We start from the raw sequence: 70,763 nt of genomic DNA on the forward strand, positions 1-70,763 counted from the left end.
CTGAAACCAACAAACGGATCGACTCATTCTTCTGTAGGCACGCAGTCAGCTGCAGTATTGGCGGGTGGGCTGTAGCCTGCCCCGTTGCAGAGCAACAAGAGGGTAAGAGTGTAAGACTACCAAAACCAAGCTAAAATCCTGCTGGATTCATTTTATATATTGTTTGTAAACAGTAAAAATGCTATTGTATTGGCTTGTGCGCGGTTCATATAGCTATGTCCAACTTTTGAATTTAATGCTATATATAGGCAATCCATATAGACACATTAATTGCATATGGACAGGGGCAGAGCCACCAACTGAATATAGGGGAGCAATGGACAAGTGGAGTAGAATCAATAAACCATAGTTTTAGTCACATATAATAGTATATATCTTTCATAAATCTCAACCAAAAGAAAATTTACATATCTATTGTCTGAAATTGGAAAGGGTAATTTAGATAGTGATCGTTGATTAGATAAGAGAACACCACTAGATGATCAGGGATTACCTGCTCATAAAGTGAAGATAAGCGAATTAATCATTAGAAGGCAGGCACATCGGCGATGTCAATTTGGCTAGCGGCTGCAGCGCAGCGCAGCAAGGCAAGGCTAATTGTATGATTGAACTGTATTAAAAATTTCATACTCATTCGATCATATATAACTTAGTTATAGATTTATTCATATTTAACAAGCATAAACCTAAATAAAATAAATAACTTAAGTTATACATGATCCAATGAGTATGAAATTTTTACTACAGTTTAAGCATACAATAATTAGTTCACCATAAAAATTTCATCATAATTGGACCATAGAAGCTACAGTTATGAATTATTCCATTTAATTACATAAAAACATATATCTAAAGCCACAGCTAAAATTTTGTACTAAAGCATACCATATTATATGTTCACTGTATAGGTCTACTCACGTGAAGTTCAACAAAATTGGATTTTTTAATTTTATGATTTTTCTGTGATTTACTATGATTTTTCAAGATTCGGCTGAAAAAAATAAAATAAAAACAAAATCGCCTTCAAAACCGCTTATAACCGGGCCAGGGAGGTAAGATGAACGGTTTTAAAAGTTGAGGGAGGTGTTTTGCCCGGTTTTGGAGTTTGGGAGAGAAAAGCGGACTTTCGCAAAAGTTGAGGGGGTAATATGGACTTTTTTCCAACAAGTGTTGCGGCGCGCGGCAAGCACCAGAGGGCTTGGACGGGACAAATGGGATGGATATGGATTCGGCCCAACCCTGACAAGTTTTGTCTATAGTTTCCAGACACAGGTGGCAGATAATAACCGCATGAGGTTTCTTAAAAATAAAAGAGTGAAATACATTATCGTCCCTTTAACTTGTGGGCATGTGCCAGTCCGGTCCACGAACTTGTAAACGTGAAAAATAGGGTCCCTCAACTTGTCAAGTTGTTCACCGCAGGTCCATTTCCCATCCGGCGCGGCCTCCAGGTGACGTGGCAGCGCTAGCGTGGCGGACGAAGCACGTGAGCCGCACGTTTCAATGTAGGCCCCACACATTCAGGGTCGCCCCTACCTCCCGCTCTGCACAGGACGAACGCCGTCGCCGGCAGCGCTTGGACCACGCCTGGCCGCGCCCTTCTCCCACGTCCCCTGCACGACCGAGCACACCGCGCGGACCCTTTCTACGCGCCGCAGGCTCCTCGCCCCGAGCCGCTCGTCCCGCAGCGATGAGTTAGAGATCCGCCATTGTCGGCATGGAGCCGAGCTCCTTGACCAGCCTTTCCTCTCCTCCCGCGGTCTCTCTCTCCCTCTAAAATGGTGCCCAGAGTGTCGCGTGAGCACTCCGCACTCACTCCGCTTCTCCCCGTGCTCCCTCTCTCGCTCTACAAGCGCCACCGCCGCCGTCGATCTCCTCCTCTGCCGCTTTCCAGCAGACGCGAGCTTGTCGATGAGCTTCAGGGCGTGCTAAGGCACCCTCCAGTGCTCCCGCGCTCTTCCTCTCCCTCTCTGCGCGTCACTCTGGCTCGCTGGAGCTGCGCCGCCACGGCCGAGCCGCCTCGCCGCACGTACCGCCACCTCCGGACGTCCTCCGCCGCGGGAAATGTCCTAGGCGAGTTCGCCTCATCGCACTCTACACCCCCGTGTAACCCGCACAGGCGCTAGCGCTCCATAGCGCCACCCCGCCGAGCTCGCCGTTGGCGGCCATGGGCGCCGCCGCTTCTCGCGCCTCCTGGTCCACCAAACAATGTGGACGCAGCACCACCCCACCACGTTCGGTATTGAAACGTGCGGCTCACTTGCTTCGTCCGCCACGCTGACGCTGCCACGTCGCCTGGAGGCCGTGCCGGATAGGAAATGGACCTGCGGTAAACAACTTGACAAGTTGACAAGTTCAGGGGCCATTTTTCGCGTTTGTAAGTTCATGGACCGCACTGGCACAGGCAGGGCCGCCAGTGTATTTCACTCAAAATAAAAAGATAATAACCGCAGAGGAATCAACGAAATTCATAGGAAAATTATTTGGGTTCAAAAGTTTTTCGAAAAGATGAAACACTGGACCGACGACGCCTCCGGCAGACATCCCAGTCGTCAAATCTCTGAAGACACACAACACCACCTACAGCGTAGGACACCCGACATGTCACCTCTCAAGTGCTAATTAAAACTAAGGCACCTCAATCCCATGCAAATGATACAATACCAAACAGATCAAGCCAATGATGCCCGTAATTTCCGTGTGCAGTCCAGCAGCAGAGCTAATGACCAGTCCAACAGCAGAGCCAATAGCCTGTCCAGCAGCAGAGCCAATAGCCTGTCCAGCAGCAGAGCCAAAAGCCTCATACTGGATGTTGGAGCGGTAGTAGGTGTTGGGCGCCCAGTTCGCCGGGATGACCTGGTAAGCCACTAGCGTCTCGCCGGACTCGTCGGTGATGCGCAGCGAGAAGGGCCCCTGCAGCTGGCGCTTGGAGTCCATCCTCCAGATGGATCCCCACGACTCCCGCATTGGCGTCCACCACCCGGAGTTGGCCTCCATGATGTCCACCTGGACCACATCGCCATCGCCGTCTTCGAACTCGACAAGCACTGCTAAGTAGTTGGGGTTTGAGCCGTGCTCGATGTGGAAGGTCACCGTCTGCCCGGGGTAGATGCAGGGCACCCTACAGGAACATGTCATGTTATGCTTCATTTGGACTAGGCTTGTCCATAGGCATACAAAAAAGCCAAATTGTGAAGTGGAAGTATGATTCTGTTGGTGTAGGGCCTTCAGATTGCTTGCCATGTAGTTTATGAAACGAGCAGTGCATGTTACGGACCTCCTGAACTGGATGTCGATGATGCCGGCGTGGCGGAGCTCGTTGTTGCGGCCGGGCTGTGCCATGGCACCAAACGCCGTGCCGCTGAGGTCAAAGTGGTACTTGGCGACTGGGTAGTAGTTCATGTCGGTGATCATCACAGTCTCCGGGTTGCCAGAGCACGCGGGGTGGTTGACGCATCGTATCTGAAAAAGGTCAGCAACAAATGAAAGGAGTTAGTCATCTAGTTTTCTGTCTCTGTTTCCATTTTCGCGAGGACAGCCAACAGCACAAACGAACTTCTTGATATCCTAGAAATAGTATCTCTGACCAAGTAATGTACGACCAAGTAATGTACCTGGTAGCACGAGCCACAGCCCTTGCCATCCTTGAACAGGGGCTGGTTGCCACACGATGTCATGGCCGAGAAAGGAGGCAGGTTCACATTCTTGAACCCACAAGCGCCACCTGCATGCACAAAAGCTTACAGATCGTCCAACAACAATGCACGCCATATACGATCTGGCACCATGCACCAACATTCATGTACATACCATTGTCGTAGGGGCCAGCGCCGGTTGGCGCACCATACCAAGTGGCCTTGGCAGCCACCCAGTAGGGGTCCGCGGTGATGTGAGAGGCATTAAAGTTGACGATCCTAGTGCATGAGCCATACGAGACAAGAAGGAAGAAGATCAGTGCACCAAGCGCAACCAGCTTGGACTGGGCAGACATGAAGCTCTGTGTTTCGATGGTCAGCGAGAAGCACCTTGCCAGGATATTCTTTGGTAGGGGGTCACATGGCTCTGGAGCAAACCATGGAAGGAATGGAGGCATCAGGTCAGTGGCGTTTATATAGGATTTGAAGCTAGGGTGGTTCAATAAGTGGATTTTTTTAATATCTCAAATGTAAATTGTCAACTTACAATACAAGCACAAAAGCTTGTGTTACAAACATCTTCAAATCCACAATTAGGTATAAAATTTGCCTCCAGAAAATCTCACACTTACAATATAGTTCAAATAAGACAACTATTCTATTTCTTTTGATGCTGGGCTTATCTTTCTAACAGCCTTAAAAGTCTCCATTATACCATCTTCATTCACAATGAAGAAAACATCATTACAAATTACTAGTTATTTGCGAATTTACAAATTTACATTCCTACCGCCGGCTACTGATGTGCATTCCTAGTTTCTCACAACAATGCGCAATGCGCTACCAATGTGCCACTACAATCCTACGTTCCTAGCTTCCTATGATGGCTACCAGTGTGCAAGACTGCAAGCTACCAAAACAAGTACAATCTTACTGGCTAGCTCGTTTGTTGCTAGTACTGGGCAGACATGAATCTCTGTGTTTCGATGGTCAGCGAGAAGCACCTTGCCAGGACATTCTTTGGTAGTGGGTCACATGGCTCTGGAGCAAACCATGTAAGGAATGGAGGCATCAGGTCAGTGGCGCTAGGGTGGTCCGATAATTCAAATTTTTTTATATCTCAAATGTAAATTGTTAACTTAGAATACAAGTACACAAGCTTGTCTTACAAACATCTCAAATCCACAATTAAATATAAAATTTGCCTCCAAAAAAGCTCATAAACTTAGGATAGTTCAAATAAGACAACAATACTATTCTCGATGTTGGGCATATGCTTCCTAACAGCCACAAAAGTCTCCATTATATCATCTTCATTCACACTGAAGAAAACATCTTTACAAATTACTAATTGCTTGCGAATTTTACAAATTTGCATTCCTACCACATAGCTACCAATGTGCGTTCCTAGTTTCTCACAGCAATGTGCAATGTGCTAGCACAATCCTACGTTCCTAGTTTCCAACCATGCCTACCAGTGCGCAAGGCTGCTGCAAGATACCAAAACATGTTACAAAGAAGTGAGATTAGTGAACTACCTCGCTGCTTGCCTGCCGGCTTGCTGCTGGGGTTGGCTGCTTCGCCGCCGCTCCTCAGCTCCTGCTCCACTCCAGTGCGGCGGTACGCCAGGTGGCCGCCGCAAGCCGCGCCGGCGAGCCAGCCAACCGCTGGATCTCCTCCCAGCCTCCCTTTTGCCAGGCGCCGGGTCGCTCCTCCTCCCGTCCGCCCTCCCTAGCTTCCCCTCCGTGGAGGCGTCGCCGGATGCTCGGATCCGGCGGGGGCTGGCCACCGCGCGCCGCAAATTAGGCCGTGCTAAATATGGAGGAGTACGGACCTCAGGTTTTCTTGCTGAAGATGGTTTGAGGATGGTCTTTTTCCTACTCAGCAGCACGGGCCAGAGTGAATTGCGGAGTGAGATGGGCTAACACATGGGCTAGAGTACACGCTTTCTTGCGCATGTTTGATACGAATTGGGTGCGCTACTAACATACCTCATCAACAGCAACAAGAAAAAAGAGACATTCCTCGCAACTCAATTTCTTAAACAAACAAGAGATATTTTCCTGTATGATCTAAAAAAAAGTGTCTTCCTTTGATGGCCCTTTCTCTTTTGAACTTACCTGTGAGGCCTAAATGATTTTTTTTCTTATATGACCTTCCGTCAAGTCCGTTAGTGTGCGCCATCAATTTGACCGCTGTTAAATACGTGAAATGACTAGAATGCCCCTCCTGCTTACTTCCCCTTTCTCTGTTTCTCCCGCATTGGCCCCGGACGTGGTTGGGAAAAAAAAGTCGTCACGACTAGGGATGAAAACGGATCGGATACGAACGGATATCACAGATATTACATTTGTTTTCATAATTTTGGTCGGACTCGGATTCGAATACGGATAGTGTCGGCCATGTCGGATAGGATACGATTCGATGTCGACATCATAAATATACTATTTGAATATTTAGATACGGATACGGTATCGGATGTTGAATATTCGTACTAAGATACAGACAGATCTGAACCCCTCTAAACGGATTCGGTCTCAAATACGGTCGGAAAATATCCGTACCGTTTTCATCCCAGTCATGACCGTGCACACGAGGAGCGTTCGTCAACCCTGGAGGTGGCTGAGCTCAGTTTTGTGTATAAGCACGCGTGTACTAGCATACACACAAGACCGTACATGCTGTTCCATTGTTCATGGTGGTGAGCTTGGCAATAGCCATCTGCAGCCAGGCCGTTGATGCGCTCTCTCGACCGAGGACGAAGAAGGCGAGGACCGGCAGCGTCACCAGGCTGCCGACGATCAAAACCCGGCACCACATCTTCTCGTCCCTCCCCGGCGGCCGCCGTCGCCGCCGGATCGTCCAGCTGCTTTCGCACGCCTCCAGCGCCACTCGTCATCTCCATCTTGGCTACCTCTGTACTGTACGCGTGTGCATGATGGCCGATCGGTCTGCCTAGCCTAGGCTTTAATGGACATGCGGCCGCCTGCTACGAGGTACGAGCTGGAGTTAGGACTTCTCGTTCGTCGTGGACTCGTCACTCGTGGTTGCACGAACATGGGAGATTAGCTCGTGCGGTTGAGTTTTGTGCCTCCTGTACTTCATTTGCGTGGCAAACCAAAACTAGCTCCAGGTAAATTCACGTACTCCCACTGTTCCAAATCCAAAACAAATTAAACTCGGTATTTTTTTTTCGCCAGGAGTAAAATAGTCATTTTACCTCACACTTAACACTTAACACCGATTTTCGTTTTCGGACCATACAGGTAGATGCATTTTTTTAGAAGGCCATACAAGTAAATATCTCAGAGATATTCTTCGCAACTCAATTTCTTAAAGAAACAAGGGTCCTAGCAAGACAATCACACCAGTACGTATATATATACATATATACATTATGAGTGAAATACACTGGCGGCCCTTTAACTTGTCGGCATGTGTCAGTCCGGTCCATGAACTTGCAAACGCGGAAAATAAGCCCCTGAACTTGTCAAGTTATTCACCACAGGTCCATTTCCCATCCGGTGTGGCCTCCAGGCGACGTGGCAGCGCCAGCGTGGCGGACGAAGCACGTGAGCCGCACGTTTCAATAACGAAGATGCTGCCTAGCGCGCGAGCAGACCACCAGCGCGACGACGTGCGAGGGCGGCGGCGCAGACGTGCATCGCGGCGGCGCGTGGCGGGCATGGTCGGCGCGAGCGGGCGCTGCCGAGCGAGACGGGCGTGGCCGGCACGGCCGAGCGAAGCGGGCGCAGGTAGTCGAGCGCGGCGCCCCTAGAAACCGACGCTGCGGGAGCCGGCGGAGCTGCTGCTACTGATGCGGCGCAACAGCTTTCGGCACGCCACGGCGGCTGCGAACCGGGCGAGCTCCCTGACGGGGAGGATGCACGGCGCGATGCGCGTCATGTTGGAGGCGAAGGCTCGGACGGCGACATTGGGGAGCGACTTGCTGAGGCTGATGCCGACGAGGCTGTCGCCGACCTTGCGCTGCACGATGGCCGAGTGCGCGTCGGCGGCGGCGACGACGGTGGTGCGCTCCACGACGCGGAGCTCCATCTTGGCGCGCCCGCGGAGCGCCGGGTCGGTGGTGAGCAGCACGGCCGAGTCGCCGCAGCGGAAGAGGCAGTGGCCCAGCATCTGGCACCGAGCGTGCTCGTCTGAGCAGCGCCCGTCCCCAGGCCAGAGCAGGCGCTCGCCTTCTCCTGCGGAGCACGCCAGCCAGCGGCCGAGCGCTCGCCAGGCTCCGAGCGGCAAGGAGGCCCGCCCGTCGCTCCAGGTCTTTGAAACCGATTTGTCTCTGTGCCGTGCTTCGTTCTCCCTCTCTTTTCTCTTGTTTCCGATCGGCTGTCACCGGACGGTGCTGTGTTCACCGCTCTCTCCCAGGCGGTGCACCGTCCTGCTCCAGGCGGTGCCCTTTGAGAGCTGTTCGGTGCCCTCTGTTTCTTGTGATCGATCGATCTCTCTCTCTCTGTTCGTGTTTTATCCTCTGTGTTCCAGCGCTGGGAGTCGGACTCAGGTCCCATAGTTCGATGCCCAGGCAGAGGAGTCCGGCTACTGGTTTTCCGTTTGCTGCTCGTCGCGATTCTTACATACCAGCATCAAGCACATCAGCTCTGTGCGCTCGTCCAGCGCCGAGCAGAGCTCGTCGTGAGCCAAGGTGAATATGTCCTTAATTTTGATTGGTAAAAAAGTTAGCTTCTTGAATCTGTCGCCGGGGACCTCGCCCGGAGAACCATGCACACGCGGTCCCGGTCCCAGAGGATGATGCTGGGCCGCTGCCTCTTCCGCTGCGGCGGCTCGGCCGTGCTGCTCACCACCGACCCCGCGCTCCGCGGGCGCGCCAAGATGCACGTATCGGTCCCCGCCATGCGCCGCCGCGATGCACGTCTGCGCCGCCACCCTCGCGCGCCGTCGCGCTGGAGGTTTGCTCGCACGCTGGGCAGCATCTTCGTTATTGAAACGTGCGGCTCACGTGCTTCGTCTGCCACGCTGGTGCTGCCACGTCGCCTGGAGGCCGCGCCGGATAGGAAATTGACCTGTGGTGAACAACTTGACAAGTTCAAGGGCCCATTTTCAGCGTTTGCAAGTTCGTGGACCGGACTGGCACAGGCCGACAAGTTAAAGGACCGCCAGTGTATTTTACTCATACATTATTATTTACCTCGGTTTATCACCAGTATGATATATAGAAAAATACTAGCGGACAACATAGTACACGTCATCTTATACAACATATACAGTATCGGTGTTCAGTAACCATCCTTGAGATAGATTCATCCAATCCAGCAGGTTCATCTCGAGCAGGAAGACCTCAACAGTTCAGAGCCGTTAATTCACACATATCTCATGAGGACTTCTTTGATTTCTTGTCCTCCCATTCCTTCCGAGCTTCCTCAATCAACTTGCTCACCTTGTCGTGGAAGCCAGGATATGGTTCGTACCCGCCAAATGTGTGAAGAATCTGAAACAAACAAGATTGTCATGAGTGGTCATGTTATCCATCCAGCGAAGCAGCAGTGTTGCCAACAAACCACGGCAATGCAAAAGTTTACCTCTAGCAGCACAAAGAATGGTGCCATCAGGAAAGCCTGGACAAGATTGTCAAAGAGAGCAGGCGCTCGCTTCTGCATGGACAATAAGATTTACATGTAAGTAATCCATGGGCGTGACTACAAACTAGTGCCAAAGATGAATAGAATGATGGAGACTTACCTCGAAAACTCCATGACCAATGAATTGCATAGTCCAACAGACCAACTGAGCCACCAATACAACCTTTAATAAAAAATGTATATAAGAGTTAATGATTGAGCCATATAGACCAAAGAAGCACCTTGCAACTAGTTCACACTGAAAATATGGAATACAGGCAACAAGAGTTTCTATAGTTATTTCATCTTTTAGCTCTAGGCATTTAAGAACAAAGCAAACAGTGCCAGCTTTTCATATTCAAGGTACAATGCTGTCAGATTTATAAGTTCTGTTGTTACGAAAGAGGGCCAGTGTGTAAGTAAGTCACCTGCATGGTCTAACTTCTGAAATATGCAAGTTATATCGACTTATTAGTTTAAAGGAGCTATCAACTTGTGGGAAGCAGACTCAAGAATTAGTTTATTCAAACACCGTTTAGCACAGATGTGTTAAATGCCTTCTTATTGATACATGTAAGCTACTAAACACAGGCAATTAGTTTGATTGTAGCATCATTAGTGATCACTAATGGTGCAGAATTAGAGCGGAAGAAGCGAAGTGCAATGTGCCTTTTTGTGGTTACAACAAGCTTAAACGCTTAATAGAAGGATTGTCATATAAAAAAAGCAGATATTTACAAGTCTGGCAATTTTGTACTGTATGGCAATCTATAGATGGTCCCCTCTCAGAACCAAATATTTCTTTGCTACAGTACAGAGTATGAAAAATTAAGCCCTTTGTCTGCTGAAGGTATGCCAGTTGAAGAGCCAAGTAACAGATAGTTTCATATTTTGGGTTGAATTTTTTGAAGGACAACAGTAAACTAAAAATAAATTATCCAGTATGTAAATTTTGTTCTATTTCACAACAAATACATATTATCTGTCCAGACCTCTGCACATCAGCAAAAGAACCCATGCTATGCCAGTAACTTGAAGTTAGCATTGGGAGATGGCCACAACCCTTTTGACAAATGGGAAAGCAGGTTTCTAGAGCTCATCAGTTAGGATGCTATCAAATCTAGTTAGCACCCAGCAAATAATCCTCGCACCCTTAATTCTTCTCTAATAAAGAAAAGAGTTGCACACAACACGATCAACTTATTTATGAGTATATTCAATTATGCTCGTAGACTACTATCAAACAGCAAAGCAGAGCAGATCAATATTGACCATCATATTGCCATACATGTCATCTGCGTGCCATTCATTTGATCATTACTTCAGTCACAAACAAAACTAAAACATCGATGCTCCATTAGCATATTGGGTAAACTTGGTCAACAAAAGAGGGCAGTTTTTGAAATGAAATTACCAATATGCTATATCTAGCACTAAATGAACTAAGAAAATACATACAGAAGAGCTAGATCACAATTGCACAGTAAAAAAAAACTCATCGAGAAACTCTGAGAAATCAAGCTCTTTCAGTTTCTCAGTATTAACGACCTCAAAGGAACTAAAGGGGAAAACTGGATAAAACTTCACATGTAAATCCCTCAATAAAAATTAAACTGTATAGACTAAAATTTGTCAAACTGTACTTACGGGGCGACTACAAGTACATAACCACCTAGGCATCACCGAATGTACTAAGGATGAAGCTCATCTGAAATTTTGCTATCTTCGATTAATCAGACGAATTTTGCTATCTTCTCTAAATCAGATGGACTAACAATTTCCCCCCTGGATACCAAAATCAAGGCACCGGTACTCGAGGAATGATACTAACTGTAGCTGATTATAGAAATCCAAGCACACAAGACATGATATAGGACGAGCTAAAGGGCGTCGCTTTTCCCCCCTTACCTTCCATCCAACGGAGAAACCGAGGCGGGCAGCGAGGGCGCCGCTGGCGGCCCAGCAGAGGTAGCAGAGGAGGGCGGCGAGCGCGCCCGCGCGGCGGTCGAGGAGGAAGTAGTAGGCCGCGTAGACCGCGGCGCCGATGCCGGCGGCGTGCGCGGAGGGGGCGGTGAGGTGGAGGAGTTTGAGCGCCGTGAGGAAGATGGGCCAGACGAAGAGCTCGTGGATGCCCACGTTGACGGGGTTGCTGTGGTAGGCGCCGTAGAAGGCGTAGTGCCCCTCTAGGTCCAGGAGGCCGCCGCCGCCGCCGCCGCCGCGAGGCTTCGCCATGGCTCTCCCCCGTTGGTTGCTTGCTCTCAGTATCAGGTCGCTTTGTTGGGTGAATTCTTTGTTTCTTTTTTCATTCTTTCCAGCGGGCTGGAGGGAAAGGGATACACCAGCAAGGCCTGATGTGTTTTATATTTACGTTTGATTTTTTTTTTACAACAATTGACGTTTGATTTTTTTTACAACAGTAACATTTATTATATTATAGCATTAAAGCACAATACAACATTGTAGAAAGACAACCCCAGAATACATAGCAAGGTAGTAAAAGAGGACAGCTAAACTACACTGATCGACTTCTGTCCTCTAGGATAAAAGCCGTAGGTAGGATATAGTTTCACCGGGCTTAAAGAAAATAGTTCCACAACTGTTAATGTCAAATCTGAGAACCAGCATAGATGGTTGGTGATCAACTCGAATACCAATAGCTATTTTTCCATATCTACAGGTATACTCAACAGCAAATCGATGAAAATCATGGACTTGCTCTGCGTACCCAGCACATCATCCAAAAAGAAGGACACGTAGAAACACGATGCTTGAGACTTTGACGGCACGTGGCTCTGTTGTGGGACCAAGGAAGACACCGTACGCTCGTTCATGTGCAACGCGTAGCACAGGAGGGCCCCGAAGCTCACAAGGTGGGTCCCACGATGCACAGAACCACCGCTGAAGGGGATTCCGAGCGCACCGGCCGAGCTAGGACATCCTCCCTTCGCCGGCCGGACCGCCGTAGCCTTGCTGCTTGGCGTTTGATTTTGGAGGAATTCCCGAGCCATTAAAAAAGATTATAATTTTTTGTGAGTCACTAAAAAAATTTAGTGGGCTTTAGTGCAACTGTTCTAACTTTTTTTTTACCCTTCATGCCACTGCCGTTAGATTGGGCTATAACGGTGTCAAATTGCAAGTGTGAAAAGTCAAAAATATCCATATGTCTAAATATGCCATTAATTTTTTTTAGTATCTTAACGACTTCAAATGGAAAAAAAAACTCAAAACTATAAAGTTGTAGATCTTGTCGAGATCTATAATTTTCATATAAAAATTATCTTCATTTAATACCACAAAAAAGATATGATTTTTCTAAGATATATTAATAATATCAAATCATATATTTTTTTGTCCAAATTAAATAAAGATAATTTTATATAAAAATTATATATCTCGACGAGATCTACAACTTTCTAGTTTTGAGTTTTTTCATTTGAAGTCGTTAAGATGCTCAAAAAAATTAATGGCATATTTAGACTAAGAGTATTTTTAACTTTTCACCCATACAGTTTGACACCATTAGAGCCTAATCTAACGGTAGTGATATGGAGGGTAAAAAAATAGAGCAGTAGCGGACTCTAACGGCAGTGGCACGGAGGGCAAAAAAAATTAGAGCAGTGACGTTGAAGTCCGTCGAACTTTTTCAGTGACTCACAAGGAATTACAATCTTTTATAATGGCTCACAAAGAATTCATCCTTGGGTGGGTTTGGGCATTTTTTAACAACAATTTTAATATATAATGTCAAAGCACGGTACACCAGTGCGAGAAAAGAATTTCCAAATTATAGAGCACAGTCAGATAAAAGCTATTGCTGATCTCCTTCCAGAGACATAGGTTATGCTTCTGTCGGGGGCGCGAGGCTCGTCAGGGCCACAGGGCCCATGAGAAGTGGCCACAACCGAAACATTGAGGGTCCTCGTTCTCACACTTTGATAGCACAATCGACGTTCCCCTCGACTGTATGATCAGCCTGTGTCTTTAGGATAAGTAGTCTTGAGTTGTAAATAGGATGGATGTTTCATGTAACAGAACCGACCAATTATACGAAATTAAGTAAGAAAATCATCCGCCAGCGCAGACGATTTAGCAAACTTAAGCCCGTATAACCCGGTAGTCCGTGAAATCACGAAGGATTTCAAACCAACTTCCATTCCAGCCAAGATCGTAATAAGTTTAGCGGTCACCATCACATATTACATAAAAGTTTGCATCTCAGATACATCAGAGTTTAAACATAGTTATTACAAAACGAGTTCGAATGAAAGTAGCGGAAGCCATTTGTTCAAACCACACACACTCACACGGAGTTCAAATATAGTGCCAGCTAATGATCATCTCCAACAAAAGCATCAGACGAGACGTAAGGAATGACCCTGCCCATGGTCCAAAGCATCACCCATCGCAGGATAAAGGCAGTTGATACAGTAGCCGTAATACATCTGTCCATCTGCAACAAGTGGGAATAAAACCCTGAGTACGAGAAGGTACTCAGCTAGACTTACCCGACATAACCGAAAATAAGTGACACCAAGGATTATGAAGGGCTTTATAGTAGGGTAGCTGACTCATTTGCAAAAAGAAGCATTTTTAGCAATTCAATAACATTTCCAAAAGCATTATGGTCAAGTTAATTGTTATTAACCTGTCGACTAGATTTGCACCTATACTAGAGCAAACATATGATTAAGCCAATAATGATAACCAATGATCATTAACAACTTCCATATTGTCATATTCATTATAACTGTCCAAGTGTTCCATCAACATTACTACGATGAAGTAACTCAAGTCAAGTGCTCACTATCCAGGAGCGATGGCGATTCGAATCGATTCCTAACTAGCTGGTGATTTATTCCTTACACAAACCTCACTCACTCGCTAAAGTGAGATATTGATCACCGAGTCAACTATCCAAGAATCTCGAGTTTGCCAGGAACCACATGTACCCGGGGGCCGACCGACTGCACTTTGGTCTTATCATCTCGCCCCTGTGTCCTACCACACCTGCTCCGGCACAGTGCGCTGCGGGCAATCTACTCGGCCCGAATAATCTCCCAGCTTTGCGGTCGGAAGGTACTTTATCCGGCCAGCTAAATGTAAGGCATGCGTTCAACATGACTCGAGGCCCAACAACGGTCGGTCCTTAATCGACACAGACGGAAAGCACTACAGTTCAAAACTCTGTAAGTCTCCGTCCGGTCTCAACTTCATTTAACACTTAGTTATACCATGACTTCATAGTCATCCAAGCAGATCCAGGTAACCACCTATAGCTCGCAGGTGACAGGAAATCACCCGACTTCTACCGGTCTAAGCCAGCTAAGCATTGACTCGACTGCGGATACCAAGGTAACAAGGATATAGTATAACAAAGGTAAACAATGTATAATGCAGCAACGGTTGCAAACAATTCCTGAACGTAATGCATTAATTAAAGTAAAGCATTGAATTAATAATTGCAAACCGGGAGAAAATGCTTCGGGGCTTGCCTCTCTCGAAGGAGCTCGGGCGGTGATCGGGGCACTCCAGAAGTTCCTCAACGTCCTCCTCGTCGGCTTCGGGCACTTCCTGCGGCTGCACCTCGAGCTGCTCCTCGGGCTCCTCGGGTATGACGACTGGGTTCTCGGTTTGCGATCCTATATGATGCAATGTGCGTAAGTGCTTATGCAATCGGTGCATCGAATGAGATGAATACAATGGATATGCTTGAATGCAAGGTAGTCAACATCATCCAAGGACATATACTACAAGCACATGTCATCTACTGCATTCTCTTCTACTACTAATATGCTAAGTCAACACATCTTATTAAATGCTTCAAAGATACACCAAAGCTTCACTAATTTCTTAATCACACATAAAGCAACACTTGATTAAACCCTAACTAATAATAGGTTTGAATAGTAACATCTATTTTTCTTGCTTAGAAAAATCTTAGAAAATTACCATAGTACAGTACTACCCTAAGTAGTCTACCATCAGATTTTCATGGTATTTGAATGAGTGGATTATCCTACACAAAAATAACAAGCTATGGCATGATTATGAACATGAAAATATTTTGTACTGTGAAAAGTGTCAAACAACAGAGGAAATATTTTTCCTATGTTCTACACAACAAATAACCACTGTACAAAAATTATCACATGCATGTTTTATACAATCTTTGCTCTCTAGCAAAAATAACAAAAATCAGCCATTAAAGGTACTTGAACTACACCTCATAATTTTTCTACAGTACATGCATGACACATATTTTTTCTAGGAAGCACATTACATAAGAAGATTAACAAACTTGGAAATCCTATTTTTCTGAAACCTATAGGTTTTTCTACACATTTTTTAAGTTATCAGCAATATCAAGGATTAAATAAAGCTCTACAGAAAAGTATCTTAAAAATGACATGCAAAAATTTTCTCATGTAGATCTGGTGACAAAGAACCTAGCAAAATTTATTTTAACATATTTGGAGCAAATTTGAGTATACAAACATTTTCCAAATCATTTCTCTTTTCAAATAATAAAGAAAACTAAAAATGAAAACTTCCAATTGCTACTGGGCCGGCCCGTGGAAACCATCTGGCCCACGGCCACACTTGGCCCGCTCAGACCGAGCGAAGGGGGTGCGGCGGCCTGGCTCGGGGCTTCGGGCCACGGCCACTTGCCCCAGCTCGGCCGAGGCGAAGGGCCATGCCGGCGTCGAGACGTCACGGCGGCACGGCTCGGCCAGCGGGCCGGTGGCCATTGCCGGCCGGGTCAGGGCAAGCGGGCGAGTGCATGGGGTTTGCAAGGAGGTGGCGAATGCGAGCAGGTAACTAGGAAGGGTGGAGGAGGGGAGGAAGGATGCCTTCCACGGCGGCCGAGCACGGCGGCGCCATGGCCGACGGCGGCGAAGCGCGAAGAATGCGCTACCTTGGCTCAAAAGACGTCACAACCGCGAGCATCAGGTGCCGGAGAGCGAGGCGGAGCTAGGTGCGCTGGATTGCTGGCCGTGGTGGAGCACCGGCGGGGCTGCGGTGGCGCTCGGTGGCGAGCTTACTGCGCGCGGGAGCTGAGGCTGCTGCGGCTGGCTGAGTGGGGAGGCGAGCGGAGTGGAGAGCGCAGCGCTGCTCGGTAGGTGTAGGCGGGCGCGTGGGAGCGGACGCAGGCCATGACTGCCGCGCGGCGAGCGTCGCCGGCGCATGGCCGCCACGCGGCGGTCACGTTCTAACGCGGTTGGGACGCGGCGCAGCGCGGTCGGCAGGCCAGACGCGCGCGGGGCTGGGCTGGGCCGAGGCGAAGCGCGCGGCGCTGCGGGAGGCGGGCGCGGGAGGTTCGCTGGGCCGGCTTCGGCCGTGGGCCGAGAAACGAGGCGGCGGCCCGTGAAAGGAGAAAAGCCTTTTTCAAATTATATTTTCAATAAATTTTTAAATACTAGCTTTCAAATATCATTTTGAGCAAGAAAATGACATCTTTTGGAAATGTACCAAAAATGAAAGTTGCTTAGACTTTAATTTTCTACAACTTTGCTTTTATGACCAAAGTCCAATTCTTGATAGATTTTGAATTATAAAATTAAAGTCAATTTTAACTCAAAACCCTAATTTTGGAGAATTATTTTTAAAGCAAAATTTGGCAATAATTTGAATACAAACTTTGCTCCAAATATTGTGCTAAATAACTCTAGATGATTTACAATCATTGCCAAACAAGTTCTACTAACCTAGCAATCATAATTAGGGCAAAACAACCCTAAACAAGTGTATGCAACATTTACGTTTCACAAGCATGTTTCGTATGTTTCGAAGCAGGTTTCAGTTATTATTTACATGATTAGGTATGTATGATTATGATGCTTGATGATGCATGATATGCATGATTTGCAGTGCCTAAATACTGACATAACACCGGGGTGTTACATTTCACCGGACTCAAAAAAAAAAGATCCACAAACACAAATACCAAATCTGAGGACCTGCATTAACTAACGTTGGCGATCAACCTGAACACTGATAGCTACTTTACCGCTTCCATATCTACGGTACAACATAATAGCAGAACTATGCGGATTGGAAAGATCTTCAGCCTGTTCGTTTGACTGGGCTGGATCGTTGCTGGATCGTGAAGAAGTACTGCTGACTGGTTTGGTGTGAGAGAAAAATATTGTTCCGGCTGAAAATTTACGATCGTTTACGAGGCAATAAGCCCAGCCGATCAGACTGTTTGTGCATGCAGTACACGCCATCCATAATAAGGGCCCGTTTGGCCAGACTCCCGCTGGCTCGAGCTTCTTCAGCTACCGTACTCGATGAACCATGAGAGAGAAGCGGATTCGATGAACAGTAGTGCTACAGCTCTTTATAGCCGAATACTTGTTGAAAAATATCATTTGAAAATATAAGCGATAATTCAGAAGAATTCCTAGATTTTGAATTCACGCTCCCAAAGAGTGCAGCCGTGCTACATGCTTTTGTTATGTTGTGATGTGTGCTTTTAGGTTTCCACAATGATCGTCATAGATTGATGATTGTTGCAGCCGGTTAATTAAGTCCTTAGTTTCTTGATGCGGTTTACTAAGTTTTTTGTCTAATTCCTCAAACATGGGGCGTATAGTACTCCATGTCGAATGTTTGTACGTACGCCACAAATTTGAAGCCAAATAGACGACTAGTCTATTAAATAAATTCTAATTCCTCTAAAATAAAAGGATCTAAACAGCCCCTAAGAGAAGAAGACATGGTTTACTAAGTTGTAGCAACAATTTGATATTCTAGTATTACGGTCAATTTGTGGACTAAACGTTCTAGAGTGATGCAAAGGCCCAATGTTCACAAGAAGTAAATAAAAACTTCATTGTAAAAAATAAAGTCACCTTTTATATATAGAGCTATATCGCAAAATGATAAATAGTCACACGTCGTTCTAGAGTGCGATGTCAACTTTGTCAGGCGCTAGCGTCACTTGACGAGGAAGAAAAGAAAACGCTATTTTCAGCATGTTAGCTTGTTGGTTTCAGCCAGGGCTTATCAGTCAGCCAATAGTGTTTTCCTCTTACAACAAACCAGCACCAACTAGACTTATCAGCCCAGAAACCAGCCAGCGAACATGCTCTTTATTTAGTCACACGTCGTAGCTAGAGCGATGCAAGACCAGATAGTGTTCGGTCAACTCTGGGGGCGTGTTTTTACGAGGAAGAAAATAAAAGGCCAAACACTTGACTTTGTCTCGCATGGCTACAGTGCCAGATGCAAGTTTCAACTTAGTCAAGCATTGCCATGATTTTCGTTTTTTATCTGAGGCCCCCTGCTGCTTGTGTTCTTTCGGGGAAAACGTACATACTCCATCGACCATCACGAGTTAAGCAGTAAGCACCGGTGTGCTTATTGTTCGAACTTAAACAGGGATTCTGTCAACGACGAAGAAGGCAGACACGGTAGCAACAACAGCAGTTTGGCGTGAAATTAATTTATTACTATGTCGATATAAACAGACTAGGTAGAGTTTGGGCAGCGACTGTTTTTTAGAGGCTAGCAACTGTTTGGGTCACGCGAAATGCGTGCACGCGACTGCCGTCATGCTTGGGAGCTCTGCAATTGAATCTGTTTCGTGTCTTAGGGCTTGTTCGGCGGAACGATTCCCAGCCAGAATGGTTAGCTAATTTATATAAGCTTGATGATTAAAGCTGGAATGGTTCATATGCTCATTCCGGGCGAACGAGCCCTTACCCTAGCGTATCCCATTGTACCGTGGGTCCGTCATAGAGCAGGGAGTGAGTGATAGTTTGTCGTCCGGCGTTGGCGTGCAGATGCCTGGACCGCACACCGCACACCGCACACCGCACACCGCACACATGCAATTCATGCGACACAAGCGTCGAATAATGCATGTATTGTTCGGTCAACTTTGGTAGGTTTTTCTTCTTCCTTTTGCAAAGCTAGTAAGGCCTGGTTTAGATTGCAAGTTTTTTCACTCTCTCTCTATCACATCAAATCTTTGGACATATGCATGGAGTATTAAATGTAGATAAAAAAAATAACTAATTACATAGTTTGATTGTAAATTACGAGACGAATCTTTTGAGCCTAATTAGGCCATGATTGAACAATAATTGTCAAATACAAACGAAAGTGCTACAGTGCCAAATACTTATTCCTAACCTCAATCTAAACCAGACCTAAGCCAATATCTAGGGTGGCAGAAAAATTAACAAGTGAAGAAATATTGCACAGGTCTATAGTCCATAGATCACTACCGGGTCTAAATCTGACATCTTGCCGACATCACTAGCCCTTGTTTAGATTGTAAGTTTTTTCACTCTCTCCATCACATCAAATCTTTGGACACATGCATGGAGTATTAAATATAGATAAAAAAATAACTAATTGCATAGTTTGATTGTAAATTACGAGACGAATCTTTTGAGCCTAATTAAGCCATAATTGGACAATAATTGTCAAATACAAACAAAAGTGCTACCGTGTCAAATACTGATTCCTAACATTAATCTAAACAAGGCCCTACTGGAATTTGATCCGACAGTGAGTAGCAGTCGACAGGGATAGGGTTGTCAGCTCAGGTACCTGGTAGTGATTAGAACATTTCACTGTTGATTCAAGACTAGACCCAACTGTGATAATATTAGGATCACTGGTGGGTCCCCGACAGGGATAGCATGATGGTCATTGCCGGATTAGTTTCTTCAGCCGGTAGTGTCGACCTTTATTTTTTCAGGTTATTATCTAACATTTTACATTTTACATTATTAATGTGTCACGTATTCACATATATCTCACTGCCATCACACATATCTTACAAGATTCGATAATGAATACATCATAATTAGAAAATATACCTTTAGAGGGTGCCCACGTCACACCCTCGCGGCTTGATTATAGTCTAAAGACCTTTTTCATAGTACCCCTACGTGGTCAAAATACCCTCACCACACACTTCATAGCCACACTAGACTAATCTCAACCATATACCATATCCCAGAGGCACGAAGTGCCTTTCCAATCATAACCAAGTCATATCCACATCCATCACCATCTCATCCACAAAAGAGATAACGCGAACATTTGTGACTCGGTAGTGGTAGTGCCCAGACGTCTGGACGGACGACCACGTCTGCACCCCGTTCCTACGCCTGCACACCGCGTACTGCCGATCCCACGTGGCGTCTGTGCCCCACCTGGCCCCACGTGGCGTCTATGCCCCACCCGACCCCACACGGCGTTTGCGCCCCCGCCCGACCCCACACCGTGTCTGCGCCCGCCCAACCCCTCGCTCCCCCTCATGCGGCTGTAGCAGGCGGTTCACATTGCAACATGTGCAACACACGATCTACCTTTGAAACATCCAGATGCAGCACTAGCAACATAAGTCTGAAGATAGATGAAACACTTGAAACATGCGTCTGAAACACTCGCGTTGGTGAAGAGCACTGCGGCGGTGTGGTCGCGCTGGAGCATGCCGCGACAGTGTGGACACGAAGGTGGGCTCATGAGCGGATATGGTTGGAGGCGAGTGGACGAGTGCCTATGCAAGTGAAGAGTGTTGGGCTGTTGGGCTGGTGTCGTGGCCGGACGGACAGACGTCCTTAGCACAACATTACCGTTTGTGACTTCAGATTATTTTTCCTTGGATTTTCATTCCAAAAGAGCATGACACAAGAAAGAGGGAATGCAAAATCACACGAATTTCAACACAATAAGGACATGTAGTACATCCTGAATCCGGCTACAAGGCCATGGCTAACCACCTCTTTTCATCCTACCATTAAAAGTTGAAGAACTAGATGTAGGGACGAAAATGAATTGGATCATAGTGGATAATGCCTCTCCCATATCTTAATATGCTTCGGATTTGGATCGGAGAAGATAATACACGGATGTTGATGCGAATACAAATTTTTTCGGATGTTGAAAATGGTACAGAGATGAAGCGGAATCAGATTGGATACAAATTTAAATATTCGAGTAATATGTGCATACGTGCAGAATTATACGCTTGTCAAGAACTGTCAAGTAGTAGACAATAGTCTTGCATTACAGTCTATGTTGTGATTATCGCACCAACAAAATTAATATTTTATGGTGTGTCCATGCTCTAATGATAAATTATAAACCAATAAGTAATAACTGCCAGCAAGTTTTCAATGAAAAAGTTAGAACATAAAAGCAACATATCACCAGATATGAGTTCTCATCTAACAAGCTTTCTCTAAATCCTTAATTCCTCTTCCAGCTTTTAGTCTCGGGAGAAAAATTATCGAATATCCTATTTTAACCATCGAATAATTCACATAAAATTTGCGGATAATCCATATCCTCAAATTTCGCCGATTCCATCTTCAAGTTCCTCACGCTTTTCCCCGCCTCTTAACTTGTACAGTTGTACTTGATGTCCTACTTGACATGGCAATCCTGTCTAGAGTTGTACAAGTAAATTTGGAATTGAGATACCTTCTAAAATCATCAGCGCTTTAGCTCCTCCTTCTAGAAAAGCCAAAACGTCTTGGAAAATATTGAGTATATTATTTTCCCGTTCAGGCAACAGGCTCGACGGAGGAAGTACCTGCTCCGAAGCCCAACAGGACTCGCCAGCCCAATAGTGCTTCGTCGGCCCAGCGTGGATCCATTGAGTTGCTGCGGGATAACTGTCCTGAATCTCAAAGTAACTGAATGCTCTGTTCTCAGAGTTCAGTCCCCAACTCCCCTGCTTCCTTTCGTTCGCTGCTGCTGCTGCTTCCCAACGCTACTGTAACAAAGATATGCATTTTGTTCTTCGCTTTAATTATGAACTAGTGGGGCCAATTTAAGTTGTTTGGGTGCTTTAGGTCCTAGTAGCATATAAAGATACAAAGGTACGACCGTAACTACAAGATTACAACCTACCGTACCGTTAATTAGATACAAATAGTCTTATAAATAGTGCAAATGCAGCTGTAGGCCGCACGCCGCAGTCTATGTGAAGCGTTTTTTCACACCGTGGTATATTCAGATCCAATGGTCCTTTCTTTAGTGATGGACACTGTAATTAGCTGAACAACAGGCAACAGACTGAAAGAAAACCGTGCAATCCATTCATATTCCTGAAAAGAGTTGCCAGATTACATATACTTTTTTTTTTTAAACGAATCCAGTCATCCAGATTACATACATTCAGGCTGATTTGTCAACTGAGGCCCTATTTCGAAGTGAATATATCACATGCATATCCAGAGTCTCAAGGCAGCTACAAGTACTTGCATCATTGCGACTTCTCCTCGATCATATAGCCTGCCACCTTGCCCCGAGTAGTGGGGCGACAGGGCTCTGCCGGCGGCACGGCAGCGGCGGTGGAAGGCCACGAGGAGCTGGAGCTGCTCGCCTGCGCTGCGCCTGCGCGGTAGAGGAGGAAGCAGTAGGCGACGCAGAGCGCCCCGCAGACGGCAGCGGCGTGCGGGAACGGGGCGATCAGGTGGAGGAGCAGAGCGGCCACGAGGAAGACGGGCCAGAAGACGATCCCGTAGGTGGCCACGCCGACGCGGTCGCTCTGGTGATAGTCGCCGTAGAAGAAGAGCACGTCGTGCCTCTCCAGGTCGAGGAGCCGGCCGCGAGGCGCCATGGCTTGATACCTTAGAGTGATCCCTTTGCTTGCCGCCTTGCCAGCCTCGAGGTCGATGGACTGTGCTAGCTACTGCTGTTGGCACATGCACTTGCACTTGCAGTGGACCGGAGATGTCTCTGCCTTTTAATAGGACGCACGGCAGCAAGAAATGATAATATAGTCAAACCACGTGCTCAACCTGTTCAAAGCACGAGGCTAGCTTATAGGAGTACTGGCCATTGCGATCCCATCCATCCATGTGTCGTCTTCACCCGTGGAAGTGGGAACAAAATGCGTCGCCGCAAAAGAACAAAACGTGGAAGAAATTGCATTTCACGTGGAAGAAAAGATAGTGTAAAGTACTGTCATCAGATTCCGACGATCTAAAGGACTAGACATGTGTACTTGAAAAGGAAAAGTGCTGGCCTTTCGTTTACGACCCTAGAAAGCCAAGTTCTTATTGTTGGGATAAAAAAAGGTCAAAAAATGCACAATTAATCCCACGTTTTATGATAAATCATAAAAAGAATATCTAAACAGCAGAATTAACAATCGCATGCACAATAGACACATCAATTTACGTGATAAACCTCCTCAAGGTGAGGAGTAAAATTCACGAGACCAACCGGTCCACTCTAAGCTTCCACTATAATCAACAATGGGTACAATAAGTCTTCTCTAGAGCATCTAGAGGATTACACCAGCAGCAACACATTCATCAAGTTACAAATTTGGCATCAACTACGACCATAATCAGTTCATATATCTCATAAACTACAATTTCACTGTGCATGAATTTTGGTAGGCATGTGTTGACGGTTAATATTGATGATTATAAACCATCAATTTACCTTTAATTCGTTCTCAAAATTAATCACCAACATAGGTTAGCGATTTAAATTAACTATTTCCATGAGTTTTCATGATTTTATAATTACAGATGAATTCATTCAGAAAAATAAGATAAAGCAGGCCATATTATTACAAGGAATCAGATCCAATCGCGACGAAACCAACTCTACTAGGCCCAAAACCATTCTTCATGGGCCAGAGACGAAGTTACACGTGGACGAGGGCCATGGTGGGGTCGCCCGACCCCACTTGTAGGCCGGTCGACCCCCCTGGACCCACCTGTCGGCGCTGCGGTTTCTCCACCGACTTTGAGGATTAATCTCCACTCTTTATTAAAATCGGTTTGATAATGGTGGTCGTGAGAATTAGTGAGGATCGATGACATGACGGTCACTTGCCCGCTACTCCATCCTCCCTATAAAAGGACTCCAGACCCCCTCCTGGAAGGCATCCCTGATTTATTTAGAGATCCAATTCAGAAGAAGAGAGTAGAACTCTAGATATCATTAGTTCTAGTATAGTTAGCCTAAGTAAGATTCAAGTAGATTAGTGTCATTGCTTGGGATTCCAGATTTGTCTCTGGAAGACTTGGTAAAGTTAATGTATCCTTTATCTATACATATATATAAAGAGCGTGCAACCGCTCAACTTCCGTCGCTCTCACAGATCACTGTTACTGGCACAGGCAACGTGAGATGGTTTTCGTGATGAACAGTAACAAGGTTCTGCGAACAGTAACGTTTTTATGAACAGTAACGGGTTACTATGAACAGTCCTGACCCATTAAGGAACAGTACACTTTTCTTTTTTTTACGCCGCAATACAAATCTTTTTTCCCCACTATTACCTGCGCAAAGCGCGGGGTCACCTGCTAGTTTCTTATTATGACTTTGATTTTAATTTATATTGTGTTTCTTTTTATTGTGTTCTTAGTTTATTTCAAGTACATACATGGTATAGTTTTAGTTACCTTTGAGTTTATATATGAGTTCATAGAGCGCTCAATTCAGTACTCGAGTGAGCTGAGTAGCCAAACTCTGTGTAAGCATGCTGCGACATAGTTTTGCCTGTGGATACTACTTATTCTGAGACTTGGTAGATCAATGTGTGTGACATTTTCTCATTGATTCTCTGTAGTCCAAGCTCAGCATGTAGGTTTAGTAGGACTGTAGTCATTAATTGAGTAGTTATATTATTATATCTCTCTTTAATGATGTCCCTTATATATAAATAAGAAGTTGATTATTATGTGTATATTATTTTGACTTAGTAATTAGAAATAACTTAGGAATCTTTATTAGTTTGACTATACAATATTTTACGAGTATCTCTCTCTCTCTCAATTGTTATATATCATTGAATATCTTAAACTTACCCCTTATAAGAGTACGTGTTTAAGTTAATGATTTTATCATAAATAAATATTTATCAATACCATCCGTGTCATCCTTCCTCCTAGTGGTAAAATATAAATAACAATACCTGGATTACTCTGATGAAATGCTACAATGGTATATCTGAGCTCTTGCAGAATTCTTAATTTCTTACTTACACTATAAAATACCAACAAGCATTTCTAGTGCCGTTGCCAAGGAGGAATAAAAGGCAATGGAAGAATTGATAAATATTATTTGTTGATAAATCATAACTAAGCACCACTGCTCTGGCAGGCTTACCCTTGTCTTTTTTTGTTTTCTTTATCTTATACCGGGTATTGCAACATTGATTCTATTGAAAATCATCAAATCAATCAAGAAGACACTCAACACCAATTTATAAAGACATGGCTAATAAGACTCTCCGTGAATTTTCTGCTCGGAGTGTCACAAATATTCGCATTGGACTGATGCTCTAAATTGGAGAAGATACTTCATTCGAACTTAAGCCATCTCTCATCAATATGGTGCAAGTTAATCCATTTTCTGGAAAGGCACATGAAGTGCTCATCTCCAACACTTTCTGGAGATCTGTAGCACATTCACCATCAAGGACGTCGCTCAAGATATCATACTTCTTCGCCTTTTTCCATTCACATTATTAGGAAAGGCGAAACAATGGTTCTATGCCAACAAAGATAACATCGAGACATGGGCGAAGTGCTCCAATGCTATTAACAGAGGCGTGAACAGAGCCAATCATCTTAAGATGCCCACCTCTAGAAATAGTTGTATCCACAAATAATTTATAACTTTTTTATATATGAAGTTGGATGAAGATGAATTGTTTATTAAAATTGTAGCCCTCGACGCGATCGACAACTTTATAGTTGAGAAATTTGTTATTTGAAATTGTTTTGAGTCCTAAAATGTTGTTTTATGTACTTGGATTTTTAAATTTAAAATTTTCAAAGAACATCAGATGCTGTGATTGTCAGTGTTTTGGTCCGGCGGGTCCTCAACCGACTAGTGAAAGTGTACTGCATGCCCCTAATCCCGAATGGTGATACAAAGAGACACAAGGTTTATACTGGTTCAGACAATAGGTGCCCTACGTCCAGTCTGAGAGAGCGATCTTGTATTCCTTGCACCGAGGTGCTTGTAGTAGGGGCTTACAAGCTGAGCGAGAGAGGGAGCTAGTCCCAGGTCTCTGCGTAGAGTGGCGTGGATGGCTTGAGATGTTGATCTCTTGCAGTGAGGGAGCGTGTGTGTTACAGAGCGTTGTGCGTTGCTTGCATGTGTGTCTCTCATCCCCTAGAAGCGGCCCTGGTCACTCCCTTTTATAGTCGAAGGGAGGCACAGGGGCGGTACATGTATTTGCTACGTGGCGTTTTGTGAGCAGAGGCGGTATATCCGAGCCCTGTAGCTCATCACTACGGTGGCATGGTCGGTGGAGCGGTCTTGTCCTCTGTGCACTGGAGCGACGCGCCGGTCACGCCTGATCCTGTATGATGTGGGAGCTCCTGTGGTGGCATGCACGCCTTCTTCTGTTGGAGGCGTGCTGGTCACTGTATGTTTGACCGGCACAGAGAGCCGAGGATGGGTAGATGCGACGGCGTGGGTGCGCTGATTCTGAGGCTACATGAGCTTGGCCTTGTGCACGACGTGGGAGCTCCTGCAGCTTTTTACAGGGCACCCGCGTACTACGGACGACGTGCTGGTCCTAGAGTGCTGACAACATAGAGAGCCGAGGCCTAGTCAGTGTAGAGGCTGAACCATTGTGGGAGGCTCGGTGGGCACGAGTCCCGAGGCTATAGGAGCCCGGAAGCGGATAGCCGAGGCTCGGAGGGAGCAATTGGTCTTGTACATCGATTCCGAGGCTACAGGGACCCGGACTTGACTTTCCACGCCGCGCTGTCCTTGGAGCAGGGGTTAGGCAGCATAGTGCAGCACGGGTGTCAGCCATGGGCACAGTGCCGAGCACAGCGACCGGTAACCCCTGCCCCGTCCTGTCCCGGATGGCATGGCGTCGATGTGACTCCTGTCTCGTCGGCCACTCCGCTGTATCGTGCCATCGTTCGGCTGACGTCGCGGGAGTGGTTGGACGCGTTAGTTGGATGTGACGTCCCATTAGAGAAGTCGGTCAAGGCGGCGGTGACGGGGTTGATGCCGAGCCGGCCTCGAGCGAGTCTGTAACTTGGTGCTCATCCGAGGCCTCGTGGCATGGGGCCTCGGGCGAGTCGGAGAATCGGTACCTCATCCGAGGCCTTGTGGCGTGGGGCCTCGGGCGAGTTGGAAAACCGGTACCTCGTCCGAGGCCTTGAGGAGTGGGGCCTCGGGCGAGTCGGAAAACTGGTACCTCGTCCGAGGCCTTATGGCGCGGGGCCTCGGGCGAGTAGGAAAACTGGTACCTCGTCCAAGGCCTCATGGTTTCGTTCTGGGCCGAGCCCGCTTCGGGTGAGCCTAGATATTGTTCGAGGTGGGCCAGGCGGTCCAGCCGGGCCTTGGATAAGGTGGGGTTTTGCTGGTGGTTGTCTCTTGGCTTTGATATTTACAAGGTCTAAGCGATTTTTTTTTGATTCTTGCTTAGATGACCCCTTTTTATGGTACCCGACAGTAGCCCCCGAGCCTTGGGGAGTGTGTGAGTGCTCTTCCTGAGGTTTTGACGAGACATGGCTCACGGTAGCTCCTGGCGGGATGGTGTTTCGTACTCGAGGCTTCGGTGGGTGCGCGTGAGCGCACCCGCCGGGTGTAGCCCCCGAGGCCCTGGAGGAGTGGATTTATTCCTCCAGGGGCTTTTTTCATGTTTAGTGAGGGGTTTTATCACGCTTGCCGAGCCCCCGAGTGCGAGTTCGGGTCGCTGGGCCTCGGCTTGGTCGCAGGAAGAGCCCTCGAGCCTCTGCTCGGAGCAAGAGGGCGTTAGGAGTTTCCCTATCTTTTTTGTGCGGCCCTCGCGCATCCTTTTCGTTCAGAAGGAGGGGTGGAGTATGCCAGGCTACCCTCAGTGGGCGAGCAGTGACACCTCCGGTGAGCTGTTATCGGGTAAGTCCAAGTGGAGGCCCATGCCCCATTCGATAGGGTCAGCTAGCGGTCCAGAGACACAATCCAAAAGTACCAGAGGGCGTCTCTAGTGGGTCCCAGGGCTGTTCCATTAGCCTCGGGGGCTCGGTGCCTCCCTACGGTGGGATCCCATTCAGAGACCTCCCTACCGGTCTCGGACATGACTTAGGACATCCCAAGCAATTGCTTGCTTGGGCCTCGGCCATGTACGGGCTCACCCATAGTCATTCCTAACTCTATTTGTCCTGGGGCAGCTGTCGAGACCCTCGGGGGCCCAGCCTTCGAATCCCTGGACCGTAACGGGCTCGGTGCCCAGTTCCTTAGTCTGAAAGGAATCGGGTGGGGGATATTCCCTTCCCATCGGCTGACGACAGCGGGTGCGCCTTTTGAGGCGGTTCCTCGGGGAGATAGAACGGTGCCTACCGTCGCTATGGTCGGATGCGACGCGACGTCTGCGGATCGAACGTTATTGTGTGTGCGCGGTTAATAAGAAAAAGGTGGACGCGTGGGCGGTTTGGTCGGATCCGGATTAACCGCGCTAGATCTAAGGGAAACTTTCCTGGTTTTGTCGCCCGCCTATTTTGCCCTCTTTTCTCCCTCATAAATACGTGACGAGCCGTGCCCCGCCCCTCCTTGCCTGCGTTCGCCCTTTCTGCCCTCGAGCGGTTGCTAAGAATAGAGGAAGAGAGCGCTGGGGAGAAGGAGGGAGAAGGGGGAGGAAAGGAGAGAGAGAGGGAGAGAGATAGCGAGAGCACGCCTTACCGCCATAGCCACATTCTCCACCGCCCCCATGGCCAGCGGCGCTGTTGTCCTCTAGGCGGATCCTTAGGGTCCGTCCGACGTGTCCGCGGCGACGCTGCAGTCGCTCGTCAACGACGGTCTCCTTCGCCCGGTCACTAACCCCAACAGACCGGAGTGGATTGCTCTGGGGGCGAGGCAGAGCCGAGGCCACGCGATGGCTACATCGTGAGCTTCATGGCCTTCCACGAGCGTGGCCTTGGCTTGCCAGTGGACCGGTTCATGCGGGCGCTCCCGCATTACTATGGTGTGGAGTTCCACAACTTCAACCCCAACTCTATCACGTAGGCAGCCATCTTCGTCGCCGTCTGTGAGGGGTACCTGGGCATTGCCCCCCACTAGGATCTGTGGCTCCACTTCTTTCGGGCGGGGCTCACCACCAAGCCAACGGGCATGATGGGCACGCAGAAGGTGTTGAGGGCCGGTGGCTGCACTCTCCAAGTGCGCCAAGACCGGCAGCCCCTCTATATCCCGGCCCAGCTTGTGTCGTCCAACCGTCGCTGGTACAACAACTGGTTCTACCTCCGCAATGATGACGGCAGGCTTCCCCCCTATACCAGGCGGGTCATGGAGAGCCAGCCAGAGACATGGAGGTACAGCGTCCCGTTGGCTGATCAGTCCAAGTTGCAGCCGCTCCTGAGGGCGCTGGAGAGGCTATGCAGCCGCAACCTTATGGCGGCTGTGGTCGTGGCGGCCTTCCACCGCCAGAGGGTGCTGCCGCTGATGGCTCGATGGCAATGCCTGTTCAAGATGACACTGGGTGAGCCAATCGATGGCATCCGGTTGTCCGCTGTCGCCCTTTCCGATGAGGAGATTCTGCGTCGGGTGAGAGAGACGGTGGAGGGGCGGCAGAGGAGCAGTGATCTAACCCCGTTCCTGATGCGCCCGTCATGGGGGTACATCTCTCTGGTGAGTCACGCGTCGCTGCGGCCCCCGAGGCCTCCTTGCTCCTTACGTTTTCAATCTGTTCCCTTATTTGAATTTGCCGTTCCCACAGGGGATGAGGGATGTGCGAGCCTCCCCGTCACCCGTTCCCGAGGACACAGAGCGGCGAGCGGAGAACAGGGCACATGCCGAGGTGTACAAGGAGCGGAAGGATGCCGAGGAGGCAAGGCGCAAGAGGAAGAGCCTCGAGCGTGACGAGCTGGAGAAACGCCGCCGGCAACAGGGGCGTGACATTAGGGAGACCGCGCCTAGGGCATCGGTGAGCGGCCTGGCATCTCCAGGAGGAGGAGGAGAGGGCACCTCGAGGCTGGCGGTCGCCCGCCCCAGGGCCAAGGCCGACACGCCCGAGACACGGGCGTCGGGGAAGCGCGCCGTCAGCCCGATGGGCTCGACGATGGAGGTGGAGCGGGCGATAGCGGGGACGACTCAACCGCCTCTGTAGAGGGCCGAGGGGGCGTTGGAGTCCGGCGAGGGCCGGTCGGTACCGGTGGACACGGGGGCCATGCCACTACCGCCGCCACCGCCATTGCCGAGGACGAGGGACACGGTGCGGAAGCTATTGCTTCCCTGTTCGAGGTAAGTGTTTTGTCAGTGGAGTTTGCTGCATCTCCCACTCGTTCTTTGGTCGTATGCTGACCTCGTGAGTGTTGTCTTCAGCCAGAAGCGTTAGGTGGAAGCGTCCGCCCTGGCGCCACTTAAGGCGTTCAAGGTGAGCACCAGCTCCACCACCCGATGGGTGGTGGATGCGTAGGCCACCATGCAGCGTCACGCGGCGTCGGCCAGGGCTGACCCGAAGGAGCCGATCGCCCAAGGAGAGGCTACCGAGGCAGCCACAAAGTAGGCGGGGAGGAGGCGCCTTTGCCCCATGAGGCCGGGGCCACCGAGGGCGAGGCCAAGGCCCCTAGGACCTCTGAGGCTGAGGTGGTGGAGGCTAGGGCTTCCAGGGCTTCTAGGGCTTCCAAAGCCGAGGTGGCAGATGCCGGGGCTTCTAGGACCACCGAGGCTGAGGTGGCGGAGGCTGGAGCTCTTGGGACCACCGAGGCCGAGGTGGCGGAGGCCAGAGCTCCCAGGACCACTGAGGCTGAGGTGGCGGAGGCCGGCTTGGGAGCGGCAGAGCCGGTGGCCTAGGATGCGGAGATGGAGGCGAGGCAAGCTTCGGTACCGCCACCGGTCCAAGACCCGCCGCCGTCGCAAAAGAGCGCCCAGGAGGTGGAGGTTCATTCAATCTCCTCCGATGATACTTCCTGGGTGATGGAGGTGGCGAACACCGAGGCGGCCAGCACCGCGGAGCAGCCAGCTCTGACTTCTGGCGAGGGGAGCTCAGCCCTTGTCTGGGTATGACCCGAGCCCCACGGGTGGGATAGCCCGTGTGTCTTGTGGCGGAGCCAGGACGACCCTGAGGGGGAGCCTCTGTTCGCCCTCAAGGATGCGAACGAAGGGGGCACTAGGGCTCCCTCAAGCAATTCCTCTAGCTGGCAGAGCGGTCGCTGCGGACAGCGTTGTCCGTCGTGGCTGACAACCTGCCCGGCGTTGCCTAGGTACGCGCTTTCTTTTCTCGTGCTATGTCATCTTTTTCCTAAGTTTTCTTGCAGTGCTTGACGTTTGTTCTGCCTATCTAGGAGCTCAAGGCCCGGTCCCTCGAGAAGTCGATGTTCCTCCGGTGGTAGAGGGACGTCTGGGACCAGCTCACCAATGCTAATGAGCTTCTGTCAGCGCGAAGCACGGAGGTGGAGGACCTCCGCCTTCGCTGTGCTGACATGAAGGCCGAGGCGGCCACGGCTCGGGAGCAGGCCACCCCTTTGGTGACACGGATCTAGGAGCTGGAGGAGGAGTTGACCCAAGTGGCCGGCGAGCGGGACACCTTCAGGTCCCGGGCCGAACAAGAGGCAGCCTCTGCCAAGGCCATTGCCAAGCAGCTGGAGGCGGAGCAGGGCGTCAAGCTCCGGGGGGTGCTGCATACGGGCGTCAAGCGTGCCCTGGCCATAGTCTCCTCGTACTACGCCGGCATCAACCTCAAGGCCATCAGCGATGGTTACGTCATGGCTAAGGATGATGAGAAGGCCAAGGAGGAGGTCATGAAGCTAGTGGAGGCGGCTGAGGCCCCTGGCACGGCACTGGCCAGGTTGTTCGAAGAGGAGGTGGTTCCTCCTACGCCGACCGCCGACGCTGGCGACCCTGAGTTTTGACCTGGGCCAAAGGGGCCATGTAAATAGATTAGGACTTACATCATTGTACCATGACGCTTGTGGCCATCGAGGCCTTTTAAAGTACTTGTGTGTATATGCTTTTTAATCATTTTTATTGTATTTTCGAGCCTCTGCCCTCTGTCTTGTCTTTGAACATATCTCTTGCAAAAAACTTCCTCGGAGCCTAAGCTACCCTTTGGGCAAAAGGTGGTGAGGGAGTTGCCGTAGCCCAGAGGCATAGGCCATCTCGTGGCTCGGCCAACCTTTTGTCCCTGAGATAGACTTTCGGTCCTTAGGTTTTTTATAATCGATTTGTTAGAGTATGCGAGAGAGTTTGGCGTAGATTTTTTTTTGAAAAATGACTAAAAAACGGTGTCTGGGACTTGGGGGGGGGGTCCCCCCTTCTAGCCCCTGAGGGAGGCTCGGTTCTATAGAGGCAGAGCCGAGTCTTGTTCGAGCCCCACGGTGGGCACCTCTGCAGAGGTAGAGCCGAGTCTCCCTTATAGCATTATCGTAACGCCGATCCCCCATCGATGGGCTCGGGGGGTTTCTCAAAAAATTAGAACAACTAAAGAACGCTTCTTTATTGTATTTCGAGAAACAATGTATACAATGCTTGGGAATTTAAGGGTAGAAGCGACATAGTTGTTCTATGTTCCAAGTGTTGGTGAGGATTTCGCCCTTCTCGTTGGCTAGCTTGTAGGTCCCAGGTTTTAGCACTTGGGCGATGATGTACGGCCCTTCCCATGGTGGGGTCAGCTTGTGGCGGCCCTTATTGCCCTGCCTTAGTCTTAGCACCAGGTCACCCACTTTCAGGTCTCAGCTTCGAATGTGCCGGGCTTGATAGCATTGTAGGGCTTGCTGGTACTTGGCCGAGTGTAGCAGCGCAACGTCTTGGGCTTCCTCCAGTTGGTCGAGAGCGTCCTCGCAGGCAGTGCGGTTGCTTTGCTCATTGTAGGCCTATAGCCTCGGGGAATCGTACTCCAAGTCAGTGGGGAGGATGGCCTCAGTTCCATAGACCAGGAAGAATGGTGTGAACCTCGTGGCTTAGCTCGGAGTGTTCCTCAGGCTCTAGATGACCGATGGGAGTTCGAGAAGCCATTTCTTGCCAAATTTCTTCAATCGGTTGTATATTCTTGGCTTGAGACCCTGTAGGATCATGCCGTTGACACGTTCTACTTGGCCGTTTGTCCTAGGGTGTCCTACGGCTGACCAGGCCACACGGATGTGGTGGTCGTCGCAGAACGTCAGGAACTTGTGGCTGGTGAATTGTGTCCCATTGTTAGTGATGATGGTGTTTGGAACCCCGAACCTATGGATGATATCTATGAAAACAGCACCGCTTGCTCGGATTTGATTTGAGTGATCGGACGAGCCTCGATCCACTTGGAGAACTTGTCAATAGCTACCAGCAAATGGGTATAGCCCCCGGGGCCTTCTATAGAGGCCCAACCATGTCCAACCCCCACACGGCGAATGGTCATGTAATGGGGATGGTTTGGAGGGCTTGGGCTAGGAGGTGTGTCTACCGCGCATAGTACTGGCATCCCTCGTAGGAGCGCACCAGCTTGGTGGCATCAGCAACCGCCGTTGGCCAATAGAACCCTTGGTAGAAGGCATTTCCGACAAGCGTCCGAGGCGCTGCATGGTGCCCTCAGGCTCCCGCGTGCAAGTCCCAAAGTAGGGCTTGGCCGGCCTCGATGGTAATGCACCATTGGAGGATGCCAAATGGGCTTCGCCTGTACAACTCGCCGTTGCTAAGGACGTAAGTTTTGGCTTGTTGCGCAAGTCGTTGGGCTTCGGTCCTGTCTACAGGAAGCTCTCCTTGAATGAGGCAATCAAGGAATGGGACTCGCCAGTCTGTGCCCTGGTCGGCCTCGGGAGGCTCTGCATTGATTTCCATGGCCTCAGGCTCGGCCGCAGTGGTCTCGGTGACAGAGGGGGCCTCAAGCCCTGTGGTGGGCTCGACTGGTGGGCCCTCTTCCACCGCCGAGGTGTAGTCGATGGAAGGCTTGTGGAGGTCTCTGGCGAAGATGTTCGGGGGGACCGGGGCCCGTGCCGATGCCATCTTTGCTAGTTCGTCCATGGCCTCGTTGAATTTTCGCGCAATATGGTTGAGTTTGAGGCTGTTGAACTTGTCTTCTAGGCGACGTACCAACTTACAGTATGCCTCCATTTTGGGGTCATGGCAGTTCAACTCCTTCATCACTTGATCAACGACGAGCTGCGAATCGCCCCGTATGTCGAGATGCCGTACTCCAAGTTCGATGGCAATCTGCAAGCCGTTGACGAGGGCTTCATACTCGGCTGCATTGTTGGAGGTGGCGAAGTGGAGCCGGATCATGTAGCGCATGTGCACTCCGAGGGGTGAGATGAAGAGCAGACCCGCGCCTGCCCCGGTCTTCATCAGGGACCCATTAAAGTACATGGTCCAGTATTTCGCCTGGATTTGAGCAGGTGGCAGTTGGGTGTCGGTCCACTCAGCCACAAAATCAGCCAAGACCTGGGATTTAATTGCTTTCCAAGGCATAAAAGATAGGGCTTCCCCCATGAGTTCGACGGCCCACTTGGCTATTCTACCCGAGGCCTCCCTGTTCTGGATTATCTCTCCTAGAGGGAAAGACAACACCACGGTCACCGGGTGGGACTCGAAGTAGTGACGCAGCTTGCGTCAAGCCAAGACTATGGTGTAGATTAGCTTCTGGATGTGGGGGTAGCGTGTCTTAGTCTCGGAGAGCACCTCGCTGATGAAGTAAATAGGTCATTGGATGGGTAGAGCATGCCCCTTTTCCTGCCTCTCGACCACTACGGTCGCACTGACCACTTGGGTCGTTGTGGTGACATAGAGTAAGAGGGCCTCGCCCTTGGTCGGCGGCACCAGGATGGGAGGATTGGTGAGCAGTGCCTTGAGCTTGGTGAGGGCTTCTTCGGCCTCGGGGGTCCAAGAAAAGCGTTTGGATTTTCTCAAGAGGCGGTACAGAGGCAAGCCTTTTTCGCCAAGCCACGAGATGAAGCGGCTCAGGGCCGCAAGGCATCCCATAACCCTCTGCACTCCCTTAAGGTCTCGGATTGGTCCCATGTTGGTCACGGCCGAGACCTTCTCTGTGTTGGCCTCGATGCCACGCTCCAGGACTATGAATCCCAAGAGCATGCCTCGGGGGACCCCGAAGACACACTTCTCAGGGTTGAGCTTGATGCCCTTCTCTTTGAGGCATTTGAAGGCTATCTCCAAGTCATCGATGAGATCACTGGCCTTCCTAGACTTGACCACGATGTTGTCCACGTAGGCCTTGATGGTTTGCCTGATGTGCTCGCCAAAGACCTGGGTCATGCACCGCTGGTATGTGGCCCCTGCATTTCTGAGGCCGAATGGCATAGTCACATAGCAGTACATGCCGAATGGGGTGATGAAGGAAGTCACGAGCTGGTTGGATTCTTTCATCTTGATTTGATGGTAACCGGAATACGCATCAAGGAAAGATAGGGTTTCGCATCCCGCAGTGGAGTCAATGATTTGGTCAATTCAAGGTAATGGGAATGGAACTTTTGGACATGCTTTATTCAAACTGGTGTAGTCTACACACATCCTCCACTTCCCATTTTTCTTCTTAACTAATGTAGGATTAGCTAACCACTCTGGATAGGACACTTCCTTGATGAATCCGGCCACCAAAAGCTTCTACACCTCCTCGCCGATGGCCCTGCGCTTTTCCTCGTCGAATCAGCACAGGCGCTGCTTCACCGGTCTGGAGCCGGCCTTGATGTCTAAGGCGTGCTCGGCGACCTCCCTCGGTATGCTCGGCATATCCGAGGGACTCCACACGAATACATCGACATTCGTGTGGAGAAAGTCGATGAGCACGGCTTCCTATTTGCTATCGAGGGTGGCGCTGACCCTTAGCGCTCGGTCGTTGGAGCTGGTGGGGTCGACCGGGACAAGCTTGGTGGCCTCTGCGGGCTCGAAAGTCCTGGCACGACGCTTGGAGTCGGGTGCCTCGCTACCAAGTCGGTCGAGGTTGATGATGAGGGTCTCGGCCTCCACGAGAGCCTCGGCGTACTCGATGCATTCGACGTCGCAGTTGTATGCATGCTTGTACGTGGACTCGACAGTGATGACGCCGTTGGGGCCCAGCATCTTGAGCTTGAGGTAGGTGTAGTTGGGGATCGCCATGAAGTTGGCGTAGCACGAGCACCCCAGGATGGCGTGATAGGTCCCCTTGAACCCAACCACCTCGAAGGTGAGGACCTCCTTGTAGTAGTTGGAGGGAGTGCTAAAGCAGACGGGCAAGTCGATGCGCCCGAGGGGTCGCGTGTATTTCCCTAGCACGATGCCGTGGAAGGGCGCGACATTGCCTTAGAGCCATGACTGGTCGAGCTCTAGGAGCTCTAGGGTGTTGGCGTAGAGGATGTTGAGGCCGCTGCCTCCGTCCATCAACACCTTGGTGAGCCGAGTGTTGCCGATGATCAGGTCGATGATGAGTGGGTATTGCCCGGGGTTTGGGACATAATCGGGGTGGTCATCCCGATCAAAGGTGATTGTCTCCTGAGACCAGTCGAGGTACTGGGGAGTGGCCACCTCAACCAAGAAGTCCTCTCGGCGCTCCTTCTTTCGTTGACACGCCGTGAGGCACGCTGAAGGCCCACCAAAGATCATGAAGGCGTTGTGCACCTCGGGGAACCCATCGTCCTTGTCATTATCCCTATCACCAGCGCCCTTCTTCTCAGCATCGTCGTTGGGGAGCCCGAGCTTAGTGTAGTAACACCGGAGCATGGTGCACTCTTCGAGGGTGTGCTTCACCGGGCCCTGGTGGTAAGGGTAGGGCTTCTTAAGCATGTCATCGAAGAGCCCAAGGCCTCTGGCGGGGCCTCGGGGATTCTTGCGATCTGCGGCCATGACTAGATCAGCCTCGAGGACCTCCTGCTTCCCCTGGTGACCCTTTTTCTTTTTCTTGGGGAGGTGGGGGGCCGAGGCCCTAGGGGCCTCGTCCCTTCGCTTCCCCTTGGCGTCGTTGTCAGGGAAGATGGCCCCGACAGCCTCTTCGCCCAAGGCGAAGTTGGTGGCGATGTTGAGGAGCGCGGCCGCCATGGTCGGTATGTTTCGGCCTAACTCTCAGACCAGGTCTCGGTAGGAGGTGCCGGAGAGGAACGCCTAGACAATTTCCGAGTCGCCGATGCTGGGCAACTTGGTGCATTGCTTGGAGAGACTCGTCTGGCCTCTGGCGACAACTCTTAAGGTCCCAGGAGTTCTCGGGGTGCATGTATGTGCCATGGAAATTCCTGACGAAGACCTTTACCAAGTCACGCCAGTTGTTGATCTGCAAGGGAGGGAGGTGTTCGAGCCAGGCTCGCGCCGAGTCTGACAGGAACAAGGGGAGGTTGCGGATGATGAGCAGGTCATCATCCACGCTGCCTAGCTGACAAGCCAGGCGGTAATCAGCCAACCACAGCTCGGGGTTGGTCTTGTCGCTGTACTTTGAGAGGTTGGCCGGTTGCCAAAACTGGGCCGGGAAGTGGGCGCCACGGATGGCCTTGCTGAAGACTCGAGGGCCAGGTGGCCCAGGAGAAGGACTGCGGTCCTCCCCACTATCATAGTGACCGCCTCGATGTGGGTGGTAGCCTTGGGCAGGCCCATCGTTGTCGCGGCGCCGTCGCCTGCTAACCACATCGTGGTCGCCTTACGCCTCGCATCGATCGCTGAGGCGGTCATGCACCGAGGGGGCCTTGTTGGCTTTTGGTGCCCGAGCAGGCTCGGGACGAACCGAGGCCTCTCTATCCTACCAAGGTGGTGCCATGGGTAGTTCCGAGGCGCCCCCGCGCTGTCGAGAGGCGGAACTTTTAGCCTGCTGTACTGCGGCGGTCTCGTGGAGGTCTCGGAGCTCACCATGGACCCGTCGCCCCTCCGAGGTAGAGGGCTCGGGCATTGTCCGAAGTAGCATAGCTGCTGCCATGATGTTCTGGCTAGCGCAAATGAATATAGGGGGTTGCTCGCCCCCTTCATCGTTGTTGATGCGGTAGTTGACGTTGTGAGCCCTCCGCCGGGCTGCTCCGCCATCACCACGACCCCGCTGCTCCTGCTCGAGAGTGTCTCAGAGCTGCTATAGAAGGAGTTGGTCTTGTTCGACCTTGGCCTGAAGCTCACGGAGCTGCTCTAGGTCTAGACATCGAAGTTCCTCGGGGGCGGGGTTCTCGTTCCGCCCTGCCAGGGGCTCGACGCGTGGAGGTGCGGTGTCGCCTGCCCCCTCATGGGGCGAGGAGCGATTGCCTACCCCTTCGTCCTCATCGCTCATGCTCGGCATCCCGAGCTCGACGTTGAAGCACTCACGAGTGGGATCGTAAGTGTCTTCGTCATCGGAGTCAGAGTAGCCGAAGCAGTAGTCGCTCGTGGCCATGAAGCGGCGCATGGCTTTAGGGTCGCGAAGCTCGGAGAAGTCCACTCCGGCCCACGCCTTGTCCTCCTCCAAGGAGTCAATGTGGGTGTGGGTCGAGGTTGTGGCGATGAGGTCGAGGGCAAAACATTGGTGGCGTCCTAGGGGCTTTGCGTGAGCGGAAGCGTAGGTGGCGGCGGCATTGCCGAACCCAAAGGGGTACGGGGATGGTGCCATCACCGGGCTTCGCTCCACCGGAGTCGACTCCTCTGGAGGTGGCGAGGCAGAGCTTGATGATGGGGCATTGCTGCGCGCCACCGATGTCTTTCCCTTGCCTAGGCTTAAGCTAGACAGGTCCTTAGCCAGGGACTCTGTACCAACAGCTGAGTATGGGATACTGGCAGAGCGTGGTGCGTTGCCCTGAGCTCGCGCGGTGTCGGGGTGGTCCCGCCCGCGTCGTGCCTGGCGAGCGCGACGAGAGCAGTGGCCCGGGCACCACTTGCGCCTGGGCTGCTGGTGTGTGATGTCGTCGTCGGTCGATGGGGCTCTGGGTGGGAGGAGTACCATATCATACTCGTATCCTAGAGACATGAACTCTAGGCTCCCGACTGACTAGTGAAAGTGTACTGCGTGCCCCTAATCCTGGATGGTGATGCAAAGAGACACAAAGTTTATACTAGTTCAGGCAATAGGTGCCCTACGTCCAGTTTGAGAGAGCGATCTTGTATTCCTTGCACCGAGGTACTTGTAGTAGGGGCTTACAAGCTGAGCGAGAGAGGGAGCTAGTCCCAGGTCTCTACGTAGAGTGGCGTGGGTGGCTTGAGATGTTGATCTCTTGTAGTGAGGGAGCGTGTGTGTTACAGAGCGTTGTGCGTTGCTTGCACGTGTGTCTCTCATCCCCTAGAAGCAGCCCTGGTCACTCCCTTTTATAGTCGAAGGGAGGCACAGGGGCGGTACATGTATTTGCTACGTGGCGTTTTGTGAGTAGAGGCGGTATGTCCGAGCCATGCAGCTCGTCACTACGGCGGCATGGTCGGTGGAGCGGTCTTGTCCTCGGTGCACTGGAGCGACGCGTCGATCACGCCTGATCCTGTGCAACGTGGGAGCTCCTGTGGTGGCATGAGCGCCTTCTTCTGTTGGAGGCGTGCTGGTCACTGTATGTTTGACCGGCGCGGAGAGCCGAGGCTGGGTAGATGCGACGGCGTGGGTGCGCTGATTCCGAGGCTACAGGAGCTTGGCCTTGTGCACGACGTGGGAGCTCCTGCAGCTTAACGCAGGGCACCCACGTACTGCGGATGACGTGCCGGTCCCAGAGTGCTGACAACATAGAGAGCCGAGGCCCAGTCGGTGCAGAGGCTGAACCATTGTGGGGGGCTTGGCGGATGCGAGTCCCGAGGCTACAGGAGCCTGGAAGCGGATAGCCGAGACTCGGAGGGAGCAGCTGGTCTTGTACGTCGATTCCGGGGCTACAGGGACCCGGACTTGACTTTCCACGCCGTGCTGTCCTTGGAGCAGGGGTTAGGCAGCACGGTGCAGCACGAGTGTCAGCCGTGGGCACAGTGCCGAGCACAGCGACCGGTAACCCCTGTCCTGTCCTGTCCCGGACGGCATGGCGTCGATGTGACTCCCGTCTTGTCGGCCACTCTGCTGTATCGTGCCGTTGTTCGGCTGACGTTGCGGGAGTGGTTGGACGCGTTAGTTGGATGTGATGTCCTATCAGAGAAGTCGGTCAAGGCGGCGGTGACGGTGTTGATGCCGAGCCGGCCTCGAGCGAGTCGGTAACTGGGTGCTCGTCCGAGGCCTCGTGGCGCGGGGCCTCGGGCGAGTCGGAGAATCGGTACCTCGTCCGAGGCCTTGTGGCGCGGGGCCTCGGGCGAGTCGGAAAACCGGTACCTCGTCCGAGGCCTTGTGGCGCGGGGCCTCGGGCGAGTCGGAAAACCGGTACCTCGTCCGAGTCCTCGTGGTTTCGTTCTGGGCCGAGCCCGCTTCGGGTGAGCCCGGATATTGTTCGAGGTGGGCCGGACGGTCCAGCCGGGCCTCGGATAAGGTGGGGGTTTGCTGGTGGTTGTCTCTTGGCTTCGATATTTACAAGGTCTAAGCGATTTTTTGATTCTTGCTTAGGGGACCCCTTTTTATGGTACCCGACAATGGTATTTATGAAAGTTGTAGTTATCAATACAATGTAGAAGTTTGTAGTTGAAACATTTTATATTTGAAATTCTTTAGAATCCCAATATGTGTTTTAAGTTCTTATATTTCGAGATTTAAAATTAAAATTTTCAACCATCTTGAATTTTCAAATGGTTAACACCTAAGTTGTAGTGGCCAACCCAATCAATTTTTTTCATGATAATTTTTTTATTTTTTAGTGTCTTAAAGAAATTTTAAATTCGCATATTTTGAGATTTAGATTTTTAAATTTTTTAAACAATCTCGCATGGAGACACATCTTTTATCAAAATTGTAAAGCTCCACAAGATTTACAACTTGTACTTAATTTTTTCATCTAAAAGTATTTAGAAGTTAAAATATCCCAAATAAGATTATAAATAAAATGTTGGTAAAAAAAGTAGCGTACAAATGTTAATGTGCAATATAGTGGTTAGAGAAGTGTTGTAAGTTTCGGGTTCAAATCCTCGAAGGCACGGCCGGCTCAAACCACGAGTCCAGTCTACAGGAGCCCAGTCGTCGATGTTATCTTCACGTGGAACAAAATGCGTTGCCGCAAAAGAACAAAATGGGGAAGAAACGGATTTCACGTGGAAGAAAAGATATTGTCCTCTAAAGGACAAAACATCTGTATATGTCCAATAATGTTTAGCCTGTCGGTCTGCAATAATTTCGAGCTGATAATAAGTCAAATAATTTCGGGCAGCACTAAATAATGGAGAGCGCACTCAGATGTCACCTTAATTTAAACTATGTTCAATCATTATTTCCTTTTTTATTGAGCCATCAGGGCACACCATGTGTGAGGGGGCGAGTACACTGATAATGTCACTCGACCTACCAGGTGACCAGGACACATCACTTGCAAATATAAAAAAATCCATAGTTTAACAATTGATCATACACATCAAAATCCAATTACACCATGAAGGGACTGTGATGCCAAATAATTCCTCCAATTCAAATAATATGGCATTTTGGCTTTACACTATGAAGGGACACAGATCTAATACATTTTCAGCTTGTGTTGCAGGTGTCCTGATCCTCTCAATTCAGAAATTAACCGCAAATAGCTACGTGAAAACACTCAGCGACATCATCTTAACTTAGGATTTGGAAGTGGTCTTCTATATCTACTACCCGTCTTAAATTATAAGTTATTCTAATTTTTTGAGAGTTAAAGCATCTAAAGTTTGACCAAATTTATATAATAAATATAATATTTATGATATCAAAAAAGTATCATTAAATTCTTCACTAGTTATATTTTCATAGTATGCCTATTTGATGTCATAAATTTTGTAATTCTCTCAGGAATTTTAATCAAACTTGAGATGTTTTGACTCGCGGATAATATCATTTTCAAATGAAAAACTTTAATGTTTCACTTTGCCAACATGGTCCTCTATATTCTCACGGACGCAATTAACCCACGACCGGTCGCGCAAAGGGCGAGGCGTGACCCCGCCGCTGCCCACCGCCCCACCACAGAGCTCCGGCCAAATCCTACTGCGTCTGTGACAGCCTCCTTCTCCCCTCCCCTCTCCTGCCACCGCCATGGCCATTCTTTGCCCTTGCCCCTACCTGGACCAGCCGCCTCCTCCGCCGCCGCCTCCGTCTCGTCGTCGTCTCTCCTGTCCAGAGTCTGGCCTCCGAGGAACAGGCACCCAGAGTGTGCCGCAGAGAAGAGTTCTCCACGGAAGATAGACTCCATTTCTTCTCTTCCAACGATTCCAGTAACATAAGCTGAAGAACATGGCGTACTGCATTTTGGGAACCTGTTGGATAGGCGGCATTTGATGAATGTCTCTCGCGGACGTTCCATCAGTTAACTGAAGACCAAGCTTATTCTAGAATGCCAGGGCATGGGTACATTCAAAGATGATATGGGTCGAGGTCTCCTCATTTGCTCCACGGATTTCACATCGGACTGTCCACGATTTTCTTTTTGAATAGATTAGCCCGACACTGAATTCTACCTTTGGCCAGCAGCCACATGAAAAATTGTACTCGCGGAGAGGCGGCGTTTTTCCAAATGAACTCTGAAGAAGAGTTGTTAGCCTATAGGATCATCGGCTCAGATGAGTCAACCACTTATCAGTTTTGTTGATCACCGGCTCACGTGAGTCGACCACTCACCAGTCTTGCCGACCACGACAAACGTCATCCGACCACACACTATGGCTAGAGGTAGAAGAAGTGAGGGAGAACAGAGCATACACACACACCAGAGACACCAGCGTTGGCCGGAGCCCTGTATAGGAGATGACAAATCTGAACTCTATCCATCTAGTCCTAGTATAGTTGCATGCTGCTACAGTGACTAGATGTGATAGTAGAGCTGACTCTGGCGCCTGCTCCTGCTGTGGCTACAGTGCGGTAGGTGAGCCGTTCGTCGCCTGCTCCTGTAGCTGCTACAGTGCAACATCAGGGAGACCTTTTTGGCGCCACCTTCATCTGCTGCGCATTCACACAAGGGATGCAGAAGATTATCTAACAATTTTCCCCCTAATCCTTCTGCTACCCTTGAACCCCCTCCATGCCGATTATCTTCTTCAGCTTCGTTAGTCAAAGACGGCCGAGCGGCTTGGTGAGGACGTCCGCGAGTTGCCGACCAGTTTTGACGAACTCGATGATCTGTCCTCCATCGACACAGTCCCTGAGGAAGTGAAACTTTACGTCGATGTGCTTGCTCTGGTCATGGAGAACTGGATCCTTTGTGAGGGCGATGGCGGGCTAGTTGTCCACCATCAGTGCTGGTGGGTGAGCTTCCGCACCGATCAGCTCGCCCAACAGCCGGCGCAGCCACACAACTTGGCACGCCGCTGTGGCCGCTGCTACATACTCTGCCTCGCACGTAGACAACGCCACCACCTTCTGTTTCAGCGACAGCCATAAAATTGGTGCCAACCCGAGGAAGACGAGCACGCTAGAGGTGCTCCGCCGTCCGTCGATGTCCCCTGCCATGTCTGCATCGCTGAACACAGTGAGCTGCAGCCTACTCCCGCTGGTCTTAGAGAGATGATCCCCTGATCCACCGTCCTCTTGATGTAACATAGTAGCCGCTTCATTGCAGCCCAGTGATCCTCTCGAGGATCCTCCATGAAGCGATTGACGTAGCCCACGGCGAACACAATATCCAGCCTCATGTATACTAGGTAGCGTAGACCGCCGACGATGCTTCGGTAGAGTGTTGCATCCACCTTCGCCACAGTACTGGCCTTCATTAGCTTCAGCCGCTCCTCCATCGGAGTCACGCATGACTTGCACTCAGCCATGCCGCTCCGCTCCAACAGCTTTGAGGCGTACGTGCTCTGACCGAGCGTGAGTGCCTCCTTCCCCTGTCTCACCTCGATGCCAAGGTAGTAGGATAGCGCGCTGAGATCGCTCATTTGAAAATGAGCCGCCATCTCTCGCTTGAAGTTGTCGATGTCCTCCGCATGCGCGCCGGTGATGATCAAGTCATCCACATACACGCTGATGACGAGCTCCTCCTTCCCCCATCGCCGCGTGTAGAGCGCATGCTCGGTTGCGCACCTCATGAACCCAAGCTCATCCAGCATGGCATCAAGCTTGGCATTCCACGCTCGTGGGACTTGCCGTAGCCCGTAGAGTGCCTTGCGCAGTTGGAGCACCCTGTGCTCCGCTCCCTTGATGGCAAAACCCGGAGGTTGTCTGACGAAGACTGTCTCCGCTAGCTCACCGTTGAGGAAGGCCGATTTTATGTTCAGGTGATGGACGCGCCAGACCTTTGCTGCTGCTAAAGCCAATAGCAAATGGACAGACTCTATGAGCGCTACCGACACAAAGACTTCCTCGAAGTCGACGCCCTCGCGCTGAACAAAGCCTCGGGCGATGAGGCACGCATTGTGCTTGACAATGGCGCTATGATCATCCCGCTTGACTTTGTACACCCACTTTAGGCTGATCGGACGGTATCCTGGAGGTGGATCGACGAGCTCCCAAGTCTCGTTTTCCTCGATCGCCTTCATCTCCTCCAGCATCTCCCGTCGCCAATTTAAATCGCGCTCGGCTAGCGCGAACGTGGGTGGTTCCTCTGCACTGACGAGCAACAGCTCTAGGTCATTGAGCAGCCTACCCGCTAGGCCTGAGGGCCTTGTGCCACCGACGATGTCATCCAGTTTGTGGAACCGCACCTCCTCACCTTCATGTAAGGCATCCACGAACTCAGTGATGTCACTTGGAGGTGAGGCAAACTCGATCAGTGTTGATGGAGTTCCTTGTTCCGCCGGAGTGCTCGGCACCCTAGCTGCAGTGCTCGGCACTACTCCTAGATCGCTCGTCACCATTCCTAGAGTGGTCTGCACCCCTCCCGGAGTGCTCGACACCCGTCTTGCAGTGGCCGACACCAACGCAAGACCCCTCGGTTCCGCTATGGGAGTGCTCGGCACCCATCCTAAAGTGGTCGCCACCACTATAGGACCTCCCGGTTCCACTCCTAGAGTGCTCGGCACCCCTCTCAGAGTGCTTGGCATCCCTCCTGGAGTGCTCGGCTCTATCGGTGGAGTGCTCGACACCCCTCCCAGAGTGTTTGGCATCCCTCCTGGAGTGCTCAGCACCCCTCCCGAAGTGCTCAGCACCTCTTCCCCAGCATCTCCACCACCGTGGATGACTAGGTGCTCAACGACGAAGGTGCTGGTGAAGCCGCCAGCTTTCCTTGTGCTCGAACTATTCCAGTCCCAAGCCGCCTTCTCGTCGAACATGACATCGCGCGAGACAAGTACCTTGTCTCCATGTGGGTCATAGAGCAGGTATGCCTTGGTACCCTTCGCATAGTCCAGGAACACCATCGGTGTGCTCCTGTCCTCCAGCTTGGTCAGGACCGGCTTCGTCTTCCCGACGTGGCCGATGCAGCCGAATGTCTGGAGGAAGGACACGTTTGGCTTGCGTCCATGCCAAGCCTCGAATGACGTATTGCCCTTCAGGGCCTTGGTGGGAGTGCGGTTGAGGATGAACACCGTCGTGGTCACTGCCTCACCCTAGAACCTTGTCGGCATGCCCTTGGCCTTCAACATGGATCGAGCCATGTCGACCACCATCTGGTTCCGTCGCTCCACCATGTCATTCTACTGTGGCGAGTACGGCGCGGTGTGGTGTCGCACCACACCCTGATCCATGTAGTATGCAGCGAACTCCACTGAAGTGAATTCGCCGCCTCGATCAGTCCTCAGCACGCTGAGCTTCTTGCCGCTCTCGGTCTCCATGCGCTTCTTGAACTTCTTGATCATCGCCACCGCTTCGTCCTTGATCATTAGGAGTTGCAACCACATGTAGCGACTGCAATCATCCATGAGCAGGAGGAAGTACCGCCAACCACCATTTGTGGCTGGCATGATTGGCCCATAGAAATCATCATGGACGAGCTCGAGAGCGTCCACCGCGTGAAACTTGGCCGCCTTTGTGAATGGCAGCCTCCTCTACTTCCTGGCCAGGCAGCTGTCACACAGCTCACCTCCATGCTCAATGTGGGGTAGCCCTCAAACCATCTTCTCCAGCCGACCAAGCATGTCGAAACTGAGATGTCTGAACCGGGCATGCCACAGCCACGACTCCATGGTGTGTCTTGCCACCAGGCACACCGGCTACTCTACCTTCAGGTCGAGCAGGCACAACCGGTTCTGAGACCTCTTTACCTTGGCAAGAAGTCACTGCTCCCAGTCTTTGATCCTGAGGACTTCGTCCTTGATCAGTACCTCGCTACCGCGCTCATCTAGCTGGCCAATTCTGATGATGCTGGAATGTAGCTGCGGGATGTAATATACATCCGTTAGCACGTGGTGCTCCCCGTTGAGCAATCACCAAACTTTACCATGCCGGTCACATCGTCGTCGAGCTCGGAGAAGGTTGCCTTGGAGCTTGTCATGTGGTTGCTGGCGCTAGAGTCTAGGTACCACCGCTGCTCCTGCTCGCCGCCCACATGTTCAAGATGGACTTGGGCGCGTGGTTCATCGAGGTTGACAGCCTTCAGGGCCTTCTCAGGTCCTTTCACCACCAGCACCTCTCCCTTATCCTCGGCCTCGACGTCGTGCAGTGCACAGAACGTCACCATCAGGATAGTGGCCTCATCGTCATCATCAGCTTACACCAGATGAGCCTCAGCCTTCTTCTCCTGCTTGCGATTTGGGCACTCCCATGCCCAATAGCCCGTCTTCCCGCAGCACCGACAGGCGTTGGGATCGACCTGCTTCTTCTTCACCGAAGAAGCTTTGCCGTGGCATTTGCCATCGCCACCGTGGCTGGAGGAGGCTACCCCGAAGTTCCTCCGAGCAGCCCACTCCTCCTCTGTCAGCAGCAATTTGCCGCTGTCCTTCGTTGCTGTCACCTGCTCTAGGCACTCATCCACCTCCCACAGACGGCACGCCACATCCTCAACGGTGAGGGTGGACAAGTCCAGCATCGTCTCTATGGAGAGAGCGATCTAGATGTACTTTGCCGGCACGGAGTGGAGGTACTTAGAGACCGCCTCCTCTTCGTCGATGGTGATGCCATGGCTCTTCAGCTTGCTGGTGAGCGTCTGCAGGCGGAAGGAGAAATCCTCCACCATTTCTCCATCCTTGAACTTGAGGTTGGCGTACTCCTGATTTAGAAGCTAGGTTGTCGCCTTCTATGCACGGTCGGACCTAACGCGCATCGCCGCAATAGCCTCCCACACCTCCTTAGTAGAGCTCTTTGCCCCCAATGGCTTGCTATACTCCACAGGTACAGCAGCGAGGATAGCCTCCAATGCTAACATATCATCTTCTTCATTGTCGGTGCCCTTGTCAACAACATTCTAGAGCCATCGGGCTCTGAGCTTGACCTTCATGGTCACCGATCACTCTCCAAAGTTGGTGCGAGTCAGCGTCGGCCAACTGGTACCGCTAACCTCCCGCACCGTGCGAACAACGACCTCCTGTCGTGGCTGGGCAGCCACAGTAGTGCCACTGCTGTCGCCCATCTCCGAACCGTCCTTCATCGCCAGCGGTTAGTCCGGCGACGACGCTTGTACGGCTTCGATACCACTTGTTAGCCCACATGATCACCGGCTCAGGTGAGTCGACCACTCACCAGTCTTGTCGACCACCGGCTCAGGTGAGTCGACCACTCACCAGTCTTGCCGACCACGACAAACGTTGTCCGACCATACACTATGGCTAGAGGTAGAAGAAGTGATGGAGAACAGAGCATACACACACCAGAGACACCAGCGTTGGCCGGAGCCCTATATAGGAGATGACAAATCTAAACTCTATCCATCTAGTCCTAGTACAGTTGCATGCTGCTACAGTGACTAGATGTGACAGCAGGGCTGACTCTGGTGCCTGCTTCTGCTGTGGCTATAGTGCGGCAGGTGAGCCGTTCGGCGCCTGCCCCTGCAGCTGCTACAGTGCAACCGTAGGAAGACCTTTTCGACGTCGTCTTCACCTGTTGCGCATTCACCCAAGGGATACAGAAGATTATCTAACATTAGTAGCCTGCCCCCTGGCCTTGAGAAGACTATATATACCTGAGGAATCCAGTTTCTCGAATGACGTTGAGGTACCATTACCAATGGATACAGTAGTGAAGCCCTGATAAAGTGGTAAGATTGATCTCAACAGTTCCCAGTGAAAGACTTGTAGATCACCTACCATGGGTCATTGTAACACCTCGGTGTTAAGCATGCATTACCATTTCATCCCATGAGCATAATCATCATCACCTCATGCATAAGCATCATTCATGCATTTCATTTCGAAAGAAATGAAGTATCATTTCATGTGGTGCTTAAGTTGATTGAAATTCATTATGTTTAAAACAATGTGAAATGCCATGCTCATGTTTGGACACCATAATTTCTTGTTTTGATCACTAAGATAGCTTATAAATATTTAGGATACAATTTGGAGCAAAGTTCATATTTAAATTTTTACCAAATTTTGCCTTTAAAAATAATTCTTCAAAATTAGGGTTTTGAATTAATATTGATTTTATTTTGTAATTCAAAATCTATTTGGAATTTGACTTTGGTCACAAAAGCAAAGTTGTAGATCTTGAAAAATGGAACAACTTTCATTTTTACACCAACTTTTGAAACTGCTTTGAAATAGTTCAAAGTTTTGTTTGAATGAAAAAGGATTTGAAAATAATTTGAAAAAAGATCAATTCACCTAAGTTGGGCCTCGCGCCTCGCTTTCGGCCCAGCCGCTCAGGCCGGCCCGACCTGCCTCCGCGCCGCGCTCCTGCTCCCGCGCGCCGTGCCCGGCCGCCGCGCACGCGCCCGACCGCTCCAGAGCGCGCACGCCGCGTGGCCGCCATGCGTCGACGAAGCTCACCGCGCGTCACAGTCGGCCTGCCCTGCCCTCCACGCGCTCGCCTTCACCTGCCGATCGCGCCGCGCTCCCCACTTCCCTCTTCACTCCACCAGCCGCAGCGCAGCAGCAGCAACTCTCGCGCATGCGCTCGCCTCCGCCACTGCGCGCCTCGTCGGAACTAGCTCGCCCGGCCGTCCCAGCTCGCCGTAGGCCGCTCCATCTCGCCAGCATCACCGCCTCCACCTCTCTCCTTCCTTTCGCGCGCATGAGCACCGCCTTGCCGTCGCGAATCTCATGCGCGCCTCCCCGCGCCCTGCCGTGGCTGGAGTCGGCGTACCGCTGATGAGCCGCGCCACCGCTCCGCCATGCACGCCGTCGAGCTCCATTCCGAGCTCCTCCCGTGCCTTCTCTTGGTGCACCAAGTCCGCCTCGTCGTGGGTGAGCTGCTGGTGGTGACCGCACCGCCGGCTAGCTCACCGTCGGCGAGAGCCGGCCGGTCAGCTCCGCCCCTGTTTCGGTCTGACCGACAGGTGGGGGCCGTTGACCCATGGGGGCCCGCTTGTCAGTGCCCTGACTCGGGTCTGGGTGCACAGCACCGGGTGCACCCAGCGTTTTCATCGGCTGATTTTTGAAAGGATTTAGAAAATGATTTTCCAGAAAATGTTAAATGTTTCCAAAAAGTCATAACTTGCTCAAAATAGCTCCAAATTTGTTGAAACAAATTTTGCTGGGTTCCTTGTCACCAGATCTACATGATAAAAATATTGCATGTCATTTTTGAGATACTTTAATGAAGAGCTTTATTTAATTCTTGATATTGCTGATATCTTGTAAAATGTTAAGTAAATCCTATATGTATCAGAAAAATATGATTCCAAGTTTCTTACTCTTCTTGTGTAATGTACTTTCTAGGAAAAATATATGCCATGCATGTCCTGTAGAAAAATTATGAGGTGTAGTTCAAGTGCCTTTAATGGCTGATTTTTTATTATTTTTGCTAGAGAGCAAAATTTGTATAAAACACGCGTGTGATAATTTTTGTACAGTGATTATTTACTATTTAGAACCTAGGCAAAATACTAAATCTATTGTTTGACACTTTTCATAATACAAAGTATTTTCATGCTCATAATTAGGTCCAAGCTTGTCATTTTTGTGTAGGCTATTCCACTTATTCAAATGCCATAAAAATCTGATGGTAGACTACTTAGGGTAGTACTATGCTATGGTAATTTTCTAAGATTTTTCTATGCTATAAAAATAGATGTTGCTATTCAAACCTATTATTAATTAGGGTTTAATCAAATATTGCTTTATGCATGATTAAGAAATTAGTGAAGCTTTGGTCTATCTTTGAAGCATTTAATGAGATGTGTTGACTTAGCATATTAGTAGTAGAAGAGAATGCAGTAGATGGCATGTGCTTGTAGAACATGTTCTTGGATGATGTTGACTACCTTGCATGCAAGCATATTCATTGTGTTCATTTCATCCGATGCACCTTTTGCATAAGCACTTACGCACCTGCATCATACAGGATCGCAAACCGAGAGCCTGGTCGTCATAACCGAGGAGCCCAAGGAGCAGCTCGAGGTGCAGCCGCAAGAAGTGACCGAAGCAGACGAGGAGGACGTTGAGGAACTTCCGGAGTGCCCCGATCACCGCCCGAGCTCCTTCGAGAGAGGCAAGCCCCGGAGCATTTTTCTCCCAGGTTTGTGATTATTAATTAATGCTTTACTTTAATTGATGCATTACGTTCAGGAGTTGTTTGCAACTGTTGCTGCATTATACATTGTCTACCTTTGTTATACTATATCCTTGTTACCCTGGTATCCGTAGTCGAGTCAATGCTTAGCTGGCTTAGATCGGTAGAAGTTGGGTGATTTCCTGTCACCTGAGAGCTATAGGTGGTTACCTAGATCTGCTTGGATAACTTTGTAGTCATAGTATAACTAAGTGTTAATTTGAAGTTGAGACCGGACGGAGACTTACAGAGTTTTGGACTGTAGTGCTTTCCGTCTGTGTCGATTAAGGACCAACCATTGTTGGGCCTTAGGTCATGTTGAATGCATGCCTTACATTTAGCTGGCCGAATAAAGTACCTTTCGACCGTGAAGCTGGGAGATTATTTGGGCCGAGTAGATTGCCCACAGCGCACTGTACCAGAGCAGGTGTGGTAGGACACGGGGGCGCGATGATAAGACCGAAAGGCAGTCGGTCGGCCCCCGGATACATGTGGTTTCTGGTAAACTCGAGATTTTTCCTGGATAGTTGACTCGGTGATTGATACCTCACTTTAGCGGGTGAGTGAGGTTTGTGTAAGGAATAAATTATCAGCTGGTTAATAATCGATTCGAATCGCCATCGTTCACTGGATAGTGAACACTTGACTTGAGTTACTTCATCATAGTAATGTTGATGGAACACTTGGACAGTTATAATGGATATGACATTATGGAAGTTGTTAATGATCATTGGTCATCATTATTTGCTTAATCACATGCTTGCTCTAGCATAGGTGCAAATGTAGTCGATAGGTTAATAATAATTACAACAACAACAACAACAACAACAAAGCCTTTAAGTCCCAAACAAGTTGGGGTAGGCTAGAGTTGAAACCCATCAGAAGCAATCAAGGTTCAGGCACGTGAATAGCTGTCTTCCAAGCACTCCTATCTAAGGCTAAGTCTTTGGGTATATTCTATCCTTTCAAGTCTCCTTTTATTGCCTCTACCCAAGTCAACTTCGGTCTTCCTCTGCCTCTCTTCACGTTACTGTCCTGGCTTAGGATTCCGCTACGCACCGGTGCATCTGGAGGTCTCCGTTGCACATGTCCAAACCATCTCAACCGGTGTTGGACAAGCTTTTCTTCAATTGGCGCTACCCCTAATCTCTCACGTATATCATCATTCCGAACTCGATCCTTTCTTGTATGACCGCAAATCCAACGCAACATACGCATTTCCGCGACACTTAGCTGTTGAACATGTCGTCTTTTCGTAGGCCAACATTCTGCACCATACAACATAGCAGGTCTAATCGCCGTCCTATAAAACTTGCCTTTTAGCTTCTGTGGTACCCTTTTGTCGCATAGGACACCAGACGCTTGCCGCCACTTCATCCACCCTGCTTTGATTCTATGGCTAACATCTTCATCAATATCCCCGTCCCTCTGTAGCATTGATCCTAAATATCGAAAGGTATCCTTCCTAGGCACTACTTGACCTTCCAAACTAACATCTTCCTCCTCCCGAGTAGTAGTGCCGAAATCACATCTCATATACTCAGTTTTAGTTCTACTGAGTCTAAAACCTTTGGACTCCAAAGTCTCCCGCCATAACTCCAGTTTCTGGTTCACTCCTGTCCGGCTTTCATCAACTAGCACTACATCGTCCGCGAAAAGCATACACCAAGGGATGTCCCCTTGTATGTCCCTTGTGACCTCATCCATCACTAAAGCAAACAAATAAGGGCTCAAAGCTGACCCTTGATGTAGTCCTATCCTAATCGGGAAGTCATCCGTGTCTCCATCACTTGTTCGAACTCTAGTCACAACATTGTTGTACATGTCCTTAATGAGCCCGACGTACTTCGTTGGGACTTTATGCTTGTCCAAAGCCCACCACATAACATTCCTTGGTATTTTATCATACGCCTTCTCCAAGTCAATAAAAACCATGTGTAGGTCCTTCTTCTTCTCCCTATACCGCTCCATAACTTGTCTTACTAAGAAAATGGCTTCCATGGTTGACCTTCCGGGCATGAAACCAAATTGGTTCATAGAGACCTGCGTTATTGCTCTCAAGCGATGCTCGATAACTCTTTCCCATAGCTTCATAGTATGGCTCATCAACTTAATTCCCCGGTAATTCGTACAACTTTGAATATCCCCTTTATTCTTGTAGATCGGTACCAATATACTTCTCCTCCACTCATCAGGCATCTTGTTCGATCGAAAAATATGGTTGAACAGCTTGGTTAGCCATACTATAGCTATGTCCCCGAGACATCTCCACACCTCGATTGGGATACCATCCGGTCCCATCGCCTTACCTCCTTTCATCCTTTTCAACGCCTCTCTGACCTCAGATTCTTGGATTCTCCGCACAAAGCGCCTATTGGTGTCATCAAAAGAGTCATCCAACTGAAATGTTGTGTCCATATTCTCACCATTGAACAATTTGTCAAAATACTCTTGCCATCGATGTCGGATCTCATCCTCCTTCACCAAGAGGTTAATAATAATTAACTTGACAATAATGCTTTTGGAAAGGTTCTTGAAATGCTAAAAATGTCTTTTTGCAAATGAGTCAGCTACCCTACTATAAAGCCCTTCATAATCCTTGGTGTCACTTTATTTTCGGTTATGTCGGATAAGTCTAGCTGAGTACCTTCTCATACTCAGGGTTTTATTCCCACTTGTTGCAGATGGGCAGATGTATTACGGCTACTGTATAAATTGCCTTTATCCTACGATGGGTGATGCTTAGGACCATGGGCATGGTCATTCCTTACATCTCGTCTAATGCTTTTGTTGGAGATGATCATCAGCTGGCACTGTATTTAAACTCCGCGTGAGTGTGTGTGGTTTTGAACAAATGGCTTCCGCTACTTCTATTTGAACTTGTTTTGTAATAACTATGTTTAAACTCTGATGTACCAGTGATGTGAACTTTTATATAATATGTGATGGTGACCGCTAAACTTATTACGATCTTGGTTGGTATGTGAGTTGGTTTGAAATCCTTCGTGATTTCACGGACTACCGGGTTATACAGGCTTAAGTTTGCTAAATCGTCTGCTCTGGCGGGTGATTTTCTTACTTAATTTCATATAATTGGTCGGTTCTGTTACAGCTGGTATCCGAGCATGGTTTAGCATGTTACTGTTCACAAGTATATTTAAAACAAAAAGGCGTTTGAAAAATGTGATTTCCAAACTAAAAAGTATGCCAGTGGTCATATCCTTTATGCCCAGTTAAGGACTCTAGGTGGCTTAATTAAGTACTAACTTGGGGTTCTTGCATCATATTTCTCTTTCATTGCTCATACGGCGTGCTATTGTATGAGTGCCACTTGTTTGAGTGGTAGTGTATGGATCATTTGCCACTACGCCTCGGTAAGTGTGAGTTGTGAGAGCATGATCGGATACACCGCCGATCTAGGGTGAATGCTTATATGATGCTAGAGTAATTACATGTTCTACGCATGTTTTACAAAGGTATCTCATGTGTGGGTATTCCATTCGTTGAGGCGATGCCGTCAATAGGATGATGGTTCGGGTAGTTACTACCATTGTACACGTATCTGGGGATTCGTGTAGAGCGTGTAGATAAAAATTTACTGCTTTTATGCATTCATTGGGAATTGGGCTAAAATGAATCTTCTGTAGGTACATAACAACGTTATCATGTAGAACGTATTAGATATGTATTTGAGAGATCGTTTGTATGCCACTGAATTCGTCGCTAGAAATTGTTTATTTCATAAGTTTGTGAGAACGTACGACACGTACATACATCATATTACTTGTGCATTTCATTCATGTCATGCATTCCTCCCCTTATAAATTGATTATCTCATTTTGATAAAAGTTGTATCACCAAAAATATGTTCCCACGAGGTAATAAAAGAAATTTTGCTACAGATGGCCCGCACGAAGCAGACCGCCCGTAAGTCCACCGGGGAAGAGCACCTCGACATCAGTTGGCCCTGAGGGAGCACCGCACCACGGACACCTTCTTGAGCGAGTTTGGCATGCCGACCTTGCTTTGGAGAGTGCTCCATGATGTGGGGTACCCAGAGGGTCAAGAGCCGGTGTACTCTTGGAATGAGAGCCAGTTAGCAGAGGATGGACTTGTAGTGGTAGAGATCATAGTTCCTGCTCTTGGTGATGCTCCAGAGTGGGATGGTTGGCACTTGGAGTTTGAGGGTCGCACTCCTATTGAGGGTGCAGAGGGAGCAGCTTTCCATGTCATCAGGGACATCATGAGTAGATTTCCTAGTGAGCTTGCAGCAGCTCTAGCTGGCACCTTTCCTAGGGATGATCCTCGTGATGCTATTTGGGTTCAACCTCAGGGAAGTGCTTTGGTTAGGGGTCTAGCTAAGGGACAGGCTAGTGACAACCATGCTATGAGTGCTATGTTTGCCGCTATCAGAGCGTATTAGGGTCTTGAGTGTACCTACTGGACTCTGACTGGCTTACATGGTCATGATAAGCTCAAGGTAAGAAAGCAGAAGAAGCAGGCATGTGCTATAGCTAGTTTGCAGGAGCAGTTGGCTGATATGAGCTTACAGCGGGACCAGGCAGTAGAGAGAGGTGATAGAGCTATGCAGCGGGTGCATACGTTGACTCAGGCCAACAACAATGCAGACCGCATGATTGGATAGTTGGTTCAGGAAAGGAATGAAGCCTGGAATGAGAGGGACCTTCTACTGCAGAGGGTTGATGAGCTAGAGGAGTACAACGTCAACCTGCATGAGGAGTTTCACGCGCTCTACAATGGGGTTGGCCCATATGCTCCTCCAGACACCGCTGGCATGGACATCGATGGTGATGATGAGGACGAGCCTATAGCTTCACCTAGGGGCGATGGTGACGTCTACGACCCCGACGATGGCCCCAAGGAGTAGGCTAGTTGCCATGTGCTAGTGTTTAGGTCCTATCGCGATGACCTTTCTTTTGTCGGCATGTAACCTAATGTATCTTGCTTCGAACTTATGAGACTTGGCATGTGATTGGAACTTGGCTAGTAATGCAATATCTGAACGTCAAAAGTCCAATGTATGTATGCTGGCAATTTGGTTGTATTGGACGCGATGTTTGCATTTGAAGTAATTTAATTAGTGATGTTGTTTTAATTGGGATGCGATTATTGTGCCTCTATTTTATTGTATGAATTTATTCTCTCCAGTAAATTCAGTATGACATAATTTTTCCTTCACTCATAATTATTATAGCTTCACTCAATCATTACTTGTTGCTGAAATATGCAGATGACAAATACTCGCCGTACCACTTATGAGGCCGCTGAGACCGGTGCTAATGGTGCTGGGACCGGTGGTGGTGGTGGAAACCACGTCAACAACAATGAGCCCCCCATGAACCGCATTTGCCACCTCCTCCCCCGCTCACCCCAGAGGTGTTCTTCGCATAGTTGCTTGGGAGTCAGCGCAACATGGAACAATCCCAGAAGAACATAGAGGATTTTCTACGTACCATCGCCAATAATGTTCAGCGTGGTAACAATCAAGGTGGTGGCAATGGGGTAAATCAGTACAGCAACTTCAAAGATTTTATGGATACCAGGCCACCAATATTCAAGGAAGCAACAGAACCACTCGATGCTGAAGAATGGATCAACACTATGGAAGATAAATTCCGTGTGTTGAGGATGACTGAGGTATTGAAAACTGAGTATGCTGCACATCAGTTGCAAGGGCCAGCGGGAATGTGGTGGAAGCACCATCGCACCACCTTCCCTCCAAATGCTCAGATTATGTGGAGAGAGTTCGCTGAGGCCTTCCGTGGAGTTTATATTCCACCCGGGCTGACCGAGATGAAGTTGGGAGAGTTCTTGGCATTGAATCAGGGCACCAAAACCGTGACGCAATATTTGCATGCTTTCAACAACTTGTGCCGTTATGCTCCCGACATGGTTGACACTGATGCTAAGAGAATCGCTAGTTTCAAGAGAGGACTCAATCCAAAGATGATGAAGCATGTGGGTACCAACACCCGTGCCAGATTCAATGACTTTATCAGTGATTGTCTGAAGCAGGAAAAGAACAACAACGCCAGTACCACAGCCAAGACTCGCAAGAGAGCACTAGAAGGTGGTCCGTCCCAAGCAAGAGCACCTACGGGAGGTCGTCCTCCCTATCGTCCATCTACACTTGGCGCTAGGTTCAGGCCACCACAGCAGAGAGGTTAGAATTTCAGGGGACCACATAAGCCTTACAAGATGGCAGTGCAGTCCAACAAGGTAGCTGCAACTGCGGTACAGGGTAGTTCCAAGGGAGCTATGGGATCTGCTGGTACAGTAAGGGGACCCTGCTACAATTGTGATCAACCCAGCCACTTCTCAAGGTTTTGTCCTTATCCGCTCAAGAAGAAGCAACAGACCTATACTGCTCGGGTGCATAGTACGACTGTGGATGAGATTCCTGAGGGAGAGCCCATAACCACTGGTAAGTTTTCTGTCAACCAACACCCTGCAGTTGTTCTACTTGATTCTGGATCATCGCATTCTTTTATGAGTCAAGCATTTACACGGAAACATGAACAACTATGCACAGAATTGGGTTATGGTTACCGTATAAGTTCAGCAGGGGCTGATGTTTTGACCAATCGGATGGTTCGAGGGGCAACCCTTAAATTAGGTAGCAGAAAGTTTCGAGTGAACTTGATAGTTATGCCTGGACTAGTTCTGGATGTCATTATAGGGATGAATTGGATGAAGGATTCGGGAGCAGTTATAGATACAAGAAGTTGGGTACTTACCCTTAAGGATCCCCTGGGTGAGGGTACTTTCCAAGTACCATTGCCTCGGAGAACAGACCTTATAAGTGTGACATGTGCTACTGAAGTTATTCCTATTCATCAGATTCCGGTAGTGTGTGAGTTTCTGGATGTATTCCCAGATGAGTTACCTGGTCTTCCGCCAGATAGGGATATTGAGTTTGGAATTGAGTTAATCCCTAGAACAGCTCAGATTTCAAGGAGACCCTATCGGATGCCTCCGGATGAATTAGTTGAGCTGAAGAAGCAACTAGAAGAGTTATCAAAAAAGGGGTTTATCCGGCCAAGCAAGTCTGAATGGGGATGTCCCACCTTGTTTGTGAAGAAGAAGAAAGAGGGTATGTTGAGAATGTGTGTGGATTACAGGCCACTTAACACTGTAACCATTAAGAATAAGTATCCCTTGTCTCATATTGATGTTCTGTTTGACCAGTTAGCCAAGGCTAAGGTGTTCTCCAAGATAGATTTGAGATCCGGTTATCATCAGATCAAGATTAGGCCACAAGATATATCGAAAACCGCATTTTCCACCAGATACGGGTTGTATGAGTATCTTGTCATGTCCTTTGGCTTGACAAATGCTCCTGCATACTTTATGTTTCTGATGAATACAATTTTCATGCCAGAATTGGATAAGTTTGTGGTTGTGTTCATTGATGACATTCTGGTGTACTTCGAGAACGAGACGGATCACGAAGAGTATCTGAGAATTGTCTTGACCAGACTTAGAGATCATAAGCTATATGCTAAGTGAAAGGACCTAGGATGCCGCCTAGAGGGGGGGTGAATAGGCGTTTCTGAAAATTAACACCTTTAAATGCGGAAACGATAAGTAAAGAGAGTTTCCAAAATGGAAACTCCAAATAACGAGTAGTACCACCCCTCACAAGTTAGCCACAGAGTATATAAAAGATACTAAATAAATCTAGGAGCCAAATGCCTGCAACCAAAGAGTTAGAACACAATACAATTCAGTTTGGCGCAGGGGCTAATACCGGACGTGTCCGGTATGTATATCGAACGTGTCCGGTATTCACGACTTCAGCGGAACAACCCCGAATTTGCTCCTTTTGATTTCTATCTTCAATCCAAACTACAGGAAACTATTAGAGATAGTAATATACACAGAGTATCTGCAGAATAGCTAAAGCAACACAAATATCAAATGAAATGCGAATTGAGACACGATATTTGTTTTACCAAAGTTCGGACTCGTTCGAGTCCTACTCTCCGTTGAGGGGGCTGCGGGCGACCCAGCTAAGGTCAGCCCTAGAGGGTACCACGAAGGTCACTCTAGCCGGAGTCTTTTCCAACTCCTTTTCCTCCTTCCACTAAATGATTCCGAGGCGGCGGAATCGACCGTTACAAACTTTCCGAGGCACGCCACAATCTCTTGGGTGCTCTCCGGCGACGCCTAACCGTCTAGGACCGAAGAGTCCAAGAGTAACAAATGCGAATCACGAGATTGACAATATGCACAAGTGCTCAAGTGGTGGCTTGCTCTCTTTTTTGAATTCTTTCTCAACCCACAAATTGATTTTGCAATTTGGATCACACACTCACTAAGAGAGGGTTTAGGAGAGTTGGCAATGCTCAAAAACGTGTGTCTATCTCAGCAGAATCAGCAGCCTCCAAAGGTGGAGGCTTGGGGGTATTTATAGCCCCCTTGAAAAACTAGCCGTTTTATAGCCGTTGCAATACCGGACACGTCCGGTATGCATACCGGACACGTCCGGTATGACTCACACTGCGCCAACGGTAACTAAGTTACAGTGATGTTGTGAGGCGTCGGAACTCCCGAAGAATGCCGGGACTTCCGACCATCGGAACTCCCGACTCAAGTCGGAACCCCCGACCCTCAGCAATTTTGAAAAACATGTAACTGAGTTAAAGTTAGTGAGGTGTCGAAACTCCCGACCGTCGGAACTCCCAACTCACGTCGGAACTCCCAACCCTCAAGGCTTTTGAAAACTAGCCGTTGGCTTCTTGGTCATCCATACCGGACACGTCCGGTATGAATACCGGACATGTCCGGTATGACCAGGACAGTGAAACCTCCAAGTCTGTTGAAGTGCGAGACGTCGGAACTCCCGACCCATGCCGGGACTCCCGACCGTCGGAACTCCCGACCTACGTCGGAACTTCCGACGAACCAACCCGAGAACAACAATTTTACAGCTGCTGGACAAATACCGGACACGTCCGGTATTGCAGACCAGCAAGAAATCAGTTAGCACTTTTGTCGCTCAAATAATCAAACCTCACATGGGTTGGCTTGAGCACTTATGAAACATTATCTATCAACATGATGCATCCCTCTTAGTAGTACGGCATACCTATTAAACTCAAGATCAAAAGAAAAAATGAATTTATACCACTTGAGTTGATTTCTATTGAATTGATGCCGTCCCTTCCAATCTTCATCAAGTAAGGGTGCTAACAAGTTGATGTTGATCTTTTCACTTGAGCATAGCCATCTTGAGCATGTGACTTGATTCCATTCATCAAATTTGAATAATCCCAAATGTATCAAGTCACTTCCATCAAATACTTCATTATAGATTTGATTCTTCACATCAATATGACCATCTTAGCTTGATTAGTACCTCAACTAAATGCAAGTACTTTCTTCTTCACCCTAGCTAGGTTCTTCGGCCGCCAAGCCGTCGCTTGCCCTTCACCCTTGCTTAGTACCTCGAAGCCTTTCCTTGCTATCTTCACCATCTCAAGCCATCAAGTCACATCTTGTTGTTGAATCATCTATTCATATGTATTGTTATCTTTTTTATTTTACTTTAGCAAGCTTCAAATATGAGACCATTCCATATGCAATCCCTCATGTCTCATTAATTAATAATCATGAGCTTGCTTTCACATAGTACATGGAAATCCCACAATAAATAAGCCTTCACATGAATTCCATTTGCATTGTTGTCTTGTGCTTGAACTAGATTGTTTATACAACAACACATCATTTTGGCTTTCATTAAGTACCTGTGAGATAACCTATTACCTGTCCACACTTAGCAAACGGGTTAGTTCTTTAATCACGTTGTCATTCAATCATCCAAAACCCACTAAAGGGCTAGATGCACTTTCACTAAGTTTAGCAAGTGCGAATTTTGGTTGAAGAAAGTTCCTTTCCTTGGTCACATTCTGTCAGAAAATGGAGTTTTAGTCGATCCAAGTAAGGTGCAAGAGGTTATGGATTGGAAGGCACCGACCACAGTTCCTGAGGTTAGAAGTTTCTTAGGATTAGCCGGTTACTATCGTCGTTTTATACCGGACTTCTTGAAGATTGCCAAGCCAATGACAAGTCTGCTACAGAAAGATCACAAGTTCGTGTGGACAGAGGAGTGTGAAGCAGCTTTCCACACCTTGCAGAAACTGTTGACCACTGCTCCTGTTCTAGCACAACTGGACATCGAGAAACCATTTGATGTGTTTTGTGACGCATCAAAAACTGGATTGGGCTGTGTTCTTATGCAAGAAGGAAGAGTCATTGCTTATGCCTCACGTCAGTTGAGAAAGCACGAGGTCAACTATCCGACACATGATCTTGAACTTGCTGCAGTTGTGCGTGCCCTAAAAATTTGGAGACATTATCTACTTGGTAATGTGTGCAATATTTTCACAGATCACAAGAGTTTCAAGTACATCTTTACCCAACCAGAGCTGAACATGAGACAGCGAAGATAGTTAGAATTGATCAAAGATTACAACTTGAATGTGCAGTATCATCCTAGAAAGGCCAATGTAGTGGCAGATGCTTTGAGTAGAAAGTCACATTGCTTGAATGTGCAGCCATTACTTGAAGATGGGTTCGATCTGCTGCATCCTGCTGTGTTACATAGTATTTAGATTAGTTGCCCTTTGGAGAGTAAGATAATAGAAGGCCAAAAAACAGACAAGGGAATATTTCACATCAAAGAGAAAATAAAAGAAGAGCCGTCTAAGCACTTTAGAGTAGATGAACAGGGCGTGTTGTGGTTTGACGACTGTCTTGTGGTTCCCAAGGATCGAGAGCTTAAGAATAAACTCATGGATGAAGCTCACCTTTCTAAGCTATTTATCCATCCAGGAAGTAGTAAGATGTATCAAGAACTGAGACCTCATTATTGGTGGACCAAGATGAAGAAAGAAGTTACAGCCTATGTTGCCAGATGTGACACGTGTTGTAGAGTGAAAGCTATTCATATGAAACCTACCGGTTTGTTGCAACCTTTGTTCGTACCTAGTTGGAAGTGGGATGATATAAGTATGGATTTTATCTCGGGTTTGCCCACTACTCAAAAGGGACATGATTCGATTTGGGTGATTGTGGATCGTCTTACCAAGACCGCTCATTTCTTACCTATCAAGACAGATTATCGACCACCTCAATATGCCGTGAAGTATATTGCAGAAATAGTGAGGTTGCATGGTATACCAAAGACTATAGTATCTGATAGAGGGCCACAGTTCACGGCTCACTTTTGGGAACATTTGCACAAAGGCTTGGGAACTAGTTTGATTCATAGTACCGCTTATCATCCTCAGACAAATGGTCAGACTGAACGAGTTAATGCTGTTCTAGAGGATATGTTAAGAGCCTGTGTGTTGTCTTCTAGGGGTTCATGGGAGTCATGGTTACCATTAGCTGAGTTTGCTTACAATAACAGTTATCAAGAAAGCATCAAGATGGCTCCATTCGAAACTTTGTATGGCAGAAAATGTAGAACACCATTGAATTGGGTCGAGCCAGGAGAAAGAAGGTATTATGGTATTGACTTTGTAGAAGAGGCTGAGAAGAAAGTTCATATTATTCAACAAAATATGAAGGTGGCCCAATCACGTCAGAAAAGTTATGCAGATAGAAGAAGGAGACCCCTTGTGTTTGAAGTTGGTGACTATGTTTATCTGAAGGTCACGCCAATGAAGAAGAAACGGTTTGGAATCCAAAGAAAGCTTGACGCTAGATTCGTAGGACCATACAAGATCTTGGAAAAAAGAGGTCCAGTAGCTTATAAGATAGAGTTACCTAAGACAATGAGTACCGTCTTTCCAGTTTTCCATGTATCACAACTCAAGAAGTGTTTGCGTGTTTTGGAGGAAAGAATAGAACCTCGGGGCATCAAACTCAAATCAGATTTGGTGTATCATGAGCAACCGGTCCGTGTGTTAGACACTAAAAAATGTGCAACTCAGAATAGTGTGGTGAAAACATACAAGATACAGTGGAATCATCATAATGAGGGAGATGCAACTTGGGAAACGGGAGAATATCTACAAAAAGCTTATGAAGATTTTTATAACAAATGGTTCGTAACCCAAATCTCAGGACGAGATTTTTATAAGGGGGGAGGGCTGTAACACCTCGGTGTTAAGCGTGCATTACCATTTCATCAAATGAGCATAATCATCATCACCTCATGCATAAGCATCATTCATGCATTTCATTTCAAAAGAAATGAAGTATCATTTCATGTGGTGCTTAAGTTGATTGAAATTCATTATGTTTAAAACAATGTGAAATGCCATGCTCATGTTTGGATGCCATGATTTCTTATTTTGATCACTAAGATAGCTTATAAATATTTAGGATACAATTTGGAGCAAAGTTCATATTTAAATTTTTACCAAACTTTGCCTTTAAAAATAATTCTTCAAAATTAGGGTTTTGAATTAATATTGATTTTATTTTGTAATTCAAAATCTATTTGGAATTTGACTTTGGTCATAAAAGCAAAGTTGTAGATCTTGAAAAATGGAACAACTTTCATTTTCACACCAACTTTTGAAACTACTCTGAAATAGTTCAAAGTTTCGTTTGAATGAAAAAGGATTTGAAAATAATTTGAAAAAAGATCAATTCACCTAAGTTGGGCCTCGCGCCTCGCTTTCGGCCCAGCCGCTCAGGCCGGCCCGGCCTGCCTCTGCGCCGCGCTCTTGCTCCCACACGCCGCGCCCGGCCGCCGCACACGCGCCCCCTCCACGTGCTCGCCTTCACCTGCCGACCGCGCCGCGCTCCCCACTTCCCTCTTCACTCCGCCAGCCGCAGCGCAACAGCAGCAGCAACTCTCACGCACGCGCTCGCCTCTGCCACTGCGCGCCTCGCCGGAACTAGCTCGCCCGGCCATCCCAGCTCGCCGTAGGCCGCTCCATCTCGCCAGCAGCACCGCCTCCACCTCTCTCCTTCGTTTCGCACGCATGAGCACCGCCTTGCCATCGCGAATCTCGTGCGCGCCTCCCCGCGCCCTGCCGTGGCCGGAGTCGGCGTACCACCGATGTGCCACGCCACCGCTCCGCCATGCACACCGTCGAGCTCCATTCCGAGCTCCTCCCATGCCTTCTCTTGGTGCACCGCGTCCGCCTCGTCGTGGGTGAGCTGTTGGTGGTGACCGCACCGCTGGCTAGCTCACTGTCGGCGAGAGCCGGCCGGTCAGCTCCGCCCCTGTATCGGTCTGACCGATAGGTGGGGGCCGTTGACCCATGGGGCCCGCTCGTCAGCGCCCTGACTCGGGTCTGGGTGCACAGCACCGGGTGCACCCAGCGTTTTCATCGACTGATTTTTGAAAGGATTTAGGAAATGATTTTCTAGAAAATGTTAAATGTTTCCAAAAAGTCATAACTTGATCAAAATAGCTCCAAATTTGTTGAAACAAATTTTGCTGGGTTCCTTGTCACCAGATCTATATGATAAAAATATTGCATGTCATTTTTGAGATACTTTAATGAAGAGCTTTATTTAATTCTTGATATTGCTGATATCTTGTAAAATGTTTAGTAAATCCTATATGTATCAGAAAAATATGATTCCAAGTTTGTTACTCTTCTTGTGCAATGTACTTTCTAGGAAAAATATATGCCATGCATGTCATGTAGAAAAATTATGAGGTGTAGTTCAAGTGCCTTTAATGGCTGATTTTTGTTATTTTTGCTAGAGAGCAAAATTTGTATAAAACATGCATGTGATAATTTTTGTACAGTGATTATTTACTATTTAGAACCTAGGAAAAATACTAAATCTGTTGTTTGACACTTTTCATAATACAAAGTATTTTCATGCTCATAATTAGGTCCAAGCTTGTCATTTTTGTGTAGGCTATTCCACTTATCCAAATGCCATAAAAATCTGATGGTAGACTACTTAGGGTAGTACTGTGCTATGGTAATTTTCTAAGATTTTTCTATGCTATAAAAATAGATGTTGCTATTCAAACCTATTATTAATTAGGGTTTAATCAAATATTGCTTTATGCATGATTAAGAAATTAGTGAAGCTTTGGTGTATCTTTGAAGCATTTAATGAGATGTGTTGACTTAGCATATTAGTAGTAGAAGAGAATACAGTAGATGGCATGTGCTTGTACATGTTCTTGGATGATGTTGACTACCTTGCATGCAAGCATATTCATTGTGTTCATTTCATCCGATGCACCTTTTGCATAAGCACTTACGCAGCTGCATCATACAGAATCGCAAACTGAGAGCCCGGTCGTCATAACCGAGGAGCCCGAGGAGCAGCTCGAGGTGCAGCCGCAAGAAGTGACCGAAGCAGACGAGGAGGACGTTGAGGAACTTCCGGAGTGCCCCGATCACCGCCCGAGCTCCTTCGAGAGAGGCAAGCCTCGGAGCATTTTTCTCCTCGGTTTGCGATTATTAATTAATGTTTTACTTTAATTGATGCATTACGTTCAGGAGTTGTTTGCAACCGTTGCTGCATTATACCTTGTCTACCTTTGTTATACTATATCCTTGTTACCCTGGTATCCGCAGTCGAGTCAATGCTTAGCTGGCTTAGACCGGTAGAAGTCGGGTGATTTCCTATCACCTGCGAGCTATAGGTGGTTACCTGGATCTGCTTGGATAACTATGTAGTCATAGTATAACTATGTGTTAATTTGAAGTTGAGACCGGACGGAGACTTATATAGTTTTGGACTGTAGTGCTTTCCGTCTATGTCGATTAAGGACCGACCGTTGTTAGGCCTCAGGTCATATTGAACACATGCCTTACATTTAGCTGGCCGAATAAAGTACCTTTCGACCGCGAAGCTGGGAGATTATTCGGGCCGAGTAGATTGCCCGCAGCGCACTGTACCGGAGCAGGTGTGGTCGGACACGGGGGCGCGATGATAAGACCGAAAGGCAGTCGGTCAGCCCCCGGGTACATGTGGTTCCTGGCAAACTCGAGATTTTTCCTGGATAGTTGACTCGATGACCGATACCTCACTTTAGCGGGTGAGTGAGGTTTGTGTAAGGAATAAATTACCAACTGGTTAATAATCGATTCGAATCGCCATCGTTCACTGGATAGTGAACACTTGACTTGAGTTACTTCATCGTAGTAATGTTGATGGAACACTTGGACAGTTATAATGGATATGACATTATGGAAGTTGTTAATGATCATTGGTCATCATTATTTACTTAATCACATGCTTGCTCTAGCATAGGTGCAAATGTAGTCAACAGGTTAATAATAATTAACTTGACAATAATGCTTTTGGAAAGGTTCTTGAAATGCTAAAAATGTCTTTTTGCAAATGAGTCGGCTATCCTACTATAAAGCCCTTCATAATCCTTGGTGTCACTTTATTTTCGGTTATGTCGGGTAAGTCTAGCTGAGTACCTTCTCGTACTCAGGGTTTTATTCCCACTTGTTGCAGATGGACAGATGTATTACGGCTACTGTATCAACTGTCTTTATCCTGCGATGGGGATGTTTAGGACCATGGGCATGGTCATTCCTTACGTCTCGTCTAATGCTTTTGTTGGAGATGATCATCAGCTGGCACTGTATTTGAACTCCGCGTGAGTGTGTGTGGTTTTGAACAAATGGCTTCCGCTACTTCTATTTGAACTTGTTTTTTAATAACTATGTTTAAACTCTGATGTACCGGTGATGCGAACTTTTATGTGATATGTGATGGTGACCGCTAAACTTATTACGATTTTGGCTGGTATGTGAGTTGGTTTGAAATCCTTCGTGATTTCACGGACTACCGGATTATACGGGCTTAAGTTTGCTAAATCGTCTGCTCTGGCGTATGATTTTCTTACTTAATTTCGTATAATTGGTCGGTTCTGTTACAGTCATGGTTGCCAAATTGACCCTTTGTCTGACCCAAGTAGCCCAAGCAGAATTTTCTGGACAATGGAGCCGATGGACAAGCTTATAAGAACCAAACAGATAAGCTTTCATTTTTCTGTCCGAACTATCAGTGTTATCTGCTCCGGAACCATCGGAGAGAGTATCCTCACCAGTTGCTACCTCCGGTTTCGGTCGCAACCATCGCAGCAACCGATTTTCTGCAAGCCCGCAACCATGCGAAGGTCAGCTGTGTGCAGCAGCTAGAGTTTAACAAAATTACTCATAAATACGAGCATGGAGCCTGTCAATCTAGCAAATCACGTTGGCTTAAGCTCATCATCAAGGTTTTTGATTTTTCAGTTGCCCGAGCATGGAGCCTCTGCTTAAGACCCTGATTACAGCTGGTCTTAAATAAACCAAACATGATTTAAAGCCACCTGTTACCCATGTAATCGAAACACGTTACAAATACGTCAACCAAACAGCACATAATAGCTAGTAGATCACCTTATCCATTTCGGAACCTCAGAACCCAAAGGACGAAAAGCGCGCGCATACACGGCCGAAAGGGCTCCAATGCGGATAATATTATCTGCAACGCGCCGGGCTTCCCTCCATCCAACCTCAGCAAAACGATCTCCTACCGGCTACTGTCATAGCTAGACACTCCGACTCCTACAGCCAGCCCCAGTGCTCCACTCGCACTGTCACTTACACCACACTCCACCCAGCTTCGCGCCTTCGCCAATCGCCATGGCCACGCTCGCCAGGCACCTTATCCTCTGCTCATCCTCCCCCTCACAGCGCCGCCGACGGCCCCCGCCGCCCGACGCCACCGCAGGCGGCACGGACAGGCAGCTGCAGGCGCCGGCGCAGTCCACCACGCGTCGGCTGGCGGTGGCCGCGTCCACGGCGCTGGCGGCCACGGCGGCGCTGTCCGCGCGCCGGCCCGCGCCGCCCCCGCCCGCGATGGCCGCGGAGGCGGCCGCCGTGCCGACGACGACGCCCGGCGGGACCGTGCCGCGGTGGGGCACCAGGTCGTACGTGCGGGAGCGGTACTTCGAGCCGGAGCTGACCGCGGAGGAGGCGGCCGCGCGCATCCGGCAGACCGCGGAGGGGATGCGCACTCTGCGGCCCATGCTGGAGACCATGTCGTGGAAGTACGTGCTCTTCTACGTGCGCCTCAAGTCCAAGTACCTCGGCCTCGACCTCACCACCGCCATGGCCGGCGTCCCCGCCGGCCGACGCGCTGACTACGTCCGCGTCGCTAACGAGCTCGTCGACAACATGACGGAGGTATGTCTATGTGGGTACAATCGCACATTACAGCCTGTGCTGTGCCTCTGAGGTCCTGAGCTGTACACCTCTGATAAAGTGATAAGTGCTAAATGCTGAAAACTAAATGTGGTTTCTAAATTTTCTCAAATAATTTCGCATCCTGCATTTTGCGTGTGTGTTGTGCAGTTCGATCGCTTCGTGCGGACTCCCAAGGTCTACGAGTCCTACCTCTTCTACGAGAAGACGTTGAAGTCGCTGGATGACGTGGCAGAGTTCTTCGCTTGATGTACATATATATTTTATAAGTAGTTCCATGATATACGTACTCCCGTCCATCCATAAAAGAACATGAGTTGTGCCTGTCAAACTTGCTTAAGTTTGATAAAATTTATAATGAATAGTACTCCCTCCGTTCCCATTTACCGGGCGTGAAGGCCTTCATTTCAGATACCAAGACAGGGCCAGTAATCACCGCATGGCATGCATCCCAACATTAATTGGCCCTCTTTTCTCTCGTTGATAACCCATGCATGCAGTGCTATTCCAATCCCAGTGGCTGCATGCAACGTTTCATATTACTCCAAGCAATTAATTGACTCTTGAAACCGGTCGAATTGAAAAACCGATGTACGCCTGGTATATATGAACTGAGGGAGTATTAACATTTTTATCTCCAATAATGTTTACTACAAAAACATATTTCGTAATTAATCTAGCTGGTATTTATTTCGTATTATGAATATTAGTATTTTTATATAACTTTAGTTAAATTTAAATTGTTTGACTTCATCGAAAAGCAAGAATTGTATTTTTTTTTTGTGGGCGAAGGTAGTATTGTACATTTTGGTTAAGAATGTTTTCAACGCAATTTTTAGAGAAAACATCATCCTGTTCAGCTAAGAATGTTAACATTTGACCTGATCGGCAAAGGTACTTCAGCTGTAGCTGCAACTGTGCTCTCCTCATAGATGCATTGCTGTATGGAATTCTATTGCAGTACTAAGTGCAGACGATCAGACTAATTGTTCATATGCAACTATGCAGGAATTTGTCTTTTCTTTAGAAAAGGAAAATCTCAGCCTTAGCAACCACGTACAGCTAATTCATACTTCACGAAGATATCCCAATCGAAAACCTCTAAAACTTCGGATGCCTTTCAGACCATCTTAGCATCCTAAACACAGCTAATATGCATACGTCTAGGATATTGTTTTTTCCTTAAAAACCTGATTATTGTGCAAACATTAAATTGCAGCAAATAATAAGACCTGAGATCCCTAGAAAATTGGTTCTTTCCTCCATCTCTTTGCCTCTTAGGGTTCAACAGTTTAGACAGCTGCCGTCTGTAAGCACGGGTTATGTCACATAGAGACAACAATACAGACAAATTATACAATGGGTTGTCTTTTAGTCTATCTGCAAGATAATTAATTCTTATACAGACTCATAAATTAAGGTGATCAAAAATGGCTTGGGAGCACGAGCCCCCGTCGTACAACGGTGCTGGAGCGGGCGATATAGCTTGGGAGCACGAGCCCTCGTCGTCTCTTCGCGAAGAGACGGCACACCAGTCTGTTGGCTGAGTCGAGGAGTTTTTTGCAAAAATGACATCTCCCAGACGGCAAAAAGACGACCGTTGTACGTGCCCTTAGTCAATTTCCTAGCATATGAGATATAGATGTAGACGGAGATAACCACATCACCTATACGAACAATATTCCAAAATATTTTAGCATAGTGAAACAAAGGAACAATAAGTTTTGTGCGGCTAAATCTTTATGGAGAAAAGTCTACTTAGCCCCCTCAACTATTAGTGGCTTGTCTACTTTAACCCCTCTCACCCACTATAAAACCAGGTATTATACCCCTCAAACTATTGAAAACCGTCTAAATAACTCCCTGAGGTGGTTTTAAAAGTGGTTTTGCTAACAGTGACATATTAAAAGTCTATATAACCCCTAACGTATCAAGGGTTGACTGCATGATCCCCTCAACTATAAAATATGATATTATAGCCCTTAAAGCATCCAATAATGTTCAAATGATGGCATGTAGGGTCATCTGGACACCGTATCCCACCACACTGGCCTAAGCACACATGCTTACACACAGGCCCGTCGGGTGTCTCCTCTCTGAACTCTTTCTAGGCTTGTGCTACCACCCAATGAGCACCACCTTGTTTCCTACTCCACCTCATGCACTCCTTGACTACATTGAGCACATGCACTACGCTTGCGCCCTTGTGATCCGGCTCCTCCCACATTCTCGCCCTCTCTCTCTCTCTCTCTTTTCTCCTCCTATGTCTACCTAAAAAAATTGAAGGATGACTGGATGGAGGATGTGGGAGGGACTGAACGATGACTGATGTAGGCAGTGGTGTGCTTGAGCTCAATGCCATCAACGAGTGATGGGAGGTGGAGCAGGAGACAAGATGTCACATGCTGCTCGAGGTGGAACAAGAGACAAGATGTCATATGCTGCTCGTTGATTGGTGGGTCAGTCTAGAAAGAGTAGGGAGGTGGAGGCACCAAATGGCTTGCGTGCAAGCATGTGTGTTTAGGCTAGTGTAGCGGGATACTATGTCTAACAATTGTAAAGACCATCAGGTGAATCATTTGAACATTATTCGATGCTTTACGGGGCTATGATATCATGTTTTATAATTGTCGGTGCGAAAAGTGACCAGCAAGTAAATATTTGTAGTTTTGTCGTACGTTATGATCGGATGTGGCCTAGCACTCAATGACACAGGGTTTATACTGGTTCAGGCAACGTGCCCTATGTCCAGTTCCAGTCGGTTGATGACTTTATTCCTGAGCCTAGGTGCTCGAAGTTTGCTATGGGGGTTACAAACGAGTGGGAATAAAAAGGGGGGTGCTAAAGGCCCAGATCGGGCTCTAGGACCGAAGGGTTCAAGAGTGACGAGGAGCTTCTACATGCGCTAAGTATTGGAACATATGCTCTGTGTAGCTTTAGAGTTCTAGAGCCGTGGAACTGTTCGAGTGCTCATAATGTCTAAAGCTTAGCAGAGAAAGAGAGTCAGAAT

The 70,763-nt window shown here is 48.6% G+C and overlaps 4 protein-coding genes across 6 annotated transcripts; 1 reads left to right on the forward strand and 3 right to left on the reverse strand.

Annotated features, from left to right (window-relative positions):
* Positions 1–2,460: 2,460 nt before the first annotated feature.
* On the reverse strand, positions 2,461–5,536 carry LOC136477580 (expansin-B3-like). Of its 3 annotated transcripts, none has more exons than XM_066475783.1 (5): positions 5,174–5,536; positions 3,811–3,914; positions 3,615–3,724; positions 3,278–3,462; positions 2,461–3,121 (listed from the first exon to the last, which is right to left on the reverse strand). In XM_066475783.1, exons 3-5 carry the CDS (start codon positions 3,675–3,677, stop codon positions 2,629–2,631), a joined length of 741 nt encoding a protein of 246 aa, XP_066331880.1. In that variant the 5' UTR covers positions 3,678–3,724; positions 3,811–3,914; positions 5,174–5,536; the 3' UTR covers positions 2,461–2,628. The 3 variants fall into 3 exon arrangements, with proteins under 3 accessions (XP_066331880.1, XP_066331878.1, XP_066331879.1); XM_066475781.1 differs by having other exon boundaries at positions 3,811–4,062; positions 5,174–5,307; XM_066475782.1 differs by lacking the exon at positions 3,811–3,914 and having other exon boundaries at positions 5,174–5,292.
* A 3,190-nt stretch (positions 5,537–8,726) lies between these two features.
* On the reverse strand, positions 8,727–11,532 carry LOC136477581 (2-hydroxy-palmitic acid dioxygenase MPO1-like). Its single transcript, XM_066475784.1, has 4 exons — positions 11,135–11,532; positions 9,348–9,410; positions 9,188–9,259; positions 8,727–9,096 (listed from the first exon to the last, which is right to left on the reverse strand). The coding sequence occupies exons 1-4, from the start codon at positions 11,456–11,458 to the stop codon at positions 8,980–8,982; spliced, it is 576 nt and encodes a 191-aa protein (XP_066331881.1). The 5' UTR covers positions 11,459–11,532; the 3' UTR covers positions 8,727–8,979.
* Positions 11,533–22,277: 10,745 nt separating this feature from the next.
* Positions 22,278–22,924, reverse strand: LOC136474085 (uncharacterized). Its single transcript, XM_066471699.1, has one exon. It carries the CDS (start codon positions 22,815–22,817, stop codon positions 22,461–22,463), a length of 357 nt encoding a protein of 118 aa, XP_066327796.1. The 5' UTR covers positions 22,818–22,924; the 3' UTR covers positions 22,278–22,460.
* A 44,160-nt stretch (positions 22,925–67,084) lies between these two features.
* On the forward strand, positions 67,085–68,327 carry LOC136474086 (photosynthetic NDH subunit of lumenal location 2, chloroplastic-like). Its single transcript, XM_066471700.1, has 2 exons — positions 67,085–67,735; positions 67,904–68,327. The coding sequence occupies exons 1-2, from the start codon at positions 67,193–67,195 to the stop codon at positions 68,000–68,002; spliced, it is 642 nt and encodes a 213-aa protein (XP_066327797.1). The 5' UTR covers positions 67,085–67,192; the 3' UTR covers positions 68,003–68,327.
* Positions 68,328–70,763: the final 2,436 nt, after the last annotated feature.

This window comes from Miscanthus floridulus, chromosome 8 (genome assembly GCF_019320115.1).
Source record: "Miscanthus floridulus cultivar M001 chromosome 8, ASM1932011v1, whole genome shotgun sequence".
NCBI classification, from domain to species: Eukaryota; Viridiplantae; Streptophyta; class Magnoliopsida; order Poales; family Poaceae; genus Miscanthus; species Miscanthus floridulus.

Coding starts and splice junctions, on each gene's coding strand:
- LOC136477580 (XM_066475781.1), bottom strand. CDS start 3,991: ATGTCTGCCCAGTCCAAGCTGGTTGCGCTTGGTGCACTGATCTTCTTC. Junction 3,725..3,810: donor CGCTGGCCCCTACGACAATG/GTATGTACATGA, acceptor TTGTGCATGCAG/GTGGCGCTTGTGGGTTCAAG. Junction 3,463..3,614: donor GCTGTGGCTCGTGCTACCAG/GTACATTACTTG, acceptor GACCTTTTTCAG/ATACGATGCGTCAACCACCC.
- LOC136477581 (XM_066475784.1), bottom strand. CDS start 11,458: ATGGCGAAGCCTCGCGGCGGCGGCGGCGGCGGCGGCCTCCTGGACCTA. Junction 9,411..11,134: donor GTTTCTCCGTTGGATGGAAG/GTAAGGGGGGAA, acceptor TTTTTATTAAAG/GTTGTATTGGTGGCTCAGTT. Junction 9,260..9,347: donor TTGGTCATGGAGTTTTCGAG/GTAAGTCTCCAT, acceptor TTGTCCATGCAG/AAGCGAGCGCCTGCTCTCTT.
- LOC136474085 (XM_066471699.1), bottom strand. CDS start 22,817: ATGGCGCCTCGCGGCCGGCTCCTCGACCTGGAGAGGCACGACGTGCTC.
- LOC136474086 (XM_066471700.1), top strand. CDS start 67,193: ATGGCCACGCTCGCCAGGCACCTTATCCTCTGCTCATCCTCCCCCTCA. Junction 67,736..67,903: donor TCGTCGACAACATGACGGAG/GTATGTCTATGT, acceptor TGTGTTGTGCAG/TTCGATCGCTTCGTGCGGAC.